The sequence below is a fragment of the Notolabrus celidotus genome, chromosome 5, assembly GCF_009762535.1.
Source record: "Notolabrus celidotus isolate fNotCel1 chromosome 5, fNotCel1.pri, whole genome shotgun sequence".
In the NCBI taxonomy this organism is placed as follows: Eukaryota; Metazoa; Chordata; class Actinopteri; order Labriformes; family Labridae; genus Notolabrus; species Notolabrus celidotus.
In genome coordinates, this window is record NC_048276.1 from 22,896,656 (window position 1) to 22,950,920 (window position 54,265).

Here is a 54,265-nt window from a genome sequence, read left to right on the forward strand (position 1 = left end):
GTTATCTGCTTTTATATTTAACGTTACAGTTTCAGACTCAAACCTTTAACATCTTAATTCAAGCCCAAACTTTTAAAATGTTTAGCCTACATCATCAGCGCCGGCCGGTCTGTGCAATTTTGCCCGGTGGAGCATGATGGAGGATAACTACAGAGGCTCTGCAGTTTAGGTGCATGTCACGCTATTTTTGCTAACAACTCCGTCGCAAACCTGCAACATATGCAGCGGTAATGTTTTGACGGATCGTCCAGTATCGGTATCGGCAGATACCAAAGCCCTGGTATCGATATCAGTATCGGGACCTAAAAAGTAGGATTGGTGCATCCCTAGCCTTGAGTCAGGTCAGAGGTTTTCAGAGGCCAATAAAGACAACATGGATTAGGAGAGGAGTCGGATATTCATTAATGTAGTAATTACTGCAGGAAAACCTTGGTCACATGACTCCAGCTGCCAGGCGGTCCTGTTCCATGCTGTGTTCTGAAAACGCAACCTGTGGGTGTTGACGGATGAGAGAGCACGGAGCTGGACCGCAGCGGATGGAAGCCGGACCAGGAACGGATCTGGTGGAAGTCCTGTGTTAGAGATAATAGGGAAGCAAGATGGCTCACTCCTTAGTAACTCAGCTCCAGCAAGCAATGTAATATCTGCTCAAGGCATGAAAACATGCACTATGATGTCACCAATTAGTAATTGACAATTTAATTAATCAGCAACTGTTTTTTTCATTGATCTGCGTCGACTAATCGAAAGCAGAAAATGATTTTAAAGAAAAAAAATCTTAACATGGAAAGTGATCGAGCTCAGTCAAAAAGCCATATAAACCAACGTCTGTTATTCAGCAAAACAAGATATTAGCTGGTTTTGAAAATATTCAAAACAGAAACTGGAGTCACACCTCTTCCTCGTGAGGACTCTACTCAGTCCGTTTCTTTATGCAACACATTGTAAGACAAGGCTGCGTGCAGTCCATGCAGAACACGTGGTCTTTACTGTAAAACAACATAACATTAATGCTAGTTTCCAACGGAGCTCTATCTTGCTGTTTGCTTGCGATTTTGAAAATGCAACCTTTACTTTGACAATACAATTAAAAATCAAGAGAAACCAACTATCTCAGCTGAACTCTTACATGTGGTGCTGAATCTAGGAAGTTTCACATTCACGTTACAGTTATAAAACTTCGAAGCTTCAAACTCTGCCTCAGAATTACACATCTTACAAACAGAAGTAGTAAAAAGTAACACAGTATTTAACAGTCGTCTTTTCTTTCTTTCATTTAACTCACAGAAGTGAACTGCCTTTAAGAATCAGGGCCTTGACTATGGGAATTAAGTGAAAGGTTCATAATAAGTTTTGTAAACTCACATTACTTATGCCTGGCTTATAGTGTGTGCTGGAGAGTCAGCCTGATGACCTGAGATCAGTGTTATCACAATGACACTGTCATACTAACTTCTCACCAGCAGAAGGCGGTAAAAGCCTGCTAGGTGTAAAGAAGCATCTTGTTTCTCTGTGAACAGGACTCTGCTGAGCTTCTAAACAACACTGGTTTGTTACACACTACTTAAATATATTTTCCTCTACAGCTAAATGAGATTTTAAAAATAGTTGACTGATCTCTGTGAGGGGATTTTAAAACACAAGCAGGGTATCCAATCTGTTCTCCAGTCAACCTCAAATTTAAACTTCATTCAGTGTATGTTGTTAAACTCCTTGTTCTAAAAAGATGAAAAGACTATTGGCTGAAGATAATCAAGCATTTCATAACAAAACATTGAACAACAATGAACCACATCAGAGCTCTCTCTAATAACGCTGCTGCAGGGGATTCATGACAAAGCATGATTTGGTTAACCAAATGTAGCGGTGTGCAATATTATGTAATCGCTGACCATAAACAGACATGACTCTCAGGGAAATTTGCAGGACACAGTTCCTACCAATAAATGAATAACTGATGATTTCTGATGATTTATCAAAATAGAAGTGTTGCTTGTTTTTGCACTTTCTTCCACTTTTGCACTGACACACATATTTACCAGACAGACTAGACAAAGACCAAACATGCTGCAAAAACTAATAATGTTTTAAGGACAATGGCAAGCATCTCTGCCTTTTACCTCGTACTATATCTTTGACTCACATCCTATCTTCTGGTCTCCTCCCGAAGTCTTACTGGCCTGCCTGTGGGACACACGGCAAAAAAAAGAGACCCTACTCAGTTGCTTCTCTTCTTCTCTTTAGTGATAGTCTCAGCTTTATGAACATACAGTTAAATGGATGTTATTATTTGTATTAACTCTGTGTTTGTATTTATCATCCTAAACTAGACTCAAAGCTTAGAAAGGTGAAAGTTGAGCCTGGCTTGTTTTTTACAGTCACACAGCATCATCTGGAAGATGCTGGAGTGATCTATCAGAGGCGTGAGCACTTTGAGAGTGTATTCTTTTTTAGTACTTCAACTCTTTTACCTCCTGAATGCCACAAATATAATACAAAACAGTGGTGGACGAAGTACACAGCTTCATTACTTAAGTCAAAGTATAGATACTCGAGGTCAAATATTACTCCAATACAAGTGAAAGTTGCTCTGTCAGATTATTACTTGAGTTAAAGTACTGAAGTACTTGCTTTTAAAAATACTTAATTATTCAAAGTACTTTTTAAAAAAATCTCAAAACTTTGTATTTTCAAATTACATAAATGCAGTCAAGACTACATAGGAGTACATTCTGTTACATTATGTTAATTTAGAAACCATCACTTGAAATCTCTAAAAACTATACCATGGAATAAAAACAGACACTAAGTTACTCCAATAACAGACAACTTATTTTGAAATGTTCATCTGGAATGAAAGAAATGTTACGTAGCTCAACACGCTTTCTCAGGTTGGACAGTGAATGTTTGTTTGTTTTGGGCAGAGTGGGAAACAGGGAGAACATTTCAAATGATACGTATCATTCTTCATTTCAAAAACCTCTAACACGGGCTGAAGATATGGTCATGGTTACTTATGTGGAGAATTATAGCCATCATTACCACCTCTAAATGAACTGCCTGATCTGAGTGATGCTCTATGTTTGCTCCACGTTCAACCGTGGAGACGCATGATATACAAGTACAACTAAACCACAGAGACAAACAGAACTACACAAACACATTTTACTGTCTTAGGGATCAGATTTCAGAAAAGAGAAGGAAATTCATGAGCTGACTTCAAAGCTAAAGTATTGAGCAACTAGAGCATTGATAGAAATGTAGTGGAGTAAAAAGTACAATTATTGTCTTCTGAATGTAGTGGAGTAAAAGTCATAAGTATCCTCCAAAAAATAATGCTCAAGTAAAGTACAGATACTCAAAAAATGTACTTAAGTGCAGTACTCAAGTAAATTTACTCTGTTACTGTCCACCACTGATAAAAAACACAGTCATGAGTTGAAAACCTCAATGTCCCAGTATCAGATTTTTTTGAGTATGGGGGGAATAAATATCATCACTGGTGGTTAATTCCTCGGTTGAGATTTTTCACTGACGAATATAAACATCAGCCTCATGGTGGCTCTAGAGTAAAGATAAGTCATCATAATCCATCCTCTGATAAACATAAACGTCCCTTCAAAATGACAAGGTAATCTGATAGCTGTAGAGAGAGATCAGAATTCAGAATGACTGACAGAAAGACCTGAATCTTAGCTTTCTGCTACCTGTGTGGAAGAAACCTTGAACTGAACATATCCAGAACTCTACTACTACCTGCACAGCTCAACAGAGGAGGGAAAGCACCTCCAGTGTCAGCACAGAGCTGTTTAATAACTTAAACAAGAGTATTGCTTCTCATCAGCAGCCACCACTAACTAGTCCTGGTTTTGTCTGGCATAGTGAAGAGATGAGTCCGTAAAAGAATTTGCCTGGTGTTGGTCAGAGACATGTAGTGATAGTGAAGAGGCGGCTTTATTTTTGGTCCTACAACTGTTCATCTTTGTATGAAATAAGCATTTAAAACCTTCATCCCAATCATATAAATGATGCAGGTACCTGGTTTGATATTTCCTTCATCCTGTGAATGCTCCAAGAGTCCCGACAGTCAGTGGTGCTGCTCTCATCAGTCTCTTCAGGACAGACTGCTTCAGAAAAAAAGTAAATCAGGATTCACGTGTGTCATAACTTAGTGCCAAAATGTTACAATCAAATGTTGGTTGATAGTTGTAAATGGGATTATGTGTGTGAAGGCTTCTAAACACTGATTTTAAAGCCAAACACACCACTTATTTTTTGAATAAGTATCATCACTGGTCAATGGAGGCTTGCACAAAATGCACAGGGCCAACATCTTCGTTACTGTCTAGTTGTACTTCGTAAGGTGGGATAAAATATACGAGTCCTACAGCCTTTGAATGGCAGCAGATATTTGAACTAGTCTTATCAATTAAAGCAAAAGTGTTAGTTAAAGCATAAAGCAAGTGCAGCAATACAAGGGCTTACTCTTACATTTCAATATACGCTGTCCTGTCGCACACTGCCCATCTTTGTACGTTCATAGACTCTCTCACTGGCTGATTTTTATTAATAAATCTATTCTTAGATTTAAACTTAGATTTAGAGTTAGACCTCTCCCTACATACTTGTGTGTACGTGTAGAAACCTCAGCCGATATGGCCTGCGCTCTCAGGACATCATACACTTGCAGGTCCCGAGAGTCAAAACTGAACTGGGCGAAAAAGCTTTTAAATGTTCAGCCCCGTTTACCTGGAATGATGTGCAGAAGGACTTGAAACTGACATATCTTGTAACTCTGGGGGAATTCAAGTCAATCATAAAAGACAGAGAATCAAGCTTAATTGGATTTTGTGATTGCACTGTGTAATCATGTAACCATGTGAAACTGACCATATTTTATTTGTGTTGTTTTATGTGCCTGTTGTGTGTTGTAACCTGTTTTGTGCTGCCGTCTCACTCTTGAAAAAGAGGTTTTAAATCTCAATGAGTCTTTTACCTGGTTAAATAAATAAAGAAGAAGAAGAAGAAGAACAGTGCAAAGTTACACTTCACGTTAATTCGTACCTGTAAGTTTGACACCTGGTTAAGTTTGCAGGTCTGCAGGTAAGGAGCCAGACGTGTGCCCAAGCCATCCCCCCTGCAGTGTCACCTGTCTGAACTACTTTGAAAGATATTTTCAATGCAAGTTAAAGTTATTATGTCATCACCATAGACTGTATCAAATCATTACCTGGTAAACTCGACCCCTCTGCATTGTGTCTGAGTCCTGCTCACCAAGCTGGGATACCAATTGTGCATGACCACCAGCTTAGTATACATTATCCCTTACTTATTGTCCAACTTTATTTGCTCATAACCCGTACATTTGCTCAGTGTGTGCTTGAATGAATATCCACTAAAGCTGAACAAGCTCGCACAAAGGCAGCATGTCAACATTGCAGACTTGCCCTGCTGGTATGATAGCTAACAAACACTCAACCCAAACACGTCTGCTAACTAAATAAAACACAGTAGTTACTGAAGGCAACAAAATAAGATCGTTTGTTGGGTTCTTGTGTGCTCTAATGTCACCAACTTACCTGATAAATGTGACAAATATGTTTGAGTTTGGGGATATCACTTTTTGACTTTTGTTATCGTCCACTTCGTAATGCACTCACTCACTAGCCTCACTTTGTACATTCATGCTGATTAAAGAGCGACAGCGACACCTACAGGCCGTTTACCAATATTAATAGAGATGTATTATCTAGTTAACATTTTAGTCGCTTTTATTCTACTTTATTTATTCATTTATTTATTTATTTATTTTAAGTATAGCATCTTTTTTTCTTGCAATTGTTTAATAATTTAGTGTTTTATTATCTTAGAAATCTATTTTATTTTGGTCATTTTAATTTCCAGTGTTCAGTTTTAACATCTTATTTTACCTCCAGTATTTCCTCATTAAGATATCTTGTGAGCGTTTCCTCAGTTCGTTCAGCAACTTATTTTATTTTTATTTTATTTATTTATATTGTTTTATTATTATTGTTGCACATATTGTGTTCTTAACCCAAGGATTGTGTGGTGGGTTTGGGGTTGGGGCTGGGGGTGGGATCTTTTTCTTAATTGATTGTATTTGATGTTGTTTTTTATGTACAGCACCTAGTTACCTAAAGACCTAGTCAAATAAAAAATAGAAAACACTTTACACACATTAAATGTATTTTCCACATGGTCATGTTTGTCATGATTTATCCGCTTCTTAGTTCATATTTTCCATTCTTTAGCTTTCCCACCTGTTTTTTTTTTTTTTTTTAATATGCAAATAAAAAATTCATACTCAAAAATATGCTTTACAGTCAACACAGAGAAACAACAGGTTTTCTTATCACTTTCACTGCAACGGTATACGTTCCTGCTGCTGTAATACCTTGATCTAAAAACTCAAAGCAGCAACAACATGAGCATGAATAGTTAAAGTGAGAACAATTTTGAGCACTTTCAAACTGCTTGAACTCAACACAGATATTCAACATGTTGGACTGTTCAGCTGGAACAGCAGCCGCTGTGAGATCTGCTCTTTCCCCTGGCTACGCTCCATGCTGTTTGTTAGTACTGTTGTGGAAGTTTTTGCCGTTACTTCCCGTTACTGGTGAATAATGAAATAGAGACTTCTGCCGGCCGACAAGGTTTTATTTTCTTTGCAAGGAAAAGGTCAGTCAACACCCGAGCGGTTGGAATGAAGAAAGACCTCAAACATGGGGAAAGCTTGAACATTTATACCTGAGAACCGCCCCCCAAGGTGTGTTTCACATCCTTTGTCTGTTGCAGGTATCTACATAAGGGCGGGGTCCCTAATGTGTGTTTCACACCCTTTCACGCCCTTTGTCTGTTGTAGGTATCTGCACCAGGATGGGATTGTTTATTCATCAAGGAGGGTTCAGGGTCTAGACGTCACAATTTAAAACACGATGGGACCTAGTGTCTTGATGAGGGGTCAAGAGATCGGGCGTCTCGGGCAGTTGACCACAAAGGAACCGATTTTACCATTACAGTACTCTGCTCCTATTTCTGAATTTCTGCAATATATATACGATGATAACAATGGTAACATGTTCATCTCCCTCTGTGAGGTGTGTTCAGCCAGGTGAGAAGACAAACTTGTGAGAGTTACATGAAAAAAGCAGGTGAATGCTGTGTATATCACAGAGGGAGAGGACACTAATAAAAGAAACAACATCTTAGAGGGATTACAGATTTTGTTTATTCTTCCATTCAGCTTGTACTCCAACAACATTCAGTGTAGAGTTTTATAAAAACAAAATCACACCTTATAAAGTACAGTATTACATAAGGGTTAGGATGAATATTTTGATGAAAAATAAAGATATCCACCTGAATAATCCCAACCAGGGAAAGACATATATTTACATTGGTTGTTTGTCACAGAGAAACTCCTAAAATTTGTCTTCTTGCTTTTGAATTGGATCACTAGTTGACTTGTGTCGACTTCATCAACATGGACTACTTGTTTAATAAAAAGATCCTGAAGAAAACATGTAGTGAAGAAATTAAAGTCGTCTCCATCTGACTCTGTAAATCCCCTGTTTTCATTTCTGCATTGTCATCGCTGCCTCTTCACATCCTTATCACCATTTCCGTGTTGTGACAAATATTCCCAGATCTGATCATAAACATCCTATGAATCATTTCATTTGTTAAAATTTAACCACACTCACACAGCAACATAATAAGGACTTTCACCCCTATCAGAAAATAAAGTGCTAGGAGACAATGAAAAACAACAACACGATGTTGAACATGGTTAAAAGTTAAATTTAACAAGGTACAGAGATTCCTATGGTGCAGGGTTAACTGTTTAAAAAGATATCAACAGATCATAGGTCCAAAGGTAGCCACACCAATAAGAAAAGGAGAGAGGACCCATTTGCACTTACTTTTGAGTGTTCAAAAGTAATTTGACAGGTCTCGATGAATTCTGATCAGGTTGTTTAATGGACGGAAAATTATTATATAACGGACAAGATCAGCTCATCCACTCTTGGTATTAAATCAGATTTAACTTCTAGTTTGTGTTGTTCAGATTTTTTGAGAAGGATTGGGATAACTCTGATCCAAAAATCAAGATTGTCCTTATCACAACAGAGGGCTTGATTCAGAGTGGATTGTGGAGACTGAGTGTTGGGTCAAACTTTTCAGTAGGTCACAAAACAAAACATGTACATCAATTTTGATAATGTAGACTGTTTTTTAATATTGGAATTTGCAAGAAGTACAATGTCTGTGCTGTACTGTGTCATAGTAAATATGGTTGACATCAGGGTGATAAAAAATATATATTTTGGTTTTGTCTGTAAAACAATTTGCTAAATTGTTATCTTCAAAAGTCTGTATCTAGATAAGCTTGGTTCAATCCAGTTTTTCCTTTGAACAACCAGGACTAAAGTGAACTGGCTACCTGGACAGTAAAATGTATTATTATTTTGTTAAGCCTTTATTTAACTAGTTTGGTCCCATTGAGATTAAAAATCTCTTTTTCAAAGGAGACCTGGCTGAGACAGTCAGCAACATGGAAGCATAAAGTTACAGATGCAGACTAACAGGAAACAGAAGGACAATTCAAAAGCACAACAATGTTTAATAAAAGAGAAACTATCTAAGGGTCTGTTGTGTAACCAAGTAAGCTAAGAGCAATAACATTGTAAAGAATCTGATTCAAGGTCTTTCACTTTAGATTTAAAATCATTTAATGACACCAGCTCCTTGATTTTCTAGTTATTCAGCAATAAATTCCAGGCTGAGGGTGCAAAATACCAAAAAGCTCTTTGCATAATATCTGTTTCTGGGGGCTAGAACATAGCAAAGTCCTGGGAGTACAAAAACGGATCACCTTTTAACAATAAGGGCGATAAAAGGATGCAGAAGGAGGAAGCCTGACTACAGAGAACTCCAAAGAGTCAATATCAAATATTTCTGCTCATATTTGGAGCCTTAGAGTGAGCTTTTTAGATTCAAGACATGAATAACCTCAGACTCTTAATACAGCCATTGCGATAACACAAACAACGTATCATAAACAGGTGTCATTACCATTTTGAAATCATTAAAGATTGACCCTTCTGATTAGTAAACTCCTTCCTCCTTGGATCACACGTCACATGCAGACACAGATATCTGAGACTCTCACGTACTTTACTGTTTATCATCTGAGACATAGTGACCTACAAACCATTGTTATGGCAGTAATCATCACGAGAGGCCCGTCAGTGTCATTAAGCTGTAAATATGAGTCACAAAGGAGATAAATAACATCGGGTAAGGTCTGAGCATGAAGGTGGAAGAAAATAAACTTGCTAATCATCTCCTGAGCTTTCAACAACATCTCAGTCTTTCTGAGCAGGTGGAGTTTGATCAATCAACATCAAGTTAACAGGTAGATTCAGGAAGTCAAGTGGTGTCTGCTTGTCTGCTCTGGCTTGCTCCGTTATCCAGTTTCAAAGCATAAGAGTAGGCGAATGTGTCAAAAAATAATCTCTTTGTGCAAAATGTTTTAAAATAAATACATTGATTATATGCAAAAAGTTTAAACTAGGGATACATAAAAAAAGATTTTTTTACATTCTTCCTGCTATTTTTCTGCTTTTATATTTACTACAATCGTTTTGATCACTTTCTTCAGAGCTCCAGATTTAAAGTGCAAAGTCTGTTATAGAGTAAAAACTGAATAAAAAAAGAGGATCATCTTCAGGTTCCCCAGGAGGTCGGTCAGTTATTCTGTGGAACAAAACAAACAAATGCATTCATTAAAAATGTAAAGCAGGAGACTAGAATAATCAACTTGAAACTTGAGATTACAAGAAAAGAGCTGTAGTATGACAAGAATAAAGTCACCATTTTACCAGAATAAAGTGAAAGAGTGAGAAAAAGTTGTACGTTTTCATAAAAACATCACAAATGTGTGGAAAAAAGTAACAAATTGACAAGACTAAATATGTAAAGTCACAAGATTAAAGTAGTAGATTTATGATTTATGAGAAAAGAATGTCATCTACATACGGGGATAAAATTACAACTTTATTCTTGAAATCTCAATCTTTTCCTTCTATATCTTGGCCCTAATACTCACTGTATTTTCAGACAGGGTCACATGCAGGTTATTAGCCTCATAAACTGCCACAGCTCTTTGCCGCATGTTTGTTTCCATATCAAATATGTAGTTGTCCTGCATCTGTTATTATCAATGCAAGTTTTTCGTCTCTCACTGTTTTTTTATTGCATGATGACGAAGAACATGATATGTTTACCTTACTAAAATACACTGTGTTAGCTGTTGGAGGGGAAGAGCAAGCTATCTTTTTGGAGCTGAGCTAAAACCGGACTCAAGGCTGGACATCACTTCACCTACATCCTGGTTGACAGGTTACTGTGGGAGTACACTGTTGGGTAAAAAGGCAGCCTCACCATTAATCATACCCGACATTGTGGCCTACTTTACTGTTAACGGGACCATCATTTATAACACACTGTAATAAAAGAGATTCAACACAGGTGATTAAGATCATAAATGTATTAGGAATATGTTTACTGAGGTAATAAATCAAGTAAGGAAGTAAAAACAGATTTTCTGACGATGGCTAGAGTATTGGTTTTCATTTTGAAACCAATGCCTACGTCCACTATTAGTAAACAATCACTTGCTTGTAAAGAATATAGAGCACAGATGTGAAACTTCTCTGTTACATTGACATGCTGTACCTGCATTTGTGTATACACCCAGTCGATAAAGTAGGTAACATTGCCATAGACTCCTGGCTTGTTCCTCAGAGCACATCCTATCCCCCAGCTTGTGTCCCCTGCCAGCCACCATACATCTCCCTCCTTCACCACCAGGGGTCCTCCACTGTCACCCTGCAGCAGACAGGACATTAATATCTCACTTTAGTGTAAATGTGTGTATGTATGTGACACAGACACAGAGTCATCTCAGACTTACCTGACAAGTATCAACTCCGCCATCCAGTTTCCCGGCACAGATCATCGTCTTTGTGACTTCCCCGTCTAACACTCGTGGTTGGTTGCAGGTCTCTCTGCTGTAAATGGTCACCTGGGCCTGATTCAGGGTGTTAGGGCCGGGTCCTGAAAGAATCAATGATTGTAAAGCCACAGTTAGCTCAGTGAAGCATTAAAGGTCACTCTTTTCTTGCTTGTACTTTAATGCTTACAAACAGGTGACCATGAAATATTTGAACAAATCATCTACAGGCAGGAAAGAAAGGGAGAAGAAGAATGGAAAGTTTGACACACAGTATTTCTCCTACAGAAATTGTCTGGGCATGTGTCACACACACAAATGGAAAAGGCTTGTGCCGAAAACACGGCAAGGCTAAAGCAAGTGTGAATAACCTATATACATTTTTAATACTACAGTATGTGAATGCAGCCTGGGCACATTGTTCATTTCAATTTTGACTTAATTCAACAATACTATCTTTTTATTTGCAGGTTTTTTTTGTTATCGTCCAAATGGTATTTTGTGGTAATGTGCAAAATGACACAAGAAGGCAGCAGTAATATTTCAGGTGCTGTACAGAAACTGTGCAGCACCTGAAATATTACTGCGACCTTATTATCACTGAATTATCTCTAATATATTATAATATTTGATACTGCAAATATTCCACATGAACAGCTTAGTGAGAAATGCGGGCATTCTGGGTCAGGGTAAGTCACTGAAGGGTGTGCATTGGACACTATTTTTTGTGGCTTTGCCTAGAAAACCATCCAAACTAGTTACAATATTCACTCCTCATTGAATTAGAGACAGATCTTAGGTTTTTTGAAATTAGTATCCACAATTTTTTGTCAAAAACTTGTTTTGTTGGACTTGTAAAGATCAGAAATGGGATTCAACAGCTGATTGTTTGGACATTACAGAATTTGTCCCTGTAGATTTATCATTTACTTAATCATGGAGCTCTGCATGAGACAAACTGGTGCTTAACTCATGATACTTTTAATCCTGGGGCACTCCTATAGCTGCTTTAAATAAGAGAACATGATAAAGAATATTATGAACGCGTATTTTGATTAAACAGACCACCTGCCTCTAATACAAGCCTGGTTCAAGCCAGCGTCGTTTTGGAGGAGCTCCGAGGGAGGAGGGGAGGGGTTAGACGGAGTCATGAGGAAAAGCTACACTCAAATTCATGCTGGTTTTCCGAGACTACCAACCCTAGCTTTAATAAAGGCCCTGGTCACTATTTGAATAAAGACACATTTGGCTCACCAGAAGAGCGTAAGGCTCCCCATCCAGTCACCCAGGCCTGACGCTCTGCAGAAAGGTCCACACCAATGTTTGGCAGACACACTGGCTTCACTGTACCTGAGACATACACACACCAACACAGTATATGTTTACAGTTTAATAACAGAGATTCACTTCCAGACCACACTGTCATGTAACTTACGAATTATACACTTTACTTGCATGAACTTACGTGAAAATGCCAGTGGTGAGTCGAGCTTTAGCAGAGCAATGTCGTTGTCATTAGTTTGTGTGTCAAATTTTTCATGATTGATGATTTTTCTGACTATGTTCTTGGGGCTAAGGCTCAGTCTCATCAGGCTAACATCACCAGAGAGCACCCTCCACCTCCTAGGACTGGAGTATGAGCTATGAGGTGAAATAACACAGAGAACACAAATGTCAGATTGTTTTCTGAATAAGCATAATAATAAATACATTATATAATTAATAAATAAAAAAAATGGTATAAAGGCGTCAAGACTCACCCTTGAAAGCAATGTGCAGCAGAGAGGATCCAGTCAGGGCTGATAATGGAGCCTCCACAAATATGTTGACCGTTAATCTGGAGACTGACCTGCCATGGCCAAGCTCCGTTTACTGCCTCAGTACCACCGACAACACGAGAGCTGGGGCCTGCTGAAGCCTTACCACAATCTGGGGATGAAGGAAGATAATTAAAAATCATTCAAACATCATAGAAGGAGGTTCAAGTCATCATATTAACCTGAAGAACATAAACTAAATCAGATTCCAGTAGGTTATTTGTGTCGAAGTTCAGCAGCAACTTACCGATACATTTAAGACTGATGGCTTTGGCTGAGCAACTTTTGCTGCAATGGGAAAGATAACAATGAATTATTAATAAACTGCATAAGCATTACAACATAATAAACATTTTAAAAAGACATCAATGGGATTCAGATCCTTGTACAAACTGAATCCTGCTGTACTGTGTAGAAACATATTATCCAGGTAGTGCTAAAACATTGTCATTTCAAATAGTCAGCCCAACAGGATCATGCAGAATATTCATGCTTTAAAAGCCTGAAACTATAACATAAAAAAAACGTTTTGGTTTGAATGTGACTTGAAAATATTTTTCTGAGCTGTTAATTATTAGTGTACGGTTTCAACTCAAGCGATATAAATGTTAAAACAGACGGCTTGAAACTTGAAATTATTCTTTAAACTCTGATGCCAGCTAGCAACTTGTGCTAGGTGACAGGGGTGGGGTTATGTGATGTAAATGTAAGGGTGAAAACAGCTGGAGATCCTCTGTAGACCAGACTGTCACATTTCAGTCAACCTGAGTGGTCTGTGCAGGCTACAAAGGCTGGATCCTTAAAAGTCTGGGTCCTTTGAGCCCCTGGATTCACACACAGCTCATGATAGCTTAACATTTGGAGCTCCCCCTACGACCTGGCTGTGGTATAGGGCAGAAACTAGAATATTGTGGCTCTACCAGGTGATATCTATTGATCAAACTCTGACATCATGAGCCCTAGATGTCAGTGCCTGCAGCAGGGGGTAATTTGGCTTCACTTTTGTACAATAAGAGATGGTGAGAACACATCGTCCATCTTTTGTAAACAGTCAACTGCTGGGACTCATTGACTTTAATAGGTCCTAGTTTGGGTTAAACCATTAAGTCTGTGTTGATGTTTGGTTTCACAGAGTACACAAACAGTGCTGCTCTGAGTTTACAGTCCTGTGTTTGAACAGTCGGGTTACGACATAGTTGGGCTGAGCTGTAGAGGGGGAGAAAAGTGAGCAGCTATGTTAGCTATGCGTGATAGCTTAGAAAGGTCTTAGAAGTGAGGACAAAGTTGTAACTGCAGACCAAAAAGATCAGCACTTCTGCTTTGATTGATTTTAGATGTAGAGAAGACATGTCAAAAACACAGGTACAGTTTAAAACATGCTGAACAGCAGGCAGGTTACCATATGCAAACTTCATCATTTGGTTACTTGTCTCACATCACATCATTATATCAAAATAACACAATGTTACTGTACATCACAGACTATCATCATACCCTGCAGGCCAGGTAGTGTTACCTGTGTGTGAGCTGTGACTGCATACGTGAGCTGTGGGTACTATCAGACTTTAGCTTCATGTATCCATCAGAGGCTGAAGATCCTGCATTGGTCTCTGTGTAGGACATGTAATCCTGCCTGTGAGGTGGACAAGAAAAAAGAGCAGTTAGAAATCAACCAACTTATTGAGAAGGCATAGGGCAGTAGATAGATTCAGAAACTGGGGGGAAGATTGAGGAATGGCATGGGGTTAAGGGCTGTGTGTTGGATATCAAGCCTGGGCTGACCGGTTCTTGGACTATAGCCTCTGGTCCTGTGGCAACAAGAGTTTAAACATTAGTCAAGACCAACGCTGCACAAGTTTTTCATGACATGTTTTCATTTGATATTTTCAACCTTTTGCTTTGGCCTTAAGATGAAAATAATGGAGCTTTTTTGTGTGAAATATTTTCAACACTTTCTTCTTTTAAAAGGAAAAATCTGTAGCTTTTTTTCTTTGTTTATTGATTGAATTTGAGTTTTTATTTTTTATGTTTGGAACTTTAGGAATCTCTTAGTATGTGACTTTTTTGTTTGGTATTGTTTTGCCCTGTTTTAAAACTTTTGCTGTCCTTTTGTACTGATTTTGTTTTTAATAATATTTTGCAACTTTTTTTTGTGTGACATTTTTGAAGTGCACAATTTCAGTTGTATGAGATCATTTGAGCTCTTTTTCAGCTCATGTATAAAATCAAAACCTGTGGTAAAAGTGTTTGGGGCTCTGGTTTAGCCCTACTGGTAGAGAAGCCGCCCCTTAGAGATAGATTACAGATGTTACTGTACTGGTCGTAAGATCACTTCAGTCTGAACAAGCCTCATTTCTCATCTATCTCTAATCTATAGAGAGTGGTCCTTTCTAATACAGGCTAAAAATAAAACTAAGTTGAAAGATAAACTCATCTTTAACAGAAATCTTTACGGTCTGGGTTTGATGTTTTCATGCAAATTATTAATATTTGCCTTGAACCAAACAATCATGAAGAAGAAAATCATCACCTCTTGTATCCCATTTGCTCACACACTGTTCTCCCATGGTTGTTGTCCCAGCTATCAGCACACACAGGCATCCACTTCTGGCTGTCTGGGGAGAAACTTTCCAGCATGAAGTTTGTTCCATGAAGGCGAACTGTAAGAAAGATGGATAGCATTAAGCCAGATACAGTATACGATTTCTTTGAGTGGAAGTTTAAGAGTTTGATTTGAAGGTCTTACAGCACTTAGATTCATCCTCTCCTTGAGGACAGTCTTGAACACCATCACACCACTGAGACAGGCTCAAACACTTCCCTCCATTCCGACACGATCTCCCCAGCAAACACTGGTAATATACTGAAAAGCAAAATACTCATGAAAATCATCATATTGCAAACACTGGAAAAAAGTAGATGAGGCATCATTATCAATTTTAATCTGTTTCACACAACCAGTCAAAAGCTCCTCACAGGGTTTTGAGTTCTTCACATTAACTTACAGAAGTACCAGAGCAAGAGTGCGATCACTCCCAGGATAACCAACACACACAGAGTTGCACACAGCATTGACTTCCATTGACATTTCTTTCCACCTGCAGGGCAAGACACAAACAGAGTCAATGATTTGACTGATATAAGTTATTTCTGGTGTGAACAATAATATGCAAATGGTAGGATCTTTAGAATTTACATCTTTGTCACATGCATATTTCAGTCTCAGTGGATACTGCAGATAGGAACGAAGAACACCCCCAAGTGACATTGTGATTCTGAACAGTAGCCACAAGTGAAATGGTAGACCAATAGATCAGGAAATGATGGGTAATAGCAATAAAATAGAGGAACCATAAGAAAAGAATCATGAAACAGGAAGACACACTTAAATATTGGTACACAGTAATATCCATGAACTGGTTTCAAATTTCTTTTTTAAGAGGAAGAATGAACTGATTTAAAAAGAGGAATATACTGAACAGTGCTAAACTTTCTGTGTTTAGATAAAAACAAACACAATGGAAGTATTTCATGAAACAACATTATATCTGTTCGTTCATGTGGGTAAATATTTCTCTTTTGATTGTCTCAGAGTCAATATTTCCCCACATTTTTCCCCACTATAACTTCACAAAAGCCTGGTCAAATCAAACATACCGTACCTTTCTTTTGTCCCATGGTTTGCGGTGTTGCAGGTGTTACGGTCTGGTGTGTGTTGATGACGGGGTTCGGAGTGACTGTGACATAGCTGGGAGTCTCCCGAGGGAGGACAGGGTACATACCAGGTTGATGGTTGTACGGAGGGGGTCTTGTTCCCTCGGGTTGATACCCCATGTTGTCATAAATGGGGACATGTGCCTGCAGGTGCAATACATATATGTGAGAATTAAGCTATTCTTCATGGCAATTATTAATTTGATGTTTCTGTTTTTAAAAGTTGGAAAGAAAACTTAAAAAAGAGGAGAAAAAAAGTATTTTTTTGTCTATGAAACTGAACTTACCCGATTATCATTCATGATGAAAGAGGTTACACTTCCTGAGGAGGGCTGAGGAGAGAAGATGTCAAGCCTGAAAGAAGTAACATTGTTATTTAAACCTTACAAATAAATGCAGTAGTGGCGATTAGATGATCCACATATTTTGGCTAAACTTACAGAACTCATAATGCGCTATTCTATAAGACATTTAAGTTTAAGCTCACAAGAAGTAACGTTAAAACTGACTAACTAGTACATCAGGAATACTCCTTTACCAAACATACCCAAAGATCTGAGATCTACTACACATATTTTAATTTAAGATACATTTAACACCAACAATGCTCACCTGATGAAGCTCTAACTTGTATCTGCGCTTTTTCCACAAGAAAGTGAGAATAGAATCAGATTAAAATCCTTCAGTGCTCTGTGATTCTTCCTCTGTGTCCCCTCTGCTCCCTCTCTGTTTCTCTGTGTGTGTCCGTCTCTGTGTATCCTGTTCTCTCCATTCCTCCATGTAATCATCAGCCATGACCACACCTTCTCAGCTGTGCGCACAGACCAGCCTGTTGAGAGCCGCTCGGTTTGCTCAACACTTGACATGAGCAAACAGCAGTATCAATGGAGACCAAACCCCGGACTCATTAGTTTCTGGCTAACATACAAAGTGAACAGTCTACAGCCTATTCATTTGATATTTAGAATTATATAATCACCTCACCATATACAGTATGTTCAAACACTTTGATTCCTATGCAACATTATGCAGTGTTACAAGTTATTCTATACTGCTCCCTTTGATTGCATTTTGTTTACTTAGGCCGAGATGAGAAGTCTGTTTTTATTATTGTTGTTGGAAGCGTAAGATGACCCTGAGTGTCTTGAAAGGCATCCATAAATACGATCTATTATTATTGTTATTTTTATTATATATATATATTATTATATATTCATAATAATAACAATTGTTATTGTTGTTGTTGTTGTTATTATTTGTGTTATTATTAAAGGTCACATATGCACAAATTAGTACATTTTATTCAGTTATATCAGTACACGTCAAATACTTAAGGAGCAAACAACTGCACAAGTGTGGTCTGCAATTTAAGTTTCCTGCATGAAACTTTGCAGACTTCCAGTTGAAACTTCAGGAATTTAATAATCAAACTCATGCAGAATGTCCTTCCTTTATTATTTATTTATTTTTATTTATTATTTAAAAGGACCATGCATATTAATTAACACTTCTGTAAATATGCCAGTTAGCCAAAAGGCTAGTTTACATCTGTAGTCCCAGATGTTGCCAGATGTTAAAAAGGCTCCCTAAAAAGATCAATATTAAACAAAGATAAAATAGAGTAAAATAAGATCAGAATAAGAAGGTAGAGGAGAAACCAAAACACAAACAAACAAACAAACAAACAAACAAACAAAAAAGAGAAGAAAAGAAAAGTACAATTAGCACCATATGATTAAAAATGACTAAAAGCTACATAAGGACATGATATGACAGTTTTTGAGAAAGTGTCCATGGACATACAATACAGGGAGCAAGACAATCAGGAAGCAGCAATGAGGAAATGTTAAAGTAGACACATGCAGACGCAACATTTAACAGTGCTGTATATTTGCATCAGGCAGTGACTATCACACCTTTTTCTTATTTAAACATCATATAAATATCATCCAATGAAACAAGGAGGAACATTTCAAGAACATTTCCAGAAGGTAAAAGGTAACTTCTTGAAAGTAATAAATATAATGGTGCCCCTCCTGTCAGATTCACAGCGTGACGGAGAAGAAGATAAAAGCAGGCGACGTGTGATCCTTTCTAGTTTGACAAACCAGACTCTGCCATTCAGCCTGAGAGCATTACACAGATCTAAAAGCATATTAGACGAGACTTTGTGCATGTTATTGTCCCTCCTTAATAAAAGCAGTGTCTGCCGAGTTTAATGAGTAACGTCCAAACAAATGCACAAGTATACTTCAAAATACTCATGACCAAAGGACTTGGTTAATGTTTAACTCTGTGTTTGAGTGACTTAACTGGCAGGAAAAGGAAAGAATGAAAGATGACCTGTTAGAGACCAAAGGACTTCATGTTCCACTGAAATACATGTGTATATTATCTAACATGTTGCATTCAGACTATTTATTATGAACAACTTTAATTACGACGGGAAAAAAATGTTTGCTTCACTGCATTGAACCAAAAATCAGTTATTACCGTCTGCTTATGCTTTAATGTTGCAGAGAAATTGTCAAACCAGCCATCATCAGAAAACCTGTATTTGCCTGCTGTGGTCAATTAGTCTACACGCCTGGTTCTGTACTCAGAGAAATTTCTCTAACTAATATCATGCTGTATCATATAATGTTTAGTGCTTTTACCGTTATTATAAGCACTGTAACCATAAATTATTCTTCTCTGTCTCTATCAATCTCTCTCTTCTTCATCTCCCTCTGAACACCTTGCTCCAACCCGAACACGGTCTTGGCAGATATCTGTCTAACATGAGTCTGGTTCTGCTCGAGGTTTCTGCCTGTTAAAGGAAGTTTGTCCTCACCACTGTAACTTGCTAAATGCTGCAAAGTGCTCTGCTCATGGAGGATTGAGATGAGATCAGACTGAGTCCTGTCTGTAAAATGGGACTGGATCTTAATCCTATCTTGATGTTTGGTCTTTGTTAATAATATGTATTTATGTTTTATTTATTAAGGACAGATACAGTATACCTTGACAAAACTGAAAACAGCCATCCAATGCAAGTATCAAAGTGTTTGTAGTAACTTGTAATTTGCAACACCTGTCCTGACAAGGGAGAGTAAGAGATTAAAAGAGTAACTTCAAAAGAAAAAGGAAAGTTGTGTTAGGTATAGTAAAATAAAACTAAACACACATTTGAAAATCAGACAAGAGTGCAGGTTTATTGCTGGATTAACCAGGATATGATGGCTCTCTTAAATGTGGGGATTTTACTCATTATACAGACAAAGCTGTGAGTTCTACAGAATGAAACTTTACAATCACCACTTGAAGCTACTCTGATGGATCTACTGCAGGTAAAGGGGCAAGTCCATTTAAGCATTTGAACACAAACTTTAAGATAAGATAGTCCTTTATATGTCCCATAACGAAGAGCCATTAAAATATCAATTATTAAAAAGTTATTAGCAATTCAAATTAAAGAAGTAAAAATAAGCATATCTTAGAAAAGATAGCTTTGCGATCATCCTCCTGTAAGCCACCACCTCCACAGGGTCCAGCAGGCAGCCCAGGACAGAGATCAATAAAATTACTAAAACACATTTATTTAAAACATGACGGTGGTGATGTCTAATTTGTTTTGTAATCTAGGATTTTTAAGGCCTGGTTGTAAAGGCTCTCTAAGGATATGACGATTGGCGGGTTTGCTTGGGACCAGGCTGTTGAACCATCAGACAGATGTTAAAGTATCAAGGTATGTAAAAATAGAAATGCTCAGTTGAGTGTTGAGCAGTTTCTTACCATTTGAAAACAGCATACACTAGCCTTCATTATTTGGCAGATTATTCTAACATGGCTTCTGAAATTTAAATGAGTTTACAATTATCCCCAGATACTGTTAACTTGTTCATTAAGCTCATATAACAAACAGTTCAATCTTCCCCTGCTCTTTTTTCAAAGTATCTTGAGAGGTCATTTGTTGTGAATTTGTGCTACATCAATAAAGATTGACTGATTGAGGTTTTATTTTGCCTGAGCATGTTAAATGTCATATTAATATCATAGTTAAGTTCCCTTTTAACAAGAAACAAAAATAGGTTGAGAAAAGTTTTATAACTATAACGTCATGATGACTCTGCATTTGTGTTTATTGATCGCATCTATGGAAACCATGAGTAACACTGCCATCAGTCAACTAGAGTGCGTTTACATTCCTGATCACAGCATCACTCATAAATGCTCACACAGGCCTGATATTGGGTTATTTATGATTTTATTAATGTATGTAATTAATAGAAAGTCTACACAGACTTTTTACGATCCATGTTTCCATGTTCATCTAAACCCATAAATGAACCAAATCAAACTCCTCATAGTAACAGTTATATGAGCACACTCACACAACCATAGCAACACTTCACTCTAATGTCTCATACTGAAACATGAACCAGTGCTTTTCAATGAATAAAAATGGAGCACCAAAAGCATCAATGTTATCTTTATTTCAATAAATATAAATATTAAACCAAAGAAATAATCCTGTCACAAACTTTGAGTTATCGTAGGGCAGACCGATAAAGAAATAGTCACACCTCATAACGAGTGCTTTCATAAAAACTATTTATTCAACCACTTCAAAATCAGAGTTAAATATTATTCGTTCTTTTGCACAATATTTCAAACAAAGGAGTGTTTTAGACTCTGGTGTGGTGACGTCGAGTTAGTCGAGTCTTACTTTGCTGTTTGAGTAAGGCCACAGGCATTAAAGACGTAACAGATGTGCTCTTTACAGTAAAAAGAGAGAGTGTACAGAGGTCTTAATCATTCAGAGCCCACAGCTAGTCGACACACACAGACTAACAAAGAGTGTATCAGGAGAAGAGAAGTCTACAATCAGGTTCTTCTTCTACAGTTTCTGGATGATGATGGATGACGCTCCTCCGCCTCCATTACAGATGCCTGCCAGCCCGTACTGTCCTGACTTCAGGTGGTGCACCATGTGACCCACAATCCTCGCACCAGACATCCTGAATGGGAGAGACAGAGTTTAAGTTACTTAATCAACAAATTTTCATGTAGGGGAGAACGGGGTTGGTTGTCACAGGAGTTGGTTGGCACACGTTATATCTCACCACCAGAGGGCACTGTCTCTCAAATTTGGGTATGGACATTTCCAGAATTAGGATCAGAGCTCACCTACATAGTCTTCTTTGGAGTAAGACAGCTGAACTTGAGGTGAGAGGACTTTTTGTGTTTTTCATGTCAAATTTTTAATATTCAGCTCCTCAGTATTTTTCTTCTAGGCTTTTAAATGATGGGTTTATAACAAAACAAATGTTACCCTTACAAAGTGTGAGGGGAAAGCTATAGTTTAGATTTTTATTAGCTAGCTAACTACTTGGTAAATGGTTGTTAGCCTTGATGCTAACAAAAAAATTCCAGTTGGGGTTGGTCGTCACATTCCCTTTGGGGTTGGTTGTCACATGTAACAACCAACCCCTATGTTGGCAAAATCATGCATGGTGAAATGAGATGGAGTGTGCAGACCCTGCATTTGCCATCACTGTAACTCAGACAGTGACTGCATGTAGCCTTGTTGAGTAGGTCATTATTGTTAGGCCTATTTGTTTTGTTCTTTATGTTGTTATATAGGCTGGCCTAAAGATGTGTTTCCTGTTCATGTTCCTTGCTCAATTTATGTTAAAATACATTAAGTTATGTAAGCCTATCACTTGTCAGTGCAATTAAACTTTCAAATTTAGTTCTGCCTTCTTGTCTTTTTTAAAAGATTTTTCCCATTGAAATACCATTGTGACAACCAACCCCATAGTGTGTGACAACCAACCCTGTGATGGGGTTGGTTGTCACAATGTGTCAAGAGTGTCTTTGATAGTTAATTGCCTCTTTGTTACCATGAGTTGGAAAATGAGATGGATACACATTTCAAGCCAACACCTTAAGCTTCAATTTAATGTAGGAATGACTATTGAAAGATGTTTTGATGATGAGCAATCATCAAAACAGTAAAAAGTGTGACAACCAACCCCGTTCTCCCCTACTTCAAAAAATCATAGGCATATAAAATAATATGTCCCTATGAAAACAAGCCTGGTGAGTTTACTCAAAATACTTTGAATTATGCAACAGATACATTCCATCACTGGCCACAAATGTAGGCTATTTTTAAATGCCACATAAAATTAGAATCTGTAAGACTTTAGAAGGTTATGCGTTTATGTACACTTGACAATGATCGATGAAGATATTAACATGTATCATAAATTCAAAATACAATTTTAGAGAAAACATATTAATCCAAAACAATTCTGACTGTAAAAACAAGAAAATAAATACTTGGAATAAAGTTGATTTATTTATCTATTTGTTTTTAGATATCATTATTTATATATATATATATATATATATATATATATAGATCATTTATATCTGATGAACCGCCATTGCCTCCTGGTTACAACTAATTTGACAACTTGAAACAGGGCAACTCTTGAACTTTAATAATGATTTCAGCAGTACAGATAGTCTAGTAATTTCATTTTATGTCAAATACATGCAGATAAATCCAAAATTATTCTAAAAATGCAAGTCACGTTAAATCATTGATTTGACTTAATCCACTATAAATACCTACACACTAATTATTTTCTAGATTTTGCTGCAAACTAGCCCTAAATAGACTAAGCAGGATTATGGACCTAGTATCCCCAGATGCTGTGATTGTTCTTCTTCTGAGACAATGATCAGCTGAAATTCAAAGTGTTAATTTTCCCTGAACAGGTGAGAGGAGAAAGACTGGAGGAGGGTCAGATTATACTCATCACTAACTGAAAGCAGAAGCTCTGTGATGTGATATCAGTGTATGTGCTGCTGTTCACTCTGTGGCTTTGTTCAAGTTACATTATGGTTTCAGATGTTTCTGTTTACAGGTTAGTTTAGTTGAGGATGTAAACTCCCTACAGAGAACCTCATTATGTAATAATAACTGAAAGGAGGGCGCATTTCAGGTCACATCTCAGAGCTCTTTAACAGTGGTGTGTGAATCCTTCTCAGCTGCTTACCCGATGGGATGTCCCAGAGACACGGCTCCTCCATTAACATTAACCTTCGTTGGGTCGATGTCCAACATCTTGATGTTTGCGAGGACGACCACGCTGAAGGCCTCGTTGATCTCCCACATGTCGATGTCTTCCTTCTTCAGCCCTGCTGCATCCAGGACCTGAGTGACACACATCAGCCGAATGGTTCAGAGTCCATTTTAACGACTAGGAAATTATTTGCTTTGAAACATCCCTATTCTTTAACCTCTAAGAGGAAATTTAATAAATGCCTCGTTATATATGTCCACCAGGAGACTGACGGGCAATAATCTCAACAGGGCTCAAGCTGTAGTCCTGTAAGTAAATATCTGCTCGACATGCAGTTTTTATACAATCTATGATTAAAATGTGTTTGGATGTAATAGAGTGTCAGCCTTCAGTCTGTTCAAAATTAGCATATATTAAGTATTTTATTGTACTGTAGGCTTTGTTGTTGGTTTGTGGACTTAGTGTTGAAGAACCACTCGAGTCTGCAGTGACACTGCAGGTCTAAACTACAGCAATGAGTCATGTGAACATTTGGTGAGAATGTTTTAATATTTGTTGTTATGCACTCTCTTTGGAAAACAAATTGTTTTACCTCAGATTCAGTCTTTAAGAGCTGCTATGAGTTGGACAAGCTACCAGATGTTGCTGTTTGCATAGTTTGAAACCCTGATGCTTCAAATCAATACTTTTTCTGTACACACTGAAGAGAGCTCAAAGCTTCACAGTTTCATCCACTCATCAGTAGTAGATACCAGCACTGGATCAGATCAAAACTCAAGGACTTTGATTTGGTAGATAAAAAAACACCGACATATTAAATACTCATACTGACCTTTGGGACAGCGAATGCAGGAGCAATGGGGAAATCGATGGGTGCAACCGCTGCATCAGCAAAAGCTACAATACAAAAAGAACACATATTTAATCTTTTTAGGTATGCAATGCTTAAATAGTTTATATTTTACCTGACGTCAGCAAGAACAGCCCAGTGTGTGTTTTTTCTGTACATGTGTGTGAGTGAAGCTTACACACAACTCTGGCAAGTGGAGTGATGTTGAGTCTCTTTGCAGCGTCTGCAGTCATTAAAACAAGAGCTGCAGCTCCATCGTTCAGCGTGCTGGCGTTCGCTGCTGTCACTGTGCCTGGAAACAAGGGACAAATCAGAACTCAGTAAACATCAAAATACAAAATCATTTATGAACTGTTATTTCTTTAAGTCAATGATTAACTTCTGACAAACACAGAGGGTGTCACGGTTGAAACATAAACAGGTCATCACAACAAGGTATGTGGCAACAGAGTAATACAAGTAGTAGAAGTCTAGCACATGAGTAGTTACATGATTTATGTACTTAAGGTATAAAAGCAGCATGATTACCATTTTCTTTCTGGAACACTGCCCTCAGTTTGGGAACTTTGTTGAAGTCAACCTTCCTCCACTCCTCATCCTCGGACACGATCTTGTCAGGTTTGCCTAAAAGAGACACATCAACATCAGATAAGTTGTGCTACATTTATAAGGATGTAATCTTTGTCCTGGGTTAGAACACCTGAAGAGCTGTACCTCTCTGGGGAATGCTCACGGGTATGATCTCCCGTGCCAGCACACCGGCCTCGTACGCTGCTTTGCTGCGGCTGTAGGAGCTGATGGCGTACGCGTCCTGCTCCTCTCTGGTGATGCTGCTGTTCTTTGCTGTGTTTTCTGCACAGTTTCCCTGTTAGAGACACGAAGACATGAGCAGTAGAGAAGAGATTAAACACTAAACTGATAGAGTTGTAGGTTAATAGCACGCTTTAACATTTACATGTTAGATTCACTGAAACTCAGCTCAAATGGATGATGGTTTTTCACCTTGTTAACCTTTAAATTAATTCAAAATAATTTAAAACCATAAATTAGAAAGGTAAATCAATATTACATTACAAAATCATTGTAAATAAATAATTAACGTATCCAGCTGTTAAAGCAGGTACTGATGAACCGGGGGGTGATAGTTACCATGTGGAATTTGTTGTAGACGTCAGTAAGTCCATCCTTCACGATGAGGTCCTCCATCCTCACTCCTCCGTAGGTCGGGGTATCTCTGGGCATCACGTAGGGAACATTGGACATGCTCTCCATGCCTCCTGCTACCATCACATCCTGAAAACACACACAGAGTTGAGAGCTGTGAGTTGTTTATCTGGCATCGGACCAAAAGCCCTTCCTTCTATATACCTTGTTCTCTGGATATTCTGTATATATACTGTATCAGAGGTCAGTTGTTGTGTTGCTCGTGGTGTTTTAGTAATTTAGTGATCGCAGACAGACACTTAACAATTGGAGGATGTGTGATTTGATACTGAGACAAAGTCCTTGGTGACCAAACTTGTAAGTTATCAAACATCTGACTGTAAACAAAGCTTGCTTGTGGTCATAACAAAGTTTTCACTTATCCTTTAAAGGGATATTTCAGTTTTTTTGAAGTGGGGTCGTATGAGTTACAGTACACCATTGCTCCTGCTAGCCACAATGCGTGCCGGTGAGCTCTTCCCCTTTAATGAGAAAATTCCCAGAGGGCCGGCAGGTAAACTAGGCTACAAACAGCTGATCGGCGTGTATCCCTGCTCATGCAGCGGAAGAACATCAGCCTGGGATGTGCGTCCAAAAATAGTGCCAAAACAAAGGCGGTTTCTGACGACAAACTGAATAGCTCCAATTTTTCTACTGGTGCATGCATTTGCACCGTGATGAGTGCCTGGACCATATTTTTCTCAACTTCAGCGAAATTATGCGAAATAGGAGGCCTCCTCCACAGAGAAAATACCCTAGCTTGCATGCCTGTCCTCGAGGAATTTTCTCATTAAAGGGGAAGAGCTCACCGGCACGCATTGTGGCTAGCAGGAGCAATAGTGTACCGTAACTCATACGAACCCACTTAAAAAACACTGAAATATCCCTTTTAGGATTCACTTTCCTGTTTTAATATGAATAGTAAGCATGATATAACTGTACAACCATCTGACAACAAGCAGAGAGGCAGCAGTGTAAATGCTACCTGGTGTCCACACATCAGACTCTGAGATGCCATCATGATGGACTTCATCCCGGAGGCACAGACTTTGTTGATGGTTGTTGCTGGAGTGCCGAGTGTCAAACCTGAGGATCAAACCAGAGACACATAACAGAGCTGAATATTCCAAAATATCACAAACAGTATCAAAACATTGACAATATCAATTCTTAAACTGTCAGAGAAATCTAAAAGCTGTTTTCCTATTTTAAGCCAGCCACACAGAACTCTTTGATGGCTGCAAATGAATCTTCTACCGGAGTCCTAATGGGTGCATCTCAGTTCTCTAAAATGTAGTTTCCTCTCTCCCTTGGTCAAAACAGAAGTAGTTTTGGGCCCGCCATGTTAAGGAGCATTCAAAGCTTTAACTACTGTTTGGAGGTGAGAGGATCAAGGAGAGAGGAGGGAAATCTATTGTACAATGCACAAGGATAGACAAGAACAGCCTTCTATGAAGTAATTTGACCGACAGACATGCCCTGTATCATGCAAGGGGTCAGACTTTACTGAAACACAACAATATTGCTGAAGATAAATAATGGAGAAAAGACAGACCTTAAAACAGTCACTAAGGGGTGCCTTGAAACAGATCATAATGCTGTATATTTTGGTCTCAAACTGTCATTGTGTGATGAGCTGGGATTAAAACAGTGTTTGACACAAGTATTAACAATGAGATATTGGGTATGACTTTCATAAAGTCAATTAAACAGAGTATAACACCCGAGTTGTATAACTGATCTGTTTTCTGATTCACCATCTAACAAAATATCTACATGATATTTACATGATCAGTTATTTTGTTAAATTACATTATGAATAGAGTAAAAATCGGTCTGTAAAGCAATTTTAGGTTATGAACTTCCTAAACCATGGGAAGTGCTGTATCTAGGAAATTTAACACAGGAAAATATAAAAAACAAAGACATGTACCTGGTTGGAATACTGTTGCTGCCATCAAAGAAAGCTATAAGCTATAACAAGAAAGTGGTGCAAGGAGGACCCCCCCACACACTCAGAGAAACTGGTTGGACATTGTGGAAAAACTACACGATATGGAGAACTTTACACATAATTTAAGACTTCAACAATCTGCCTGCCAAGGAAAATGGAAAAAGTGGACTGACTTTATAACCCATCAAAAAGTCTGAAGAGAATAGACTATTTTAAAGGAGGCTAAACTGACGTTTGTTAACTGACACCAAAGTTTGTAAAATGTGTTTGTTTTAATGTAACCTCATCAAGAAAAGCAAATAAGATAGACGTTAAAAAAAAAAAATCTGTCTAGAAGAGAAGGAATCTGTCTGTTAGCAATTAGGTCTTGTTACATTTCTGATCATGTCAATAAAGTTTTATACAAAGTATAAGGCTGGTCATTAATGAGCATTGGGATTGAAAAGTGTTATATGATTTCATATATTCCCTGAAAGTTTCAACTTTATATTTTCTGGTGCTCCCTGAGAAATCACAAAAAAAGGCTATCAGTTAGAGATAGACCGATATGTTTTTTTTCAGGGCCGATACCGATACTGATTATTAGTAGTCAAAGAGGCCGATAATCGATATTTGGAGCCGATATTCATTTGCAGTAAAAGGGAAAATATTGGCATCAAAATTTTGAATAATACAAACTCCAACACTTAACTTTGTTTAAATGCATTTTTGCATGATTCAATTCAATTCAAATTTGCTTTATTGGCATGAACAACGAGATATTATTGCCAAAGCACATAAATTCATACAGTGCATTATATATATTCACAACACACTACACTCACCATATATACTTTAGTACATATGGTGTAACATACTAGCATATGTTTATTAAACAGCTTTTCAGATTTGCAACATGTTAAAGTTTTTTTTTTATCTTAGACAATAGACATCTTTGTTTTATGGGGATATTTCAGTGTTTTTGAAGTGGGGTTGTATGAGTTATAAATCACTAGTAGTTGTAGGGGCCACAACAGATGCTGCTCAGCTTGTCTCCTGTGATGAGAAACTGCAGGAGAAACCCAGTTTAAATTGATCTCTTATCGGCTGTTGGATTTTTGAAAAAGGCCAATGACGATATGGGTCAAAATGCCGGATATCGGCGCCGATCGGTCTATCCCTACTATCAGTGTTAATAAAGGGTTCACAATCAGATACACACTAACTACTAATGCATATAAATAATACAATATTTAATAAGAACGCATTTTACGGTAAATTAGTCAGTATGGTTTAAAACAGGACACATTAAACAGATGGTGGTTCTGCACATGCAGGTGTTTGTTTAATAGGTAACCTGAAACTGATAAGTTAAAGTGAATTAAAGTGAATACAGTGCACAGTGTGTGCAAACACAAGCAGCTGTTGAAGCCAGCTGAGAGCTGATCAAGCTGATGACGCTGTCCTCACAATTGAATGTCACTACACCAGACGCTCAGGAGGAAAAGACATCTCATGTGTTTATAAACATATGTCCTTGTTCTTTCTCTCTATGCTTCTCTGATGGGAGGGACTACAAGACAAGTAAAATACCCAAGGGGGTATGCATGGGTACATTATTAGAGAACTGAGACATACCTCAAATCTTACAGCTTTCACAGCAACTATCACTAATCTTCACTTCAACTTTAATTATTTAATGATGGTTTGCAAAGCTTTTAGATGTGCTACAGCCACCATCTGGTGGTCACACTGCATTACAACCAGGAGTAAAAACAATGAAAGAAAAAGAAAGAAAAAAGATAATAGTCGAATGAACTACTTCAAAATTTGGAAATCGTGACCCATCCCAATAAAGCATTAATACTTTGCTCATGTATTGATAGCATGTTTTACATGTTAAAATCTCTGATCATTTTCAGCTGATATTGTTAAAAGTGCAAAAGTTTTTCTGTAGGTCCGAAAAAATTAAAAAGGACATTACAGAAACCTTTTTACTCTTTGTACTGTATGGCTTAAAGCAGGGGTTCTCAAATTTTTTGGGGCCAGGGACCCCTTACAGGTGAGAACATTTTCCAAGGACCCCCTCATAATTGTAACATAGATGAAGCACATGCTTACTACCATTTGCACTCTTAGATGCCCTAAGCTCTATATACCTGTCATCATATTGTCTTAATTTAGCTAGCTTGGGCTCATCATCACTTGACGATGTGAACTGATTTAGAAATGGCTCCATGCTAGCGAGCTAGTAAGCAAAGCTAAGTAGTAGCAGGAACAGTTGTGATGGAGTGAAGTGTGAATGAGTGATATGTGACAGATTGAGTGTCACAATCATATCAGTTTCTATTTGCCCAAAGCTAACTAGGGTGGGAGTAATGGGCACAATATGCTGGTTTCATTGGCACAAATGGCCCTCATCTGTATATATGCTGTTTTTAATGACATTACAATTTTATAATTTCTAGGACCCCCAGGGATCCTAGGACCCCACTTTGAGAACCACTAGCTTAAAGAACTAAGAAACAACTTTTTCGTGATTGGTATAGAAGATAAAATTCCTGGTTTTGTGCTTACCATTACTAAACATATTATCAGTCATTACTGAGAATGTTAATAAAAGTTAATGCATCTTTTTACCTGCTCCTAGCAAGGCTTGTCTGGTAGGTGCCTGTCCTTCTCCTGCCTGGAGAACATTTCCCATGTAGACCTCCTTCACTTCCTCTGGAGCGATTCCTGCACACAAGAAACATTCAGTTAACACACTGAATGAGAAGTCTAACGTCCTCCAGTACATCTGGTGTATTAACTTTGCATTATTTAACACATTAAAATACTTCTGTCAAAACAACATGAACCATCTGAACACACCAGCTTTGTCGATGGCTCCTTTGATGGCGATGGAGCCCAGTTGGGTGGCTGGAACAGCTGCCAGGCTGCCTTTGAAGGAGCCCATTGGAGTGCGGACTGCGCTGACGATGACGACTTCCTAAAAAACAAGCATTACAAGTTATAGTGTGCGCCCTGCCTGTCATTTCACTGAGATCGTCAGATTGTAAGAAACCAGCTGCTGTACTTACATTGAGGGAAGGGCGAGAGGAGTACGTTCTTGAAAGATATTTGTGAGCCTAAAAAAGCAGAAAAATCAAAAAATCAGAAACACATAAACACCAGATCATAGTTCTACAGGCACTTCCATGCGTTTATGAGATATGATAAAATGCTCATTAGTATTATGGTTTTGAGCCTTATAGGTTTTTTTGGGAGGATATGTTTACTGCTTTATGCTACTTCTTTTATACATCATCATGACATGTTTAAGGAGCAAAATAACATTATTTAATGCACAAACACAGGCGAGGAGAATTTACTGTATGTTGGTAAAAATACCATAGGGAGCATTTATTATTTATTCAGGGTTTTGCTTGGAGTTTGCATAAAAGGAAAAAGACTGTATACAAGTTTAAATCTGGTTTGAGATGAGGTTTGAGATGCATAAAGAAAAATCCAACAGGAACAGAGACATGCAACATCTTATAAATCTGAGGACAAAACTCTGTGTGCATGTTTCCAGTTTTGTTTGTGTACAGATTTCTACACCTAAATAAACAGAGTTGAAAACATTTGGCTCCAGGAGTCAGATTTCCTGTGCACACTTGAATCTTGATCTTTTACCTTTTTTGAAACTTTGTTCAGAGTAAACATAGAATATTTAGAGACCAGGCCATAACATTTGGATGCAGTAGCATTTAGTTTTATATGCAGTACTCAAGGAAGAATTTCAAGGTTTCTTAAAGCAGGACACAATGTTTACATGCCCACTAGAATACTTCAAAACTTCATCTTATGAGGGCATCACTGTCAGTGGTGGACAGTAACAGAGTAAAATTACTTGAGTACAGTACTTAAATACATTTTTTGAGTATCTGTACTTTACTTAAGTATTATTTTTTGGGGAAACTTGTTATTAGTTTTACTCCACTACATTTTGAATACAATAATTGTACTTTTGACTCCACTACATTAATGTCAGTGCTCTAGTTACTCACTACTTTAGCTTTGAAGTCAACTCATGAATTTCCTCCTCTTTTCCGGAGATCTGATCCCTAAGACAGTAAAATGTGTTTGTGTTTCATTCCAGATGAACATTTCAAGTTGTCTGAGCTTGGAGTAAGTTAGTTGCTGTTTTTATTCCATGGTATAGTTTTAAGGGATTTCAAGTAATGGTTTCTAAATCAATAGGGATGCACCGATCCGATCCTGGTATCGGATATCGGCTAGATCAGACTCAAAAAGCTAGATCGGATATCGGTGACAAAGGGCTGATATATAGTGCCGATCCATATGGCAGATCTATTCATCTCAGTTCTATGCTTTTCTGTGTTTACAACAGCCATGTGCATCTCCTACATCATCAGTGCCTAACGGTCTGTGCATTTTTGCCCTGGTGGAGCATGATGGAGGATAACTACAGAGGCTCTGCAGTTTAGATGCATGTCACGCTTCTTTGCTAACAACTCCGTCAGACACTTGCAACATGTGTAGTGGTAATGTTTCGACGGATGGCCGTCGCGCTGAAAAATATAATGGGAACCCAAAGGAAGAAGTTCACGTCAACTGTAGCGGACTGCAAAGAAGTGTGAAAACATGGACAGGTTATTAGATTTAATTGTTCCGGATCCTTGAAATGAAGGGATTCCAGTCTCTGGTTTAGCACTTGGAACCCAGGTACAGTTCACCATCAAGTCAGAAAAGCCTGAAGTTGCCAAAACCTGATTCTATCCTCACATTAAGGAATAGAAATTGTTAAATCAATACCAGGATCGGATCGGCTAGTATCGGTATCAGCTAGGGATGTACATTTTAAGTATTTTCCGTGATCGATTTTTGGAAATGTTAACGATCAATTATCGATTAATTGATTAAAAAAAAACATTATTATTCTTACGTCAAAAACAATGCCAAATACGTTGTTTTCCCCTAAATAATATTTTCTACAGCAACAAAATGCAAATAACTGACAGGATTGAATACGGGCACACGTTTGACACGCAGAATATCAACGATCAGGCTCATTAAAATACATAATCACATACACAAAACACATAATCTTATAAAGTGAAGGCTCATAATACTAACAGAACAGTACTTCAGACTCACAGCGTCCAGTTTCTGTCAACTCGTTCTTATTGAGAAAAATAAACGTGTATTCGGTCAGGGGTCAGCCAGGAGCGCAACCGGGTCATAATCAGTCCAGCTGCAGAAAAGCCCAGACGGCTCTGATGTTGCTGGTCTGTAAACGTAGCGTACCTGAATTTCCCACCTGTCTGTTGCCTTCGTATCCAAAGGTGGGAAATATCCTGTTTAAAGTTGTCAACCTTCGTGTCAGTGTTGTCGTTGGCAGCAGTTTTGTATTGATTCTCTTTAAAAAAGCGCACGTGGAGACCTGACGCGCAGCCGCCAGCCCCCAGCTGAGCGTCTCCGCTGTGCGCAACACCTTTAACAGCTGATTCACATCGAAACATGCTTTAAACTTAAAACACCTCCCTGATAGATGAGTGTAATATGAGACCACATGATGTTTGTTCCACGTGATGGAAAATTGATAACAAAAATGTGTTTCGAGTAATTTCTTAACAATCAATTAATCGATAATCGATTAATTGTGGTCATCCCTAGTATCAGCAGATACCAAAGCCCTGGTATCGATATCGGTATCGGGACCTAAAAAGTATGATAGGTGCATCCCTATAAATAAACACAATGTAACAGAATGTACTCCTATGTATTCTTGACTGCACTCATGCTTTGTGAAAATAAGTTTAGAGATATTTTAAGTACTTTGAATACTCAAGTATCTTTAAAAGCAAGTACTCCAGGACTTTAACTCAAGTAATAATTTGACAGAGTAACTTTCACTTGTATTGGAGTAATATTTGACCAGGAGTATCTATACTTTGACTGAAGTCATGAAGCTGTGTACATTGTCCACCACTGATCACTGTGTATGTAAACACAGACAAATGGAAATAACTGGAGTAAAACATATCCAATACACTCCAATGGATGACCAATATGCTAAGAGGGGCATTTTAACTCTATACTTGTCAAAAGATGTGCATCATACTGGAATACAGTTTGAATCATGTAATGGGGTCTAGAGATTGTAACAAAATCCTGGGTCAATTTTGCCATTTTTGTACGAGCAACTTAACTAACAAGTAAACATAATCCCTTGTGTAGCTTTTAACAACTCTTGTGAAGCTAGCTGTTAAATGAAGAAATTACCTTTACGCCTTTTAACATAGCTAGTGATTTAAGCCAGGTTCCTCTAAACAGCTAAACCACCTGCAGAAGGTCTCAGGTGTTCTCAAACTTTCACATGAGTTAAGTCAAGGACGCTGTTCAGAAACAATGAGGTTGTTTGAGATCTCATATAACCTGGGCCTTGTGATTGCAGCTAGCATGAATGCTGCTTAAAACCTAGCGTTCCAGAGCAATATAACATGATAACAGACCACTACAACAGATATCATACACTTCCTGACTTACCAGGCGTTTACAGATTTGGGCTTGCATGTTTAAAAGTCCACTGGATGACATTCTGGACAGCAGAAGGACTGTGACTCACGCTCTTACAGCCGCTTCACCTTCAGTCATACAGCGGAGGGCTAAACACGTCAGCCAATCACAGCGAGAGGTGTGCTCCCCTGACGTCATCGCTCGCTGGGCATTGTGGTTATTGTAGTTTTATCAACGAAATCACATATTGACACAAACATTGAATCTGTAATCTTTCTGTTAGTATACAACCTGTTTCATTTTCACTGTCAAAATGTAATACATCACATAAGTCTACCCAACTTAAATAAAACAGCATGTTATATAACTTACAATGTCCTTTTTACAGTGGTGGACAAAGAACACGGCTTCATTACTTAAGTCAAAGTATAGATCCTCCAGGTTAAAATATTACTCCAATACAAGTGAAAGTTGTTCTGTCAAATTATGACTTCAATTTAAGTCTTGGAGTAGGGGAGAACAGGGTTGGCTGTCACACTTTTTACTGTTTTGATGATTGCTCATCATCAAAACATCTTTCAACAGTCATTCCTACATTCAATTGAAGCTTAAGGTGTTGGCCTGAAATGTGTATCCCTCTCATTTTCCAACTCATTTTAACAAAAAGGCAATTAATTATCAAAGACACTCTGACACATTGTGACAACCAACCCCATCACGGGGATGGTTGTCACACACTATGGGGTTGGTTGTCACACACTATGGGGTTCGTTGTCACAATGGTATTTCAATGGGAAAAATATTTAAAAAAAGGCAAGAAGGCAGAACTAAATTCGAAAGTTTAATTGCACTGACAAGTGATAGGTCTACATAACTTAATGTATTTTAACATAAAATGAGCAAGGAACATGAACAGGAAACACATCTTTAGGCCAGCCTATATAACAACATAAAGAACAAAACAAATAGGCCTAACAATAACGGCCTACTCAACTAGGCTACATGCAGTCACTGTCTGAGTTACAGTGATGGCAAATGCAGGGTCTGCACACTCCAACTCATTTCACCATGCATGATTTTGCCAACATAGGGGTTGGTTGTTACATGTGACAACCAACCCCAAAGGGAATGTGACGACCAACCCCAACTGGAATTTTTTTGCTAATAAAAATCTAAACTATAGCTTTCCCCTCACACTTTGTAAGGGTAACACTTGTTTTGTTATAAACCCATCGTTTAAAAGCCAAGAAGAAAAATACTGAGGAGCTGAATATTTACAATATGACATGAAAAACACAAAAAGTCCTCTCACCACAAGTTCAGCTGTCTTACTCCAGAGAAGACTATAGGTGAGCTCTGATCCTTGCTCTGGAAATGTTCTTACCCCAATTTGAGTGACAGTGCCCTCTGGTGGCGAGATATAACAAGTGTGCCAACCAACCCGTGTGACAACCAACCCCGTTCTCCCCTACTTGCTTTTAAAAATACTGAAGTATTCAAACTACTTTTTAAAATATCTCTAAATGTATTTTCACAAAGCATGAGTGCAGTCAACATGGGTGTACATTCTAATCCGTTCTGTTTATCTAGAAAACATTATTTTATATCTAAAATTATATCATGAAATGTAAACAGCGACTAAGTTATTACAAGCACAGACAAGTTTAAAATGTTCATCTGGAATAAAACAAGTGTGTTAGCTACAGACCTCCACATGCTTTGTCAGGTTAGATGGTGATGTTACCATCACTAAATGAATGGACTGATCTGAATAACGTTTGATCTGCATTTGCTCTACGCTCAACTGAGGTGCGGCTACACCATTTAGACAAACCAAACACAAGTACACGAACAGTTTACGGTCTTTGGGATCTGATTGAGAAAATAAAATAGAATTAATCAGCTGACTTCAAAGCAAAAGTGGTGAGTAACTATAGCATTGATAGAAATGTAGTGGAGTAAAAAGTATGATATATGATATAAAAACTGCACTTAAGTACAGTACACAAGTAAATTTACTTTGTTACTGTCCACCACTGCTTTTTTAACACCCTATGTTGGTTTCCTTTTATTTCATCTTTTTACTATACACAAAATACCATTTTTTAAAATATAAATCTGATCCAAAGACTGTTGACTGTCCATGAGGCAGAGTCCTGACTTATGCTTCTCATAAAGCAGAGGGTCCAGATAGACTAAATCAGGTGAGATTGGAACGTTTTTGACCCTGTCCAACTCTGTCAGTGTCAGTGTGTAAGGATACTATGAGTTTAGTTTAAAGACAAATAATCAAATGATACAAAAAATATGTATTTAAAGCAAACTCTTTTAAGTTTAAATAGTGATACATCACAATTTATTATGCAAGGAAGAACCATTTCAAGAGTTAAGAGTCTGTAGAACTTATTTTATTATTTATTAGTTTATTTGACAGGGGCCATGCAAAACAAAAAGCCAAGCCAGAGTTAGCTATAAGCTAATTTTCATCTGTGGTCCCTGGGCAGGAAGATGTAAAAGAATGTACAATACAAAGGATAAAAACATACTACCTTTTAAAACAATACATAGGCTACTCAACACAGTCCATCACTAATAACAACACATTTTAAATTACATTTCATTGTCTCTAGTTTGATGCATTCAGAGGATTAACTCAGTGATCACATTATTGTTTTTCCTGGAGCCATAATTTCAGTTTACTTTTAAAAACACTGAGGCTTGTACAGTCTCTAATGTGGGTAGGAATTGAGTTCCATTTTCCTGCTGCTCTTATCTAACTTATCCACTAGGTGTCACCTTTGTACTATGGGCCACTGCCAAATTGAGATGGGTCCAGCTGCAGACCTCCACTCTCAGCCGATGCTCTTGCAGGCTCCACTCTGAGATCCCCTCTTCTAAGCTACTTCTAAGCTTAATTAGTGCCCTGACATGATCTTTCAAATTATCATATAGTCTTAACCACATGTTTAGATGTCTTCACCACACATGGAGTTTATTTTGTAAACTGTTTTTCCATTAAGAGTATAATATATATAATATATTTGACTAAAGCAGTGTTTTCTTTAGGGAACAGCTTCCACGGTGACCTGTTGAGCAGTATCAAACTTTTTGTTCAAATAAAATCACTTAGTACCCAAAAACCAAGATTCAGAAGAATAAAAATGCCAAACTCAAATCTCGGCTGATGTCACAGTGCCTACTTCTACTTCTTCTATACAGTCTACAATCCTAACACAATCTCAGGCATGATGGCTAACATTCAAATTCATTCTTGATTTGTGAACTTTAAGGATGTATTTAATCGGGCTGATGCATGCCAAGAGAAAACAGACAAAGATGACAGGTAACTGATGCCTTCAGGATTATTGCAGAGTATTCATTTTTCAACTGATGTACTGTTACATAGATCTTATACAGAAAACCCTCTAAAGCTACTTAGGATGAATTAGTTTGAAGATATTAGCTTTTATCATTTTATAATGCGTGTTTGTATGAGCGTGTGTGTGTGTGTGTGTGTGTGTTTGCTTGTCAGTGTATTTTGTCTCAGTATCTTGAGTTGCAATCCATCCATCCACTGTTTAACAGAGTGCGAATCACTCGTCTGCGGCTGTAGTGGTACTCGGTCTGTCTGAATCCAGATGAAAAGTAAATGTAACCTGTAATGACAGAATCGTCATTGTCATCCCACCAGACAGGAGCTCAGTACTTTACTGCAGAGGGATTAATTGCTGACCACTGCTGCATTCACACATGCACCTAACTCTACTACATTTCCCCAAAATATTCAGGGTGAGCTACATATGTGAATGCAAACAGTCGCATTTTCTTACCCCTACTCATCTGCACTTTTCCTGTCAGCCCCTTAAATTGAGCCGATGTAAGAAAGCTGCAGATGAGGTTAAGAAAAGATTCAGTGTGAGCGAGTGGGTGAGGGGCGGAGCATGACATGTATACCTTTAACTTCCATTAAATTTGGTTTGGCAGCTCCGAAAGGAAACCAAAAGGCAGGTTGTTTAGAAATGTTCTGGATAATTTCAGAAGTGCATGTATGAAAAGTTTTTATGACTCACCTTTGTTCATAAAAGCAGCATCCACTCTGAGACCAATCCCACTGAACTCTTTGTGGATTGATTTTGGGTACCCACCATCCATTCTGCCCCTCCTTTCATTGTAGCTAAATGTGCGATATAAAGAGTTGTGAGTAAATGCATGTTGTCTCTATGTCTGGTTTCAGATTCATATGAGTCCTTTGAAGATGTCTCACCTCCAGTATTTGCCCCTCACAAAGAGGAGAGTTCTGCTGATGAACGGCACAAAGACTGCAGCGTCCACCTTGTTGACGGATTGAGGGAAGCCAAAGTCGCTGAGAGGTTTGGGATAACCAGGGAGGACAGTGTTTCCTCTGATTCCCCAGTAATGATCACCTGAAAAGGTAGAGTTATAAAAAGGGAAAAGGCTGAACAAGACATAGATGGAAATCTTGAATGATTTGAGAGAAAAGCATGTTCACAGATCACTTCAATGGTATGTGACATAGTGATTGATGGATTAAAATTTGGATTTTACACATAATATATATGTATATGACATATACACTTATGAATAAATGTAAAGCATTACATAATCAAAGATAAGATAAGTAAAGGACTATCTTATCTTATCTTATCTTATCTTATCTTATCTTATCTTATCTTTGATTATGTAATGCTTTACATTTATTAATAAGTAAAGTGATGGAACCCTTTCCCAAGCACCCAAAGCATTGTCTTGTTTTGTTGACAGATATATATCTGACTTGCTATGTACTTAGCTCTTCTCAGCATATATCTGATTATTACATTTTTCACTTTTATAAAAAAAAAAAAAGACTATTTCACAAATATCTGATGACAAATGATAAACTCAACTGATTGTGTACCTTCAAAGAAAATGACAATGTTGCTCCTCTTGGACTCAAAAGCAGCATCAACTTTTTTTATTCCAGGCCAGATGGAGTCAATTCTCTGCAAACCAATGCCGTCCCAGGAGCTGCCTCTGCTCCAGAAATGTCTGACAAATAAATGAAATGCACAGTTTTATGACAAGGTAAAGCAGACAACTGCAGAACAATTTCCGAAACATTAGCTTCTTCACCAGAATCTCAGTTTAAGCTAACATTATAAAAAGTTACTTTTACAAAATACAACATATTTAAGTTTAAAATGTTCCATAAAGTATTTGATTTTCTATTTGCATGATGCTGCAAGCTTGAGGACCAATATCCAAAACAGTAACGAAGCAAGATTTCTTCTAAACTCACATCTGTAGACATTGAATCAAGGTAAATCAAGAGCAAATGTAAATCTTAGTTTTAGAAAACAAGAACAAACAGGAAACCGTACAGTCATTTATTTTAGAATCATACAAACATAAGCATAACAAAACAATACTGAAGCTCAGGCATCCCTCAGCTAAGGTCCAGCATGAAAACTGTTTACTGACAAGTTGCGCTGTTGCAACCAAGGCATACCAGAAGCAACATGGTAGCGTCACGGGACTGAGGTCACAGATGCAACCCTGACCTAAACACACATTACAGTGGGTACATGTACATCTATAGGGGGGTATACCATCCTGCTCTTTGCCTCACTAACCATTTGAGTACATGAAGACATCCCAATGTTGTCTAAACTGGGTTATATAATATTATACACTCAACCTATCATGTTTAATATTTTTGTGAGTATCATATGTTGAAATATCATGTGTAATCAATTAAACATGAGATGAAAAATAAGACAGCGTATACAAGTCTCACCCATCTTTGAAGAAGTAAAGGGTTCCATTGATGGTGGTTGCAGCGTCAAAGATCAGGTACCTGCTGCACCTGTCTGGAGGAGGCTCTGACGTGGGTTCAGGATCTGGTTCAGGTTCAGGTTTTGGTTGTGGTTTTGGCACAGGTTTTTGGGTGGGCTGTGGTTTGGGGTCAGGTTGAGGTGATGACTCTCTGACACCTTCAGGAAAGAAACAAAGTATCAGTAGGCTGTTGAGGCTTCATTTGAGTCTGTGAATTAGTATCATCCCTCACCATAGAGAGCCTGGACTCCTTGTCTGTCATCATTCGGCAGCCTGTAATCTTCAGTGTTCACATATATGTAAGTAGGAAACATCAGGGCGGTCTGGTCCTTGGAGTGGGATAATCCCAGTGCATGTCCAAACTCATGTGCTGCCACCAAGAGCAGGTTTGATCCTGCAGACAAACACCGATACAGTTACTACAGGTACCTAACCAAAGAGTTCTGCTACTTTTAAATCTGTGCCCCTTTTTTAAATGTTGGGGTTTAAATGAGTGATGGTAACACAAACATTTAGTATTACTCAGGTAGATTTCTTCGGTCATCAGCCTTGGAAGAGGCTTTAATGGCTGTAACAAAATACTCGACTGTTGACAGAAAACAAACATGACAGAAATGTCTGCAAGAGAGATCACAAATCCCCTTTCTTAAAATTTTGTTTGTCATTAAATGACTTGAATGGGATTACAAATACTGCTACAGTTGGCCGTTTTAGGCAGTCAATAAATGTATTATTGTACAATTATCTTAACAAATATGCTTTGCATTTTCTTCAATGTCTGGTACAGTGCCTGTGCAGATGGTTCCCATTTGTGAAGAGGGGTGCTGGAGTCTGTGCTTCATCTAACTGAGTCCTGTATCCTTGTAAGTTTGTTAGGGAGGTGTATTGGATTTAGCTCATCCAGTATTCTTGTGGACTGGGAGAAGGCTTGGTGCCTGATTGTGTTTCTGTGGGGGTCACCCACATAGCAAAATTGGTCTGATAGGTCTGGGACAGAACTGGTGTCAAGCCGGCACTGCTGGCTGACTGCTGGCATGACAAGTGGTATGTCAACCGGATGTGGAACAGGTCTGGCAATGATGGCATTGTATATATGATGGGATGCCACATCTGGCCCGATTGTGGCTTGGTTTATGTGGCCCAGATCTGTCCATGCCACATCTGGGCCGATTAAGGTTGAGCTTGTGATTAAGCTGGCCCATGTGTGGGCCGCCTCTGGCAAACTATATCTTTGCCACTTATGGGCCGTCATTCTTTGCGGTATGTTTCGCCGAGTCTGGCCGAGTCTTTGTGTACTGTGGGCCAGAACCAGGCCAGACCAATTTTGCTATGTGGGCATATGAGGGGTACTGCTGAGATATAGGGTACCAGGGCCACTACTACAAACCATCCTGTCACCAAAAAATTAGCCAAAGAAAAATGGATGGAGGCAGGGATAGGGATTTTGAAGCAATCCCCTGAAGCAACTCTGAATCTTTTTGTACCTATTAGTAATTGGGACCCCAAAATATGTCAAACAGTTTCCAGAATTCCCCTCCAAACTGAGCAGGGTATGTTTAGACTTTTGGGGCAGCTAAAGTGGGGCACCAACTTATGCAGGAGCATGTAGTATGTTTGAGCACATGCACAAATAAACAACATTTATGTTTCCACTGATTATATCTGCTTTGACCCCTAAATTAAAGGGCTTTTTTTTACTTAAAAAGTAACACAACAGAGTGGAAACATGTAAGTCTTTGAAGCTTAACTTGTAGAGGTAGAGATCCCAACATTGTTTAGGATTTTGGGGTGCAGCAGTGGTTACCCATCAGATTTAAATCACTCCTAACCGACCCTCAGAACATGCCCATAAACCCGAGTACCTGATGAGGTTAGACTCCAGGGTTCGTCTTCATCAAAGTGGGCGTCACCTCCATTACCTTCTCCAGGGGAGAATGCATGAGCCAAGACTCCACCTTGCCCATCAAATGGAGAAAAATCTCCATGGTCTGGTTTTAAAAGAAGAAGAATTTTAGTTTTAAAATAGTTCAAATATTTTCTCAAAGGCACTGAATGTAAATGTAAATACCTCGACCCTTGAACTTGATCATGATGTCAGCAGTGCCACTGTCGATTGGTTTGAAATCCAGAGGAACAACATCGCTGTAGACTTTAAAAGCCTTGGCTATGGTGGCATCCACATCGCTTTGACTCAAATCACGAGAGTATTCAGTGATCCTGCAACAAAGTAAGTGAAAATAGTATAGAAGAAGAGCTTCTCTAAAACAGAAGCTCTACTGTGCTTTATTTCTGGAAGAAAAGCTGTTGCTGCTTGTTACATGCAGGTCTTGTGGAGTACCTGTATGTGATCAAAGGCTTATGCCACCTGGGTCGACCCTCAAAGTGGCCGTATCTGAGCACGTCTGTGAAACCACAGCGTGGTCGAGCCATCACCTCTTTGGTGTTTGGGTCGAGATGTCCTGTCACCTCCAGCCCAAAATACTCCTGCATCTTTCTCAGAGTGTCATCAAAGGAATCCAGAGAGCTTCGCCAGACACTGTTGGGGGCACTGACGCCAACTTCAGAGAAGTACCGAGAAAGGTACTCCTGGAAAGAGGAAAAATTATAGCCAATGATCGGTTTCATATATAATAACCCTTTTTATTCTGCCAGGTCAAGATGCAATATTTACAACTCTGCCTTCAATATAAATTTAACAGAGGCCTGACAGTGGGACTAAGTTGTCCCACCACTGTGCCACCATCAGAGGTAGTACCAGAGACATTACAGGGGCAAGATGGGGTCAAGGTGAACCGGTGGAACAGTGCTATGTGTGTGTAAATATCTATACATGTATGTGTGTGTGTGTGTGTTTAGCTCTCATGCTTTAGCAATGTTTGAAACCACACACTGGCCAATGTAAGGTCAATATGTAAGTACAAAAGCACAGAGATGATGGAGCTGCATTACAGTGCGTTTGTGGACTCACAACATGAAAGGACTGATGATTAATCTGACTGATAAGAAATGGAGCTTTTAAAATGTAAATTGAGTATTTTGAAAAAAAATACAAAATTGTGCGTATACTGTATATATACGTTTTTTTTCTGGTCAGTATTTCTTAAAAAAAATGTTAAAAATTACAAATATCCTGCACAATGTCGCAGTGTTCCTGTCCTAAACCTTCATCAGGCAAACAGTTTGCAGAGTCAACTTAAAAAGGGTGTGGCTACCAGTCTCATGTTTCTCAGAGGCGCACAGCAAAAAAAAAAAAAATTGAGAGAATTTAGCTGGTCTAGTTTTACTTTCACCTTGGATCTCAATGCAATAAAAAACTTTCACAGGATCCAAAATGTCTAATCCACAAAGACACTTTTGAGAATAGGTCACATATTTCAGGCAGTGATCGATGGCCAGAGTTAGCTGCTGTCCAAAGAGCTTCAAGTGAAAAGCAGAAAATCTACAAACTCAGAGAGCTAAAAACTGTGTGGAAAACTACTTGCACTTTGCTGTACATCTAAACAGATGTTTCTTGCTAGTGGCATTATTGAGTAAGGCCAATTATTGACAGATTTATACATCAAACTATGTTTTTTATTGGTTTTGCTGTCCAGAAATGCACCCACTCTTCTGTTGTATACCCACGCACTCAGCCTGTACTGCCCTCTGAACACAAAGAGGGCGTTTCTTTGTTTTGGCATTCATCAACCGATGGACTCTTCAGACCCCTCATTTAGGTTGTGAATGACCTTATTTGGATATATAAGGTATATTCAGCAGTCAGTGGTGACAGCTTGGCCTCCTGAAACTTCAATCTCTGATCCAGATTTTATTACCAGGATAACATTTCCTATCAGATATTTTTGATGGTGGTATACATCCTACCTCAGTAATATCACTTATTCAAAGTATTTTTTGCTCATCTGAAATTACACATGCCTACAAATCCAGAAGAGATACTTTTCATTGAAAATGCCATGTAGAAATTACAAGCAAAAGATTTCTGTTTGCACCAAGTGTAACATATAATGTTTAGCATAGGCATGCATATCTCCAACTAATGTTCAAGGTTTCAAAGGATGCATAATGAGGAATTTCTGCTTTTTGGAAAAAAATATGGTTCATGGCTTGAAACCTGTCTTATTTTTTCTTAATACATTTTAAAAACATGACACCTTTTCATTTGACCTCATTTATAGGGCATTGATCTAGCAGAATCCCACAGAACAACTGCTTCCCGTTTCCTTCTTTGCATCATCAAGTTATATAAAATCAACAAACAGCACGACATGTTTACCTGGGCTTTAGAAAGCTCTTCTTGGCTGGATGATTCGACAGGTATGGCTCCGCACTGTGCCACTATCACAACTACCATCAAAGTGAGTGCACCCTCCATGACTCCTTTTTTCCCCTGTAGAGAAAGATCAACTCCAGGTACTCTTCCTCCAAGGTTCTGCTCAGGTGAAGAGTTGTGATGGACTATTTAGTGTTTTCCTGAAACTGTCGATTTCAGTATTTGTTGCGACGTAATGAGCTGGAAAGATGCATGATGGGGCAATAAACATTCCTTCAAGAGTCTGAACATGAACGAGCCCATTTCAAAAGACAGGATAAGAAGTGCTGTGGTGAGAGTGGGGTGGTGGTGCGAGAGCCAGAAGGGGTAAGATAAGGTCAACAATTGGAGTTGAATGGGCCTGCATGAACATGGTGGAGAGGAACCATCACACATTATTTATCAGATATGACTTAAAAAAACATCAGACCTGTTCTGTTTTCCTTTTTTGTTGAAAATTTCTTGTTGTTAACTTTAGTTTTTTTTATTGCATCACTTTTATAGTTTTCTTCTACGTCCAAACATTTGAACTCAAGTTATCTTCCTTTTTCAATAAATTCCATCCCTTTTGTTTGCCATTAAATTACTCATGTGGGATTTTTTTTGTGTTTAAGATGTTGAGCCCATGTCAGAATTTCCATATTGGATGGCTGTAATGTTCTCTCACACCATGGCCAGGCTGGAAGGCTAACAAATGCTGTTGTGATGTTGTTACACCAAGCACCACATTAGCGAACAACACAAACAAAGGTCAGTCAACAAATGAATGGATGTCCTTCTTGGCAAATCACTAAAAAGAAAATTGAGGGGTTATTGTTACTGCATGCTAATGTCACTGTTTGCTAGCTAGAGCAATTATTTGATAGCGAATGTTAACACATTTGTAGCTAATGTTACTATTTACTCGTTAATGATACTGTTTGTCAGTGTTGTGCTTTGAACGCAATCATATTTTTGATGAACATGGAACAGAACAGCTGAGTTTGCAACTCATGAATGGAAACGTGAGCGTAGTTCACTCTGGAGGCAATGAACTACTGCTCACACTCCACGGTCCAAGGAGTATTGTATCGAGAGTTGCCGAGAGTCACCGAGTGCTGTGTGTACTGCAACCAAAGTCAAATATATGGCACCAGACAGGCTTTAAGCATGGCTTATGCGTCTAGCGATCCAGATTTAATAAGCCATGCTGATGAAGCCAGCTGTTGAGAACATTTGAAGAAGTTTTATAAACAAATCAAGATAGATCCCTACGGACTTCACTCAACTGGTATGGTTTTAGAGAGGTGTAGCTATTTGAGAATGAGGAATAGTTCACTTTTATTGTTTTTTATTTTTTCTGTACCCTCAGCCATTTTATTTTCGGGGATTTTCACTGTGTATTGGGGCAATCCTTTAGCCAAACGTTCAGCTGAAAACTTGTAGAGTTTGTGTGTGTTTATAAGTTTTCAAAGCTGCAGATTATTTTCTGTTTTTAATTGGTACGTTCTTGGTTTCTAACCTTAATATCTGTCTATGATTCCATAGTAAAATACAGTAATTCATTTAGTTTAGGAAACGTCAATGACTGAGGGCTGGGGACTGAGGAGGCTCTATACTAAACAGGAATGTAGGTGCAGCCAAAAAAAAGATTTTTCGGACTAATAACTTCATTCAAATGTTAAAGTAATAAACTATGATTGTTAGTTGTTAGTCCGTGTGAACTGAGATTTGAGCTAGCTTGTTTTTAGTCTGAACATGCACAACAATGTATAGGACTGTTACATAACATTCATCACTCAACAAAATAAAAAGACAACAATCATTTAGCTGATGGCATGCCAGGGCTTGAGCCGTGGAACTATTACTTATTTTTCTGACATCAGCACCTGTGTTCATTAAAAAAAAAAATTGTTTCTTCAACAACACCTGCTTTCGCCAGAGATTACAAAATAAGATGCTTTGGAAAATTGTCTGTGTGGGTGCAGGAACCAGATTCATGAGTATCCCAGTGTTTTCTCTGTGTTGTAATCATCCTACCCCCGACTCCTGCAGCAAGTTACAGCAGCTCCTTGACATTATTGCACTTTTAACTCTTGGACATTTTAGAAATTGTATTTTTGCCCTTCTAAGCTTGATTTGTATCTTGCTTACATAAGCCTTTCTTTATTTTATTTACTGCAACGATCGTTCTCTATCAAATCTTTTTTTTTTTTTTACTTTCATGTCAGAATTGATCCCATTTGATGACTTTTCATTACCTCTAAGTCCATCTTTCTTCTGGTCTCTAACTGCTTTCTTGTCTGTCTTTTAATTGCCTCTGTAACTGAGTTGATAAAATTATAAATGAGAGTTGCTCCTCGATAATCTCTCGAGTGCAGGTTGTTGATTATTTTGCACAGTTACACTTTTGGCGTGTTCATCAAAACTTCAATGATAATGGTCTTTATTATGAATCACACTCATCTGTTAACCTCTAGTGAAGTCAGGTCCACTGTGGTCAAAAAAATGAATTATTTGCATGCAAAAGTTATACTGTATAATAAATAATATTATTATAGTATGGCTCTGTTCTGGGAGCTCCCTGCCCTTCCATAAGCTTACGTGGAATGCCAAAGTCTGAGGAGGGGAGAGCACACCTCCCCTCTCTTTCATGTGCATAGATGAAAAGCCAAGGCAAGGAGAGCATCAGCAAAGACCCTCGGGCATCAGCGACAATTCATAAGAGACTGGTAAAATCAGCCACAGTAGAAAAGGAGGAGCTGGGATGGAGATAGGTTGAAATCAGTTTACAGGGGAAGAAGCAAAAGAAGCCAGACTGAAGCAGTTTAAATAGCACGCCTATTTTGCTATTTTCCAATTTGATGAGTAGATGTAATCAGCTGAGCTGTCAGCTGATGTTCTGTCAGTCGAGCTTGACTTCGTAGCCTGCCTGAACTAACGCTATGCTCAAATTTTGGCTCTGACTGTTGACCCGTAGTTGATATATGCACACACACACCAACTTTATAAGCAAGTAACCAGTACCAGTCAAAGTTTGAAGGGTTTAGTAAAGGAAAAATAACTGAAGAATATTTTTTCATTGTTTTTGATGATGTTATTCTGAAAGAGTGTCACACTGTTTTCACCTATGTTGAATAACTTGTGGCACATTTGAGACATCCCACACAGGTCGATAGCTGCAGTACGTGATTAAACCAGTGTTGACCAGCTCACAGGTAGAAAGTCTCCTCAAATATTTAATGACAAACTGTACAAGGCCTGACTAAATAAAGCACAAATGGTGGCAGTAATAAAGTTAAAATAAGAGACACGCTACTGACATGAATAAAAATAATGGAAGTTTTATTCATATATCCTTTGAATCCAGTTTCTTTAAAACTCTAATTAGAAATGATACAAATAAATATTACAAAACATATTTGAAAAATAAAACATTTAAAGCATATCATTTCAACACTGTGAGTGTACATTCATTCTAATCAAAAGTGGTGACATAGACAACGTTTCTACAGCAGAAAAGTGGTCTAGTAATTATTGCAGCGTAGGAAGTAGCCGTTCCTCAGCACGCGGAACAACCTGCCACTCCTCAGGTCGTACTCAAACATGTAGGGTCCACTGTAGATGTATGTGAAACCTGCAAAGCAGAAGCTTAGTGTTTGTTTTTGTGCTTGTCTATTTATACATTATTCTGTTGATTACACCTGATTACATTTCCCATCATGTCCTTTCTTTTCGAAAGGCTCAGGTCAGCTTTACTCACCTCTGTACTGGAAAGCTGCGGTCACCTTCCTGTCAAAGCCGCTGAAGGTCTCATCCACCCGCTTGGGGAAGCCGCGGTCCATGGTCCGTCTGGCCTCATCGTAACTAAAGAAATACAGACAGTAAATTAAGGGAACTCATTCTGGGTAAAAGGTAAAGAATATCTTGTCCATACGAAAATATCAATTTATAAACTCTTTGAACATACCTGTAGTAATTGTTGCCCACAAAGAACAGAGTCTTGCTAGAGTCAGCGTCGTACAGGGCTGCATCGATTTTCCGCACACCTCTTGGGAGACCAAAAGTGGACAGTCTTTTAGGATAACCACGAACGGGAGTATAGCCAGCGAAAGCCCACACCCTGCGGCCTGAAGAATAAACAACATACCAGTTACTCAGATGAACTTTAATAAGGGTAGATCAGATTAATTCCTCTTTGTATAAAACTTACCTTTAAAGAGGAAGATTTTGTCTGACTGCCGGCTTTCGTAAGCAGCATCGATGTTGACTGGAGCGTTGGGCCAGAAGCCTGTGATGAGACTTTGTGTCGGTGTGTAGCTCTGGGGTTGGCTGCGCCAGAAGAAGCTGAAAACACACAAGAAAACAGCCATCATGTTCATAAGCCCGACCACAAATGATTTGTTTAGCTGTTTTAACAATGTGCAGTTCAACACATCTCATACCTGTCCTTGAAGAAGAGCATCTCTCCTCGCAGGGTGGTTACAGCGTCCAAAACCATGGTTGAGTCACAGGAATCAGGGGTAGTGGGGGCCTCTGGTTCAGGGCGAGCAGGATCCTTAGGGTCAGGGTTTGAACCTGAGGGTTATGAAAATTAGCATCTCATTGATAAAGAGTTGGGTGAATTTTTTGAGGTGGGATTGAGATCAAGAGTTTGGTTGGTAGTCCTTACCATAGAGAGTCTGGATTCCATTAATGTCGTCACGGGGCAGCACAAAGGTGTCAGGGTTTCTGTATGTGTACACAGGGTACATGAGAGCGCCAGGATCATCAGAGTGAGACAGACCAAGGGAGTGACCAAACTCATGGGCAGCCACCATAAAGAGGACATAACCTACAAAAGATAAAGATAGTTAGAGTCCAAGTACCAATGGATAGTTGAGTAATTCAGTCAAAAACACATCTTCAGATATCAGTGGATTAAGAATGACTCTTAAGATAAATACAAACACATGAATACTGGAATATACTCTAAATATCTGTTTTTAGAGCTGATTCTGCAGAAATATAAAGCTCCAGTGAGAGATTTGTTGATTCTGCTTGCATTGGGGCTCATTTTTTCTTAGTGCAACTACTTATTTAAACATAGGGTATGACAATTTAGTCCCAATTTTAAAAGTTTTTTAAAAAGTAGTTTAAAACCCGGGCCCACCAGGCTATGTGGTTTTTATTCTCAAAACCACTTTTTTTTTCTCCAAGCAATTCCACACAATAATTATTATTTCACTGAATTCTTTTGATGGAGATGCACAAAATGTCACGCTATGATGTTGGATTTTACAGGGTCTAACCCCAAGTTTTGATTGCTTTTAAAGTAATTTTATATTGTGTTGTATTTATCCTACTCAGTTCACCTTAAATTAGAACTTAAAAAAACTCACAATACACCCCCTTCAGAAAGTTTTTGGAAAAAGAAAGATAAATGCAGCAGATAAATCTAACTAAAAAAATGTTCTTCCCTTTGTCATTTGTTGTGCTATTTAAAATGATTAAACTATTTTATTAGAAATGCTGGAGGAAGAATGTCTCCAATAAAATGTCTAAGAACTCATCGGTATCTGAACAAGTCATGTGAAGTGCTAATACCTGAGGTTCCTTGAGTGTCCACTTGAGGCTGGCTCCAAAAGCCCCAGAGGCCACATACACACCCATTCAAAAAAGCTGTTTTTTACAACTAAAATAAACGTGTTTACAGCCTGGTTCAAAAAATAGTTTTGTTCCGAATAGTTAATTTCTCTCAACACACTGTACAGGGTGTGATTTTTTTTTTATAACGCATTACTTTTGAAGATATTTAGGTAACAAGTTTTTTTTAAATAGGGGTCACGGCTGACTGGACTGTAGCTGAACACATAAGAATAACTCTAGGTATTAATCATCTCCTGAATTGTGAAGGAGAAGTATTAAGAAGCTCTGACCAAAAACTGTTGAGAATAATTACATTTATATAGTTTGAGTAAATCTGCAAAACTTTAAGTAAGCTATCCACCTCTGTTCGAGCGGAAAGTGAAGGTCTCATCGTCATCAAAGTGAGCATCTCCTCCAATGCCTTGGGAGGGGGCGAAGGCGTGGGCCAGAGTGCCATCAGGGCCATCAAAGGGGTAATAATCTCCATGTGCTGTGAGAAAGAACATTTTTATGTCAAGTGAATGTGATGAAGAAAAAAAACTTTTACATCAGACAAGCACATCAGAAAAACATGATAGTACTTTGTAATTAGGTGATAACAGTGCTTAGATGCCCCGTGGGATATAAAAGCATCAAACTTCAGTTAAGATAAACATAGCCTGCACAAAGCTGACAGCAAGCAGCAGCATGCCATGGATAGAAAGATTGTTGTCTCCTTGTTTTTTTAAAAGATACACATTAGGTAAGTGTTCTCGAAACGTAGTTATGGTAAACTGCCTCTCATTATAGGATAAATGTCACTCAAGTATGAACAACTGATAATGAAAGGTTTTAGACTTCAGGTGCCTGCCTTTTGTTCCTGCAAAACAAATTCTTAACACACAAACTTCAAATCTGGTATCATTTTCAGGGTTTTAAAGATTATAAATTATATTATTATAAATTATATAATTACTTGAGTTAAAAACAATAAAAACATTTTATTAACAGTGGAGGCTGAGTTTCATTACTCAGTGTTTGAGTAAATTTCTGATTTACATGGATTTTACTTAACTAACTTTAATTTACTACCTTTAAACTGCAGCTTCAGAGTTTGTGAGTTTCCTTTCCTCATTCATATCAGCCAGCTGCTAGGAAAATGTGCAGTAATATTTATTTTGTACTATCTAGTATATATTGAATTACTGTGTTGATATATTTATTCACATTTATTAACTGTGTTTTTTCTTCATAATTTCATTCTGCTTGCATCTCTGATGTTTTTGTGGAATGACAATACAAGAAAACCTTTAATGTTTGATGTAAAAGGACAACTCTTTAAAGGCAACCTGCCTTGAATTTCTGCTTACCTGTCATATAAGCATGACATATATCAATGATATTATTAAGAAAGACTGTTAAAGGAACCATTCTTTTCTGAACTCCTGTACTTTTCCTTATGAGAGTACATGACTGCTTTTAATGCTGAATATTTAGAATACAGAAGGACCCCCAAAGATCAATATCTGAGTACATCTTTCATAACTAAAAGTTATTGGAGACTCACATCTGCTGCCAAAGGAGATCATGATGTCAGCGGTGCCCCTGTGGATTCTTGTAAATCTCAGAGGAGTGACTTTGGCCCAAACCTGCAGAGCTTTCTCTATGGAGTCATCGATCTCTGCCACGGACATATCAGGTGTGTGGTTCTCGATCCTGTAAGAAAAGCAATGGATAACTATCAGTTTATCTGATAAAAAGTAAAGTTCTTTCAAAACAAACTTTATCTGCTCTGATCATTTACCTGTAGGTGAGGCTGTTTTTTCCCCACTTAGGGCTGCCTCCAAAGGTGGAGAATTGTGCAATGTTTCCATCTGGGACGCCACAGCGGGACTTCTTCATCAATGTTACCGTGTCTGCATCAAGGGACCCAGTTATCTGGAGGCCAAAGAATCGCTGCATTTCAGTCAGCTTCCTGGCCACCGGACTGATCCCCCGTCTGGCATTTGGACCCCTCTCCTCTGTGAGGTTGAAGAAGTTCTTCAGGTAGCTCTGTAAAAGAAGATTAGAAGTTAGTACCTTGTATTTGGTCATGATGTAGAGAATATGTGGAACAAGAAAAGCTCCTGATGTTAACTTCAACAGAGAACAAATGCATTACAAGTCAAAGCATACCTCTGCTAAACTTTCATCCTGGGCAGTGAGTGGTGCTGGTGATGTTGGTGATGCTGGAGCACAGTAAACTGTGAGAGCCAGGCTTGTTATGATGCACAGACTGTATGACCTCATACTTGCTCGTTGGATGCTTCTGAGTTTCTGTGCTGGAGTCAGCTGTTATATACACTGAGATGTGGAAGTGTTGGGGAGTGGGCGTGTTGAGCAACTACCTTCCCGGGTCTGTGACTCAAGTTTTCCTTATATGGATAACAAGGATGATTTGTGATGATTGCTCAGACAGCATTAACAACCCCCCCCCCAAACATGACTATATTATGATGATATGACACATAACATGTTTATATCAGAATGACAGATTTAAATGAATCAGGTAATGTATTCTTGTAAGCCAGTATTAATTTTTGAATAATTCAACCTCTGAATGTATACAGATGGCACCATTATTGTGTATTAAAACAAAGATAGTATTTGTTTTTAATGCCTCACACTCATACGGTCTATGAGCCAGATTCAGGAGGAGTTTGTATCTTATTTTTATTTTTTATTTCTATAAATCTTCTGTAAGCTCACATTTTGATGGATTCTATAATTATATTGTACTTCAGATCTTTTTAAGACAGGCTGTTCTGAAGTCTCTCCTGTCCTCACTCACCCTCAGGGTTACTGCTGACAAGATAGTGATAGGCTTTGTGAGCAAACACAGACAAGCTGTGTCATGTCCTGAATTGGGCTTCCTAACATGTAATGGAGTATTTAGAGATACCACAGATTGCTCAACATTCCGAATAAGTTACTCCCACCGCTTTAACAGCTATACTACCGTAAAAATGTGGTTTATAGTCGTGAGTCAATTTTCAAACTTTAACGTCATCACTTTGGAAACTTCCAGTATTTTATGCCTTTGTTTGAGCTATATACCTTTATCAAGCATCAGAAAAATTTTGATCTCCTTACTGAAATCCCACCGCTAGAGTAAGAATAATGGGCATTTATCCCGATCCATTAAGCCAGAAATAGGCTGTCACCAAGGTTGTCCACTACATCCCGCCCGCATTAGACTCTTTATCAAACCTTTAGCTCAGGTACTACGGGAAGATCCAGAGACTAATGGGATTGCAATTAAGGAGATTTAATACGAGATTCATCTATTTGCGGATGATGTTATGCTCACGCTGAAAAATACCAGAATGAATTCCCATCCTATAACTTGATACCAAGTGAAGACTTACAAAGCAAAGTTAATCTTAAATTGGACTTCCCTGCTATAAAATACCTCAGAGCTAGGATCCCAAAAGATTCTACTAAAGTATATGACTTTAACTAAGGTCCTGTTATTAAGGCAATCACAGCAGATCTAGACAGATGGACAATACTGCTACTAGATTTGTCAAACCGAATTGGAAGTAATACAGGACCCAACAATTAAATAAATACAAGGGTGGGCTCTCACTTCATGCATTGAGGACTACTTCATGCTCAGGCAACATACCATAGTATGCTGGTGCAATCAAGACCATTAAGCTAAATGGAAATATCATAATTTGAAACACAGGCAGTCTGTATTAGGTATACCTGGATAATGCCAACCAATGGACCAGGGTGGCCCTCAGTGTTTGGTTGAAGACTTGCAAAAGATTATGTCTTGAGAAATATGCAAAAATGCTGAAATGGGCGACATGTGACTCAGACTTGAAGCCAGCTATAAGTGATTCAGACAGTGGGTGTATAATGGCATAACAGCTATTGGACTATAACTTGTAATGGTGTCTCGGTCACCTCTCATACAATCTGGGGAGAAATCTTTTCTGCAGGTACACTACCAGTCAAACGTTTGGACACACCTTCTCATTCAATGGTTTTCATTTATTTATTTAATTATTTTCAACATTGTAGTTTAACACTGAAGACATCAAAACTATGAAATAATATGGTTTTGCCATAATATGGATTACAACAGTAGTCAAACGGGGCTATCCATTGTGTACTAACCCTACCTCTGAACAACACAACTGATGGTCTCAAACACATTAAGAAGGCAGGTCATTCTACATATGAACTCTTGACAAGGCTTGTGTTAATTCAAAACCATTCCAGGAGTCCACTTCATGAAGCAGATTGAGAGAATACCAAGAGTGTGAAAAAAACAAGATATAAGATTATTTCAGCAAAGGATGATGACCCAAACTTTATCAACATAT

At 38.3% G+C, this 54,265-nt stretch overlaps 4 protein-coding genes and 1 long non-coding RNA gene across 11 annotated transcripts; all 5 read right to left on the reverse strand.

Annotated features, from left to right (window-relative positions):
- Window positions 1-523: 523 nt before the first annotated feature.
- LOC117812992 lies at window positions 524-5,710 on the reverse strand. 7 transcript variants are annotated; one of them, XR_004631301.1, is made up of 6 exons: window positions 5,580-5,710; window positions 5,065-5,161; window positions 4,039-4,127; window positions 2,121-2,184; window positions 896-989; window positions 524-572 (listed from the first exon to the last, which is right to left on the reverse strand). It is a non-coding gene; the product is annotated as an uncharacterized LOC117812992 (long non-coding RNA). The 7 variants fall into 7 exon arrangements; XR_004631304.1 differs by lacking the exon at window positions 896-989 and having other exon boundaries at window positions 2,144-2,184; XR_004631303.1 differs by lacking the exon at window positions 896-989 and having other exon boundaries at window positions 529-572; window positions 4,039-4,124; window positions 5,065-5,158.
- A 2,914-nt stretch (window positions 5,711-8,624) lies between these two features.
- On the reverse strand, window positions 8,625-17,298 carry tmprss2 (transmembrane serine protease 2). Its single transcript, XM_034683061.1, has 14 exons — window positions 17,182-17,298; window positions 16,857-16,923; window positions 16,518-16,713; window positions 15,861-15,953; window positions 15,602-15,718; window positions 15,386-15,515; window positions 14,372-14,488; window positions 13,103-13,143; window positions 12,799-12,967; window positions 12,504-12,679; window positions 12,293-12,388; window positions 11,000-11,142; window positions 10,762-10,914; window positions 8,625-9,780 (listed from the first exon to the last, which is right to left on the reverse strand). Exons 2-14 carry the CDS (start codon window positions 16,869-16,871, stop codon window positions 9,772-9,774), a joined length of 1,455 nt encoding a protein of 484 aa, XP_034538952.1. The 5' UTR covers window positions 16,872-16,923; window positions 17,182-17,298; the 3' UTR covers window positions 8,625-9,771.
- Window positions 17,299-21,024: 3,726 nt separating this feature from the next.
- On the reverse strand, window positions 21,025-34,329 carry acat1 (acetyl-CoA acetyltransferase 1). The gene is made up of 12 exons (XM_034683999.1): window positions 34,187-34,329; window positions 30,715-30,762; window positions 30,506-30,623; window positions 30,275-30,370; window positions 26,687-26,787; window positions 25,648-25,791; window positions 25,213-25,363; window positions 25,027-25,122; window positions 24,677-24,790; window positions 24,481-24,545; window positions 23,622-23,779; window positions 21,025-21,569 (listed from the first exon to the last, which is right to left on the reverse strand). Exons 1-12 carry the CDS (start codon window positions 34,235-34,237, stop codon window positions 21,449-21,451), a joined length of 1,263 nt encoding a protein of 420 aa, XP_034539890.1. The 5' UTR covers window positions 34,238-34,329; the 3' UTR covers window positions 21,025-21,448.
- Window positions 34,330-37,675: 3,346 nt separating this feature from the next.
- On the reverse strand, window positions 37,676-44,366 carry mmp30 (matrix metallopeptidase 30). The gene is made up of 10 exons (XM_034683997.1): window positions 44,268-44,366; window positions 42,330-42,577; window positions 42,060-42,208; window positions 41,854-41,979; window positions 40,224-40,385; window positions 39,954-40,149; window positions 39,075-39,205; window positions 38,421-38,580; window positions 38,227-38,330; window positions 37,676-37,812 (listed from the first exon to the last, which is right to left on the reverse strand). Exons 1-10 carry the CDS (start codon window positions 44,364-44,366, stop codon window positions 37,700-37,702), a joined length of 1,488 nt encoding a protein of 495 aa, XP_034539888.1. The 3' UTR covers window positions 37,676-37,699.
- A 3,285-nt stretch (window positions 44,367-47,651) lies between these two features.
- Window positions 47,652-52,695, reverse strand: LOC117812889 (collagenase 3-like). Its single transcript, XM_034683879.1, has 11 exons — window positions 52,638-52,695; window positions 52,065-52,303; window positions 51,694-51,941; window positions 51,457-51,605; window positions 50,272-50,400; window positions 48,955-49,116; window positions 48,728-48,860; window positions 48,496-48,629; window positions 48,253-48,412; window positions 48,046-48,149; window positions 47,652-47,919 (listed from the first exon to the last, which is right to left on the reverse strand). Exons 2-11 carry the CDS (start codon window positions 52,176-52,178, stop codon window positions 47,810-47,812), a joined length of 1,443 nt encoding a protein of 480 aa, XP_034539770.1. The 5' UTR covers window positions 52,179-52,303; window positions 52,638-52,695; the 3' UTR covers window positions 47,652-47,809.
- Between the last annotated feature and the right edge of the window lie 1,570 nt (window positions 52,696-54,265).

Excerpts from the sequence above, each read along its gene's own strand:
- tmprss2 (XM_034683061.1), bottom strand. Across the intron at positions 14,489-15,385 it reads GAGCAAATGGGATACAAGAG|GCAGGATTACATGTCCTACA; the intron begins GTGATGATTTTC and ends TCCACCTCACAG. Across the intron at positions 12,968-13,102 it reads CATCAGTCTTAAATGTATCG|ATTGTGGTAAGGCTTCAGCA; the intron begins GTAAGTTGCTGC and ends CTTCATCCCCAG.
- acat1 (XM_034683999.1), bottom strand. The coding sequence starts at position 34,237 with ATGTCATCCAGTGGACTTTTAAACATGCAAGCCCAAATCTGTAAACGC. Across the intron at positions 30,371-30,505 it reads AGGAGCCATCGACAAAGCTG|GAATCGCTCCAGAGGAAGTG; the intron begins GTGTGTTCAGAT and ends TCTTGTGTGCAG. Across the intron at positions 24,791-25,026 it reads AGTGTTCCAGAAAGAAAATG|GCACAGTGACAGCAGCGAAC; the intron begins GTAATCATGCTG and ends CCTTGTTTCCAG.
- mmp30 (XM_034683997.1), bottom strand. The coding sequence starts at position 44,366 with ATGGAGGGTGCACTCACTTTGATGGTAGTTGTGATAGTGGCACAGTGC. Across the intron at positions 42,209-42,329 it reads AAGCCTTTGATCACATACAG|GATCACTGAATACTCTCGTG; the intron begins GTACTCCACAAG and ends ACTTTGTTGCAG. Across the intron at positions 39,206-39,953 it reads CTTTACTTCTTCAAAGATGG|ACATTTCTGGAGCAGAGGCA; the intron begins GTGAGACTTGTA and ends TTTATTTGTCAG.
- LOC117812889 (XM_034683879.1), bottom strand. The coding sequence starts at position 52,178 with ATGAGGTCATACAGTCTGTGCATCATAACAAGCCTGGCTCTCACAGTT. Across the intron at positions 48,630-48,727 it reads ATGCTCTTCTTCAAGGACAG|CTTCTTCTGGCGCAGCCAAC; the intron begins GTATGAGATGTG and ends GTGTGTTTTCAG. Across the intron at positions 48,413-48,495 it reads CAAAATCTTCCTCTTTAAAG|GCCGCAGGGTGTGGGCTTTC; the intron begins GTAAGTTTTATA and ends TTTATTCTTCAG.